This window comes from Pezoporus wallicus, unplaced genomic scaffold, assembly GCF_028554395.1.
Source record: "Pezoporus wallicus isolate ANWC-B61680 ecotype Strahan unplaced genomic scaffold, APGP_CSIRO_Pwel_v1 contig_593, whole genome shotgun sequence".
NCBI lineage: Eukaryota > Metazoa > Chordata > Aves > Psittaciformes > Psittacidae > Pezoporus > Pezoporus wallicus.
In genome coordinates, this window is record NW_026642342.1 from 6,052,456 (window position 1) to 6,124,544 (window position 72,089).

The 72,089-nt window shown below is 40.0% G+C and overlaps 1 protein-coding gene across 2 annotated transcripts; it reads left to right on the plus strand.

The window, feature by feature from the left end:
* Window positions 1-13,546: 13,546 nt before the first annotated feature.
* On the plus strand, window positions 13,547-40,758 carry ZNF326 (zinc finger protein 326). Of its 2 annotated transcripts, XM_057429305.1 has the most exons (13): window positions 13,547-13,590; window positions 14,031-14,105; window positions 20,116-20,242; window positions 22,275-22,680; window positions 25,363-25,561; window positions 27,200-27,234; window positions 28,051-28,138; window positions 30,145-30,259; window positions 31,255-31,402; window positions 31,700-31,799; window positions 33,706-33,836; window positions 34,056-34,151; window positions 40,035-40,758. In XM_057429305.1, the coding sequence occupies exons 1-13, from the start codon at window positions 13,575-13,577 to the stop codon at window positions 40,194-40,196; spliced, it is 1,698 nt and encodes a 565-aa protein (XP_057285288.1). In that variant the 5' UTR covers window positions 13,547-13,574; the 3' UTR covers window positions 40,197-40,758. The 2 variants fall into 2 exon arrangements, with proteins under 2 accessions (XP_057285288.1, XP_057285289.1); XM_057429306.1 differs by lacking the exon at window positions 14,031-14,105.
* Window positions 40,759-72,089: the final 31,331 nt, after the last annotated feature.

Genomic DNA, 72,089 nt, shown 5'->3' on the forward strand with positions numbered 1-72,089 from the left:
TTACCATGGGCTTCTTCCCATGCTGCAGGGTAGCTGCAAGGATGTCCTATGGATGTGAAATGCTGGGCAAGTGGAGGCTCCAAGTATACAACCAGGTCTGGAGGGCTGTAATGGACAATAGAGCAGGAAACAGGTGCCTCTCAGGACCTCAAGTATTAACCTTTAAAACTGGGAAGCATGCTTAACAAAAGGCAAAGGCCATCTGGGTTGTAAGTTGGTCGCTGTTGGTGTTGATGTGTATTTGAGACCTAATAGAATGCCATCGTGATCTGACCCAGGAGGATGAGATATGTTTCTAGCTACCTTCATACTAAAATCTAGTGAAGTAGATGGGCTTTAAAATGGGGTGTGTTAAACGGGTGCGAGGTGGCAGTGTCCCTGTAAGCAGCACTAGTGTAGGTGAATTAATACTCTTAGTACTTGGGAAAGTTCCTCAAACCTTCAGAGCTGTTTATGGCTGAGTGTGTACCCCCCTCACTGCAAACATCAGCCTTCACTCAGGGCGTGGGTGTTCTCCCTGGGTGCTGGTGGTCTGGAACCACAGTGATCCTGTGACATCCTTGCTGGACAGGTCAGCTCCAGGAGTCCGCACTGGCACCACATAAGGAGCCTTAGCACATCCTCTCTTGCGGACCGTTCGGCTTCCAGTTTAGGACCGGTAGAGCTGCCAGGCTTCAGTTTGGAACTAGAAATGCACTTAAGAGGCCTTAATTAAATCACTTTTCTGAAGTAGTTAAAAGACTGCAAAATGATCGTGTAGACAGCGGTGCTGCACCATGGTTGGAAACCTGCCTTGCTCCTCCCCACCAGGCAGTCAGGTAAGCTTGACCTCCTCTCCCTGGGCAGAGCAGGTAGGATCCGAATGGATGTCTCTGTGGGAGTTACATCCACTGTGAAAGGTTAAGTGCACATAGACAAAGTCCTTGTGCCTGTAGGGCTTTGTTTATCTTTGTGCTTGCACTGATCAGCCCTAGCAACATGTTTAACTCTGAATATACTCATTTAATTAAATGCTTTTAGCATTCATTATGGTGCTTTTAATTGCGGACTTCCCCAGAGGAGCTTGGCAGCAGATGATGTGAGGTGTGAAACACCAGTGAACAGCCTGGGTGGGACTCGCAATGTCCCAAAATGAGCGTTTCAGCTTTACAGTCTGCTGCTTCCTCCTCACCAGGCTGCAAAAGGGCTGGCTTGGAGGAGACCTCGGAGATCCAGTTTGGTGAGGCTGTGAAAGCCTGAAAGCTGCTGCTATTATTAGCAAAACGTTGGCAGTATGATTAGCTCTGTGCAAGAGTTTAGTTCAAAGAAGCTTAAAGGATGAACAGATGCAGACTGGACTTGGGCATTTTAAACCTATGGCAGTCCTATGTGATATGGGACAGGGTGTGTAGATGCTGGTTTTCCTCTTCTTACCTTGCTGCACATAGCAGCTAACTGGCCTCTGTTACTAAGTTACTGCTCCTTGGTGTATGAGAGTGGAGCAGGCCAAGGGTGGCCAGGAGGGACTGGGATGTGCAGTGGAACTCCTCAGTACAGGATCTTGGGGATGCAATGAGATTTCATGGTCTCAAGAGGACGCAAAGGAAGTTCACGGGAGAGAGCTCCCGGGCGCATTACTGAATACATGGAAACCACCTCTGCCATGGCATGGCCCTGCCTTTTGCCCTGCTTTTCCTATGATCTGCAGCACCTCCTCTGCTGTCAAAATGGGAGGCTCTCCCACAGAATGGCCTGGTGGAGAGCGAAGGGCTGCTGTGTGCTGTGCAGGCCTCCTTCCTCCCCTTGGGATGCACTGCAACAGCAGCATCTGCTCCTGCCCTGGAGCCCGGAGCGTAGCAGCTAGCTACGGGCACAGCTGCAAGTCCTCCATCGAGACAGCTTTATTACAGGCTGCTGGATAGATTCTGTGATAGATATCTCCTCTGTCCTCCTCTGCCTTGCTTTTGCTGATCTTGTGTCTCCAGAGCCCTGGTGCAAAAGGACACACAGATGGTGCTCCTCCACTGCCTGCGTGCTGGGGTTGTGCTGCCTTTTGGGGCAGAGCGAGATGAGCATTTTGGAGCTCTTTGGAGCTTTGCAAAGGTGTTTCTAGCTTAAGTAGAGCAGCTCTTGCTCTCTCCTGCAGTCGCCACATTTGGAGATGTGGGTCTTGTTCCCTTCTGTGAGTTCATGCGCAAAGGCAGTGGCTAAACAGCTGTCAAAGGCTGGGTTAGAGGAAATCTATTCCTAACACTGCAGTCAGGCACAGCTTGTGAGATGAATGTGATGATTAGGAGGAGGCTGGAACTGGTCCTAACACATCACAAAGAGCAAAGAAATCCTGCAGTTGAACGTGCTGACTGTTCGCAGGGCTGTTGTGCCTCTGCAAGGCTCAGCTTTCAAAGCTCTCTCATATAAAGGGTTATATAAAGTTATATGAACTCCAGTGAAACATCCTCCAAAAAGCTGGGATACATCTCCGAGCTTGCTCACTAGCTGGGGTAGAGTTGATCTCTTTCTGCCCTGACCCCTCTTCATGGGCTTCTTTCTGTTACCAGAAGGAAAGGTTAGTTTTGATTCGTTTGGCTTCACATCCAGAGTGATTCGAAGCTTGTTTTTTCTAGATGCCTCCTTTGAAAGCAGAACACTCAAGCCATTGTGCTTAGCAGCTCTGGTTTCAACCTGCTGAAAGGTTGACAACAATCTCTGCAGTCTTTCTCTTCCCTGGGCTTGCGGTTTGAGTGTTTTTTTCCTAGCAGAAGCTTCTTTGTCACAGTCAGGCTGACAGAGCTCTACAACATCACTGTTGCATTAACAGGCATACGGCATTCAGAGCGGTCTTTTCTATGTTTCTGAATCCCAGTTATTTCCCTGTAAGAAACTACAGCCTGTCCTGGAGCTGCTGAAATGAATCACTGGGGGTGAAGTGCTGCCAGTTTGAAACTGTAAGATGTCTGGCTAAATCCTTCCTCCCTAACAAAATCTGGTGCAAAACTTCCGCTCCCTTGGAGGAATCACTCTACTGTAGCATCCTATAAGTATGTGGGGACTGTTTTCTTCCTGAAATCAGTTTACTGTCAGTTTATGCTAACTTTAGCAGAAAAAGGCACCCTCTAAAGCTCAGGGCTGTTTTGGAGATGCTGCCATCTTCATTAACTTGGTAGTTTACTGAAACCACAGACTTGTGGGAACATTTCCATGCCAGAGCTTCTCAATGGGCTGCTTGTGCATGTAGGTGCTCAGAGCTGTGAGGGTTGCACAATCCAGCTCTTCAGCTCCTCTAGGAATATCCCTTTACAAGCTCTTAAGATCAGAAGAAGTATCTGTGACATTTCACTTTGGTGCTGTTCTCTTTAGCAGTGAAGGACTGTGTGTATGGGATGTTTACTGGGGCAACAGCATAGCTTCAGACTCCTGCAAGTGAAACTGCCTTTATTTTCACTGTCTGAGGCATACACAAGAGCAGATACAAATCCAGTGTAGAATGTGGCTCTTCAAGTGCCATTTGGGGATTAAGGTATACAAGGACATGAGTAACAGCAAAGGAACATGCTTGTGGATAAATATTCCCAAGCTTTATGTTGCTTCTGTCTCTGTCCATTTGGTTCAGCCAAGGAGTAGCAGTGAGTGTGCCCGGATCCAGCAGCAGACAGGGAGAGGGTGTAAGGCTGAGGAGGTAGGTCAGTCCTTGTATCTGCTCTGAGTGCTTTGCTGAAGCTCTCCTAGAGGAGACCCAGGTGGTGACGTTCATTCTAGTGGCACTGAGAAGCACACAGTAGCCTGCTGGAAAAAGATCCAAGACCATCAATTTAATTTTCATTCCCTGTGCATCAGTTAGATGGCCAGAGTATTGATTTAAGCAGAGAGCTAAAATTGACAGAGCTGTATTCATGGTTGCTGATATATAGCTTTGCTTTCTTGTGACTGGGAGCAGCTGGGAAGTGGCTTTAAATGGATAGCTTGTGTGTTGTCTGAGGAAGGAAATAAGTGAAGGTCGATAGACAGTTTCTGTAGTGCAGCCCTTGCTAGGCTGGATGGGAGACTGGGCAGATGGGATGTTACCTTGGTTGTGGTCAGTTTACAGATCTGTTTAACTTGCTGAAGAAATCGGGCCCTAAAGGCCTATGGGACTCATTTTCAACAGCTATCATTTTCCTTTTCCCTAGCCTTCCTCAGATCCTCAGGTGAACACAGACTGAGCAGCTGTGAAACTTGATTCAAACCCCACATCCTGTTTACTAGCACTCTGGTTTTTATGTTTTAAATACGTGAGGATCTCTGACCTTTTCACTTGAGGTGATGTATGTGCCAAAGGAGGGTACGATCTCAGCACAGCGTGATGTTCCAGTGCAGCCTTGGCTTTGGCCCGCCTGACTGGCAGTGACAGATATCAGCGAGGGGTGTTGAGACCCTCTGTTTCAAGTGTCTATAGCAGTACCTTTCCTAATGTGCTCTGCACACACAGAACCCCACTTTCACTTGCTGGTAGGTTGCTCTGATTCCCTATGCTTCCAGTGCTGAGGAATTTTGCCCTGTTTTTTTTCTTGCTTAAATTGGATGGAAAGTGGTATTTTGGTAGGTTTTTCTGTGATTGCTGCTTTCCTTCTCCTTTTACTGGTATGTGTCTTGGAGAGTTCATACATCTTAATGAAATTATGCGAAGGGGAGGTGTTGCCCAAAGGAAAGGAGAAAGTGGGGGGGGGGGGGAAATACATCAGCTTCCAGAAATAACATGGAAACCATTTTATTTTTGTCTGTAGCCCTGAAAGCCTGTTCTAGGTGAGTAAATTGGAATTATTTGCAGTCATACGCTGAAAAGACAACATAAGTGTATGAGTGTCTGCTAGGAAGACCCACCTGAGTGGGACCCAGAGGGAGTTCTGGTGTAGCCAGGGTTTTTCCAGGGGACAGGCACTGGGATGGCCCCTTGCAAATGCCATCTGATGAATCATGATGTTCTGGAGTGGTTGTGGAGCACCCTTTGGCTCCGCATCTGAATTCCTCTGAGCAAGCACAGCGCAGGAGAAATTCACTCTACATAATACAAGGAGAAAGCTAGAGCCAGGTTCAGGCTTTATCTATGGCATATCCATTTCCAAACCCCAGTGTTTTGCATGCAGGAATGTGGCAGGAGGCAAGGCAGACCAGTGGCTTTCTGGAGTGCTAATCCTCGCACTCAGAAACTGGCCCTGTGTATCTGGGCCTAACGTTATGCCAGATGTGTGTTTGCATTTGGTTTTTGCCTCTCATATTAAAATACATAAGCACATATCCCTCATGCTGTAGCTCTCTGTAGCTGCTGGAGATGTAATTGGGAGAAGAGAGAGAAAAGGGAAGGGAGATGTATCTCAGCCACAGGGAAGATCTGGATTAGAGTCTGTAACAAAGCCAGTTTGCCAGTGTCCAAGGCTGGAGTGACTGAGCTGGGTGGTAAATGTTGGCAGAAAAGGGAAAATGTATGAATTTGTTGTGTTTGAATCCCGATTCTGACCTTTCTGTCCCAGAATGCCAAACATATATCACTTAGAAGGGAAGAATACAAATCTTCGCATCTCACTCCTGTAGCTACCCCAGATACTCCTGGGCTTTGTGCAGGGGAGTCTCAGCAGTGCAGAGGGTGAATCCATTAACCTGGCAGAAGCTGAGGTTATGTGTCCCTTGGTAGCAAAAATAGGTGAGAAAAGCTGCCTTCAAAGTCCCCATCATGCCCCAATGCTCATTTCTGCCCTGATTCAGGTATTTGTGTGGCTGCACATGAACTGGATGAAAGAATGAGATTTTAAAACGCACTTAAAAGGGAGGGAATTGTTCACCTTGTGCAGAAAACCTGTGTTGTGCATCTCTAAGATCTGTAGTTGTGGTAAAATGAGGTTATCTGCACTTAAAGTGCTCCTGGATTGGGACCACAGGCAATGAGGTGTGTTGGAAGTGCGTGCCCAGGAGGTGCATGACCCCGGAGCACGGAATTGAGTGAATCTGTGTTTCAGTGGGATTTTTGAGAGGCAGCCAGTGCGGGTTTCAAAGTGCTTTCAAGTATAGCAGAGGAGATGTTGACAGACACTGCGATCCTCACACTGATGAATGTGCTCAAGATGTGGAGAGCATCTCCACTTTCATGCCAGAACGTGAGACCTGGAGTAACAAGTGTAATGGAAAAGGAGGAGGAGGAGGCAAAAGCTGACACTGAGCAGATGCTTTCTGTCATCTTCTGGGTGAGCTGCATTGGGCTCAGCAGAAGCAGCTTTCTCCTGGTAAGGCAGAGGAGCAGAGCAGGCAGTTACCAGGGCAAGAAGTCACTTTTCAGACCCTGGAGTGAGCTTCCCAGGGCAGAGCTGGAGGGCTGCGAGATCTCCAATGCCAAGCTACTTGTCTCTCTGTGACACTCACCTTTTGCAGTGCATAAGCCTACCCCTGACTCCAGACCAAGGCTCTAAAGCAGGCTTAACAGTGCAATTACTGAGCTAACAGTGTGTGTAATTATCACATGCTTCACAGAAACCAGAATGTCTGGATGTGAAGCTCCTCATTGAGGATTAATTCAAAACACAACAAATGGAAAGCACAGAGAAGCATTAATTCCAGCATTATGTTTTCAGATTGTACAAAGCACACACTGCATGCACAAACCTGATCCAGAAACATGCATCATGTGCAGGTTTGATGAGTCTGGAATCCTAAAGTGTTTGCTGAGACTTCTGAACCCCTTGAAGTGCATGGGAAGTAGCAGGCATGCAGACTGAGAAAGGGAATGTAGCTATTTTCTTCTCTTATACAATTTAAAGGATTCTGCATATGTTCCTTCACAAAACTATGCAGTGGTTCCCGTATAAAATGTCAGTAACCTGGAAATAAACTGTTGCATGGAAGTTTGACTGTGTGCCATGGTGTACACACTACATCACAGTCCCAGCAACATCAGATGGCAATTTTCCCTTCTTGCACTATGGGAAAATGCCTTCTGCAGATGTAATATTTACCAGCATACCACAATGTAAGGGGGAAAATGCAGGGCACTCTCATGGCAGGATGTATTGGGCCATGTGGAATTTGTTCCTGGAATGAACTACTTTGGAAACATAGTAAAAAAAAAAAGTGAAATGTTATGTCAAACCATATGTTGACATTCTGGTGATTCTATCACACAACTTACAGCAGTGTTTGCTCTACACCCCTGCAGTCTGACTCGAGAGCATGGAAACCTGAGCTTTAAATAACAGTACGTTAAAAATTAGAAAAAGCATTGCTCAGAGTCACACGCAAAAGTTCAAGACTAAAGCCCAAGAGAAAAGGCTCAGAAAGTGGCCTGCAAATGCAAATAAATACACCCTCAACTTTATCCCCCCCCCGCCCCCTTTTCACTTGAATTCTGTGTGAGTTCCCAGTAGCTTTGAAGATGGAGCAGAGAAGTACAGGGCAGAATTCCTACCTTTCTAAGCAGTTACCATATGAAGCTCACATCCTAAACTCTTATAAAGCTTACTGGAGCAAAAGAAAATGTGCCCTCTTCTACCCTTTTCCCTAGGAAAGCATTAACAAGCGTTCTGCTATGTCCCACTAACTGTACAGAGAGAGGTGGCCACATGTACAGAGTGGATGTGGCAGCCTGCTGTGTGTATTTTTCTGCTCCTACAGCAGGGATGAGTGTTCTGTTTCTGAAGGGATTGCCTGGAGTATATCCTCTCCCATCTGGGGCTCTCCTTTTCAGGCCTCTCTTTCTGTATCAACCCCATGGATTTGTCTATACAAACCATAGTCACAAGGAGGACTAGAGACCAAGATCTTTGGCCTTAGAAGTCCTCAGCCACTTGAGCTGTATGAAGTAAGTCACCCAGTTAGTTATTTTTTCCCTAGAAGATGGCATGCTTTTTCACGGCTCTGGTTGGACCTTCTTGTTTTCAGCACAGTAACAGTATCCTAGTTAATGGTGACTTTTATTTTCAAGGGGCATGAACATGACTCTATACTCTGAGATAAACTGCTGCCGTGTGCTGCAAGTGTTATTTATCTTCATGGGTTTTTATCTTGGAACCTCACAGTTTCTCAGACATGCTGCTTCTATCTAAAAAGTGTTTCAAATGTATGTGCACTGGCCAAACTTTCTAGGAAAACAGTGTGAATAGACCCTTGCTGTGAACAGCATGTTGCTATTTCAGCTACTCTGTCTGCATGAGAGAGGGCATCTGCATAAACTCTACTTAAACACAGTTTCTGGGTTTATGCCCTTTCTGGTACATAAGCACCTGTACCGAAGGGTTGAAAAATATTGGCAATGGATATGTATGTTTGTGTTATACATCTTGTTTGGGTTTTTAAGGACAGTGAAGGTCAGGCAGGGGTTTGGCAGAGGCATCTCTAACATGGAAGCAAATGGGCAGGTAACAGGCAGCTAGAGGAAGTGCTCCAGGACATCAGTGAGCTGACTGACAGTGGAAGGGCAATGAGCAGTAAGTCTAGTTCAGTCTTTGTGCAGGGCACCTGCACAGCTCTGACTCGCTCACTATGGAGGCAAACAGCCCTACACACCCCCAGCAGCACTTCCCTCCAAGATCACATCATCACTGGAGCTAGCCTCCAAGGAATGTAAAGTAAAAATAAGTTGTAAAGCTAAAAAGCAATAAGTGTAATTGCTCATAAGTGTTTGCATGCAAGAAAAGTGAGACACTTCACTGATAATGTGCCAATTACCAATAAATTGCTCTGCAAAGATCCTTTTCCCTCTAAGGCTGTGTAATACTGAGCTGATATTCTCTTTCTATTCCCAACCAAATTCTCTCTCTATTCCCAATCAAATGGCAGTTAGAAATCGTGCCAAAACCCAGACCAAAGCCTGAAATGGGTTCTGCTACTCTCACTTCTGTGTTCCACGGTGACCCAAAAGTTACAGCAATTACTCTGTCCAGCAAGAGCCCACTGCTGCTTGTCGGATGCTGATGGGGCTCCAGCAGGGCCATAGCAGCACACAATCTCCAGCAAGTCTGTGCTGTGGCACATCTGAAAGCTTCTGGTCTTTCCTGTAAAGGAGCTAGACAAAGAAGTTTGTCAAGTTTGACTGACTCAATCTGTATTCTCAGTGTTGTTGGGGAGTGGTGGTTGGTTTGTTTTGTTTTGGCTTTTTTTCCCTGTAGGAAAGGATAACGTTATAAGTATGTTTCTGCATTAGGATGTTTCCACTCCCTCCTGCTGAATTTTAGGGCATTTTTTTATTTGTGTTGTACAATATATATACATCCAAAGGCCATAATATTTCAGATTTGGAAATCCCATATGACAGCTCTGATTTATGCTGGGATGACAGACATAAGAGCCCACTGAAATCAGCATGGCTCTGGATGGTTACCATGGTTCTTCTGTGAGGCTCAGATGGAATGATCTGCTTCTGTGTTAATATCTAAGAAGAAACAAAAGGAATTAGAATTCATGTTCTAGAAAGAATCCATGCAGTTTTCATGTTCCTGCCCCACTCTCCATCACCCTAAAACACAAAGAAAGCTATGTTCTGAAAACATCAAGTGTCGGTGGAGATGTATGTTAAAAATTATATATGCCACTGCTGTGATTGCTGTTTTAATGGCACTGGAGAGATGTGCTGTTGGAGAGGTGTGTTCCTATAGATGTAAATATTATGGCAATGACTGCTGCTCTAAACAGAGTTAAGGAACAGAGAGATTTCATCAAAGGCCAGAAGATCCCCTTTCCCCCTTACTGTCAATGAGATAAATCACCTCTAATGCAATGAAATACACAGGATTTGTTAGTGTTAGGCCTCCGCAGTTGCTAGTAGCTGGTTGCTAACCACTGTTAGCAGCAATTGAGAGTCATGTGAACAGAATTTCTTCAGGTTTTAGACAATGTTTTAAATGAAAGAGTAGCAGAAAACACAGCACTTGGAAAGAGAAGGAGAGGGTATGGGTACTTATGGTACCGAACTACAGAAGAGCTGTATTTCACAATAGCCATGCTGCTGTGTGTGCTCAGAGAAATCACTGATTGTTCTCTTATCCCTGTACTGCCCTGAAGAATTTACAAAAAGAAGAAGACAAGCCCAAGGAAGCAGCAAAACGTGCATTCAAGAGCAGAACGGGATTGCACAGTGTGATTCTACACTGAGCGGAAACATCCATGTTTTGGATCATCGAGAACAAATGAAGTACAATGCTGGTCTGTTCCCTTTCTCATTTTATGTCTCCATTTTGCTTTGCTTTGCTTAGCTTAGGTTTTTTTTTCCTTTTAGGAGCCCTGCAGGGAGGAAAGAAGGAGCCTTTGTTTTAAAAAGCCTGAAACCAACAGTGGCCCATTGATCACAATTAAGTCTAAAATAATACGCTTAGCTGACCTGTTTGTATTGAATCCAAAAAATTGTATGTTGTAACTGCTAGAGCCCTGGTCTGCCTCCAGGATCCCGTTTCTTCTCCCTGAGATTATGATTCTGGGACAGTATGCTTTACAAGCCCAAAAATGCCCTGTGTGTTTGGAAGGCTGCATGTGAAAGCACCTCCTCTTCTGTCTGGTGCCTGAAGTGCCTGTCGGTATGACAGCAAATTCTTCATAACTGGTTGTTCTCTTTGTCACGTACCCTCTTCTCTTTGACAGACTGCTGTCCCCATAACAACCACCTCTGCTGTCAGTAACTTTCTCAGATTGGTGAAACGACACACAGGATAGCAGTAATTCTCATCATGACATATGAATTCTAAGTAACCTTTCCATGTTGTGCATGGGCCCAGTTGGGAGCTTCCTGAATGCTGTATGAACCTCTCCTCTGATTTAAACTATCATTGGTTTCTTCAGGGGCTGCTTCCAACCTGTTGCAGTGAGAGTTTTAATATGACAAAACATAGAGGCTTAACCTCTTGGTAGTCTAGTATGCTTTAAGAAGTAGATATTCTGATGGATTAGTCACAAAATAAATGTGATTTAGGAGAATAGGAGATTAAAAAGATAAATAAAAAATGATGACTTTCTGGCATCAAGTGCTTTATCCTACATGTGTGAGGTGCCTTGGTCCTGCTTCTGTCCTGTCTTTAGAGACCCACACCGCACACGCAGGCAGCAAGCACAGCTTGATCTTTGTTCTACGGGTTGAGTGTTCAGGGAGCACCCCCTTTAAGTGTCTCTAGTACCTGTTTGCCAGACTGCTCATTCAACTCACCAGCTAGTCTGGCGTAGAGTTCATGAGCAGATCACATGCACAGACACGGAACTGTGAACACGGTCACATGGAAAACAGCTAAACCCAGAACTTAAAAACATGAGACAAGCAGTGGCAGTAAGTCACAGGGTTCAGCCACACAAGCGTATTGATCAGCAGCCTGCTTATGTGCAAAACAGTTATTTTTATTCCCCCTCTCCAGTCTACTTCAGTCTGTTTTGTTCCTCGCTTCCTTGTCTTTGGCCTTTCTCCCAAACATTTCACAATAATCCTGTATCATTTTAGCAGTCTCCTGTTCAACCCCGGTGTTTCCCTCTCAGACACTCCATTATAAATCCTGTTTCCTTTATGCAATAGTCCCCTTAGGTTGCACCAGAGTTTCATCTGCTGAATCCTTCTATAGGGTTTGCAAATCTTCACTTTTGATAGTCCCCTTGGCAGCTGATTCAGATGAATCCCGAATCCTGGGTCTTTTTGTTTATTTTGAATAACCATTAGCCAGATATTCTTACCATGATCACAAATCTATCTATCCATTCTGCATGATTTCCTCCCTTCAGAACTGCTTATTCAATAGCACTGTCATTAGCCATTTCATTTGGCCCAGCCAAAAGCACTGGAAAGGGGTGAGAATCCACTTTAGCGCATTCCTCAGCAACTCGTCCTGCAGCATGCATTGAGATGAACTTTACAGTTCTGAATGCTGCGTCTTTCAGGCTACTTGGGACAACCAGTTTATTCCCAGCACATTTGTACTGAGTGGTTACCTAGGATAGCCTTTGGATACTGTGCATGTATATGCTATTTCTTTTAATTCCATGTATCTTTTATTTTGCATGCAGCAAAATGTGTTCTGGTTCACAAGAAGGGTACAGCTACACCCAGCAATGCAGAAAAGGCTGCTACACTGCAAACATGAGGCATACAGCCCTGAATGTATAGGGAAATGTCTGTTGTATAAATCTTACAATGCAAGAAATTTGTCTGGCCCTTAGGAGGGTGTATGTGTAAAGGGATGGATCACAAACAGGTCTGTACGGGGGTTGTTTGGACCTGGAAAGCATGACGTACCACTGGTAAAGCTGAAGGAAAGATTCCCTTTGGCAAGGAATAGACTTCTCTGCATGTATTTATCCGCAATGCTGGGGGAGAGAAGGCAGCAGAGCTCCCAAAGGAGAGGGACCAGGAGCGAGCAATGCCGACTCCCGGGCTCTCCCCTCGCCGTAGCGAGCCTGAGGCTCGAGTACATTCGCGTCTGCTGCCATCCAGAGCTCGGGGAGAGAAACTGGCTGCTCTCCCTCCGGCAGCTCTCCTTTCATGCAGAACTGGGACTCTGGAGGAGTACAATCTTCCTGTCTTGCCATGGGGATTTTATTACTTTTAAGGTGGTCGAGAATGGGAGGGGTTTGATGCCATCCTGTCGGCCACCCAAGACCAACAGCAGCCCTGGAAGCCCTGTTTTAACAACAAAATCAAACCCCAGCAGTCAGTGGCTTTGCCCCACACAACCTGAAAGCTCACCCACAGCTTGTCATCAGAGACTTAAAACTATAAGGAAATAAATACTCTGCATGCAATCTTCACCCAGGGCTTTACTTCTTCTTCCCCCCCCCCCGGTGCCAGGGGCAAAGTCAGTTTTGCCCTCAAATCTCTGGCTACCCAGAGGAGCAGTGTTACCTCACAATTTCGGATGCAAGTCTGTGTTTACCCTTAGCCTGTTTCAGTGTTTCAATGCAGCCTGTTAGAGGTGCTGAAACATTTTTGTCTTAGGAGTGACAGATAAACTGCTGTTACACAGGTTAGGTTCACTGAAGGGGGTCAGTACAAGGGTGGCGTTGCTTAAATAAGCGTTTTATTTCATAACCCGGCTTGCACAGGGCAGCAGCCCGCCTTGGGAGCTGTCAAGGGCTCCTCACACCCAGGGCTGTGGGGCTGCAGGGAACCCCCTCAGGCTCACTCCCGCCAGGCACTGCCTGACTCCTAGCTCTGCCCAAGGGCGGATTTTAGTCCTTGTGCACAGAGGGGAGTATTTTCTGCAGTGGTCACTTCACCAGGGCGCCGCGGGGTGTGAGTGTAACGATAAAGGTTTGGATGTTTCGCCACTAATAATCCCGGGTCACGCCTGACAGGCCCCGCTGCCAGAACGCAAAATGGCGGCTGCCAGGCCCCAAGATGGCCGCCGCGCAGCCCGCCCCTCATGACTGGGGCGACGCAGGCACCCCGCGCTTCACGCGACGTCGCCGCCGGTCATGGGTCTCGTCTTCTCATTGGTCGGCCTGTTCACGTGACGTGGACTCGAGGCCAATCGCCGCCCACTGTGGCTGCTGTGTCGCACGCCGGTCCCGCCTCTCCTTAGTGTGGGGGAAAGCGCCATTGAGAGAAGCCGGAGCTAGTGCTGCTGCTGCCGCCGTCGCCGTCTGGGAGAGCCAGGCCCGCCGCCGCCGCCATGGACTACGGGGAAGGTGAGGGCGCACTCGTCAGAGGAAGGATAGTGCCCGGCCGCTGCCACTGCTGCCGCCGCGGGGCCCGGCCGTGTCTCAAAATGGCAGCGGCCGCTTTGTTCCGCGCAGGACCCCCCCCTTCATCCACCCTCCTCCCCGCCGCCCCTCCCGGGTCGGGAGAGCGGCGGCCGGCGGCAGGAGGGCTGCGCGGGACGAGGGTCTTCCCGGGGGGGCGGCGCGGGCGGAATGGGCTGCGCGGGAGGGGGTGGCCCTCGGCGGGGCGAGCGGCGGGGGAGGGCGGGAGGCGGGTGGGGGGAGGTAGGGGCGAGCTCCGTGAGGGGGTCGTGTCAGGAGACTGGAGATCCGACAGGAGAGAGAGCCGCCTCTTGGTGCGGCTCCCTGTCTCTCCCCTCCGGCTCTTGTTAAGAACTAAGTCATTCTCACTGACCCATCCTCTCCAGCTGAAGACAGAGATTGGAGATTCCCAGATACCCCCATGCATTGTGGTGTGAACATGCCCAGTGGGTCAGTCTCAGGTATGAGCTATAAATACGTCTAACCTGTAAAAAGAGTTGGGGCTAAACAGTCAGTGTTGACAAAAGCAAAACTAAAAATAAAAATTAATTAAAAAATAAATAAAATATAATCAAACGGGTTATTAAAGTAATGTGGTTTGACTGAACATGTTCTTTTCTGGAGGAGTTATGACTGGCTGGGAGCGAGACTTGATTTTCATCTTGGGCATGTCAACATGAACTCCTGTGTGTTCCAAATCAAACTAGTGAGATCAAGGAGTGGGGATGGGGAGGGGGAATACAGACTTTTCTCATGATTATGCTATTTGCAGAAATCAGTGTTTTTTGTGGGAAAAAAAAAAACAAACCAAGTCTTATGGACTACTGTATTTGATTCTTACTGCTTCTGTTGTTCATACAGATGTGGAAAAGCAGAACTTGAAGCTGCTTGATATGTGGTTTGGTTTTTTTTTTGTCATTTTAGTTAAGTTTAACATAGCATATGAACATGAAATGTTCATATTTCATATATGAAGCATTTTCACATGAATATGAAATATATGGGTAGGAACTATTTCAATATTTCATATGAAATATGATACAGCAGATGCTAGCTCTTATTTCTGTACTAACAAAAATACCACATAGATCCAACAAAAACAAATGCATATGTATTTGTAAGATTTATTAAGGTTATGAGTTAGTAAGACTCAAGAAATGTTTTGACATCTCCTGCTAGGATGCAAGCAGATACTAAAAGGGTGTTAATATAAAAACTTGACCATAAGCTTCATTTACACATCTCAAATAAGTGTTTACTGTTGTATCTCTTGATACTCTTGCTGACTGTTACACAGAAATAACAAATTGGATTACAGATGCACCTTTGATTGCAGTATGATCATTTTGATGATACATTCCTTGAGTCTTAACTTGCTGCTTTTTTTTTTTTTCAATCATGTTATTTTGCATTTACTTCATAGTAAAACAAAGAAACGAATGCTGTGGCCCTGCTTTTTTAATCTTCTGTATTGATTCCAGATTAAATATCCTCTAGTTTTTTAGTAGAAAAGATTTTCCTTAAGTTGCAGTTTATCTTATTGGAATATTCACTGTAGCTGTTAAACAGAACCTGCTTTTCTGAGATCTGATGGCAATAGTATTAAACTGAATCCAGGCTCATCCTATGGGAAGTAACCAATCAAATATATGTACAGTTAGATTGTTCTTTTTGCATACCTCTGTAATAATAGTTTTCATTGTGATAATTAAGCTTTCTATTATTCATAATTATTAAACCAATTTAATTATGATGTATGCCGCTTAATGTCTCACGTTAATGTTTATGCATTGTATGTACGTCAGTAAGGCATGCATAAAGCTTTGTCTTCCATTCTGTACAGTGGGCTAAAGGCTGTTTTGCAGGGGTCCAGTAGATGGCAATAGAGGATGGATGTTGAGAGTTTTCATCTTTGCCCGTTTTTGAGTTGTTGGCGCAGTTCTTCCTGTTGGAAACTTCTAGCCAGTGTGAAGCACTTTTTATTGGATGGCTGATGACTGCTGTAGTTCCACTATTCCTTGCTGGTGGATGACTTGGTTTGAGACAGAGATGACATGGCCTGTAGAATAAATTCTGTTAATATTAATAGCATGTTAATATTTTGATTACTGTAACTAGTGTCCTTTTAATTCGGAAGGGGGAAGGGCTTTTGCTGCTATTCCTAAAATTCATCTGCTTTGTTGGATTGTTTCCTTGTTCTGCATAGGATTCAATGATGTGTTAAAACTTTTCTAACTAATGATGAGGTTGTGATCTTAAAGTAGGCATGGTGTTCTGAAAAATGCAGTATGCCTGAAAAAAATGTTGCTTACTCTTACGCAATGGATCCTTAAGCTTGTTGTGGTCATTGTCGATTCTGGTTACAAAATATAGGAAATACAGCTTGTTTCAAGCTGGTACTTCTTTTTTTTTTTTTTAATTGTTTAAATATTATTTTTATTTTATTGAAGTTTCTTTTTTAATTTAATACTTAACTAAATTAAAGATGCAAGATGTTCTTCATTTCTTCTTAGCCTTTTCATATGCTCCACATGGAGAACACTGAAAATGATTTTGTTGCTTTGTGCTGTAAACATTTCAACATTTTCTGATCTGAATCTTTTAAATAGAGTTCTTTGTACCAAAGGATTCTGAGTCTTATCTACTACATGTTTAACTTCCTAGTAGTCTTCCTAAGGAAAAATTTAAAGGATCTCTTTACCAGATACGGCTTTTTTAATTTTTTTTTCCCTGAAGGCATATGTTCATATTAATGTTTTAATATGTAAATTGAACTTGTCTTTTAGTGTCCCGTTCTTTTAGTGTCCCGTTCTTTTTTATTTTAGAAGTAATACATTTTTTTCCCCTTTGACACAACTCTTATCCCCTCTCCCTTACCCCAATACTTTTTATGTATGATCTTGCAATGAAAAATGAAATCATTCTTTGCAGTTCTGTTTGTGTACTTTAACAGCTTATTCATCCGCACTCTATGCAAGAGCTACAGATATCAAAGCCTGGTCTATTCATTCAGCCAACTATTTTTTTCAGAAACTTTGTCAGTGCCTTCCTCAGTTCAGAAATAAATACCAGTTCAGGGGTAAATATGAACCACTTTATGTTCTTCTTTTTCCCTCTGTAGTATTCATAGAAAAGCAGATACAGTATTTCATCAAAGTTTTCTTTGATACATAGTTGCTATTTAAACTTCAGTATTACACTTTTGAATTTTCTGTTTAAGATGTAGTACAATTCCTGGTGCTTTTTCTCTAGTGCTTAAGCACATGTTCTCTTGGCATGTGAAACAATTTCACATTTACTGTGAGTAGTTTGCACAGACAGGCAGCTTCTCTGTATCTCCACTGGTGGTGACTGCCAGAGCTAACATACGAGTGTGGAGGGAGCAGGCTACATGCAGAGGAAATTGTTCAGTGCAGATAAAGCTTTTTTAATATCTATCTGTCTTGCTTTAGTTAGTAGAATAAAAATCAAAAGTGTAAAAGAGGCCAGTATGAATGTGGTTGGGGGGTTTGTCAACTAACAAGCCGTTTACCTTGAGATTGTAATAATTAAAGCCGTGTGAGTGATTGTTAATCAGCTACCACATTCAAAAATTGGAATACTTTTATTTTAGTTCACCTAGGTGAGTATTTACTGTCTGCTTGTATGTTTCCCCTCTTTTTAGGATAAAGCCTATCTGGAGAGCAGACTGTAGAGCAAAGAAAAGCTTAAGTCCCAAAGAAATGCTGCACTTCTTTATTTGAATGTAGTGTCTTTGTCAAGCTCTGGGCATGAAGTATAAAATTTATAAATCTTCAGCAAAGTTAACAGCTGACTTAATGACTGAACCAGGAGGCCAGTGGCTGGACAGGTTAACTTCTCAGCAACCTAGAACAGTTAATGCGATAGTCAGAAGGAGTTCATAACATCACCTTTGTTAGGTCACATCAAAGATGTGTCTGTCCCACCTCACCAATATCCTGTATGTTGCTGTCTGTCTGTAGATGTGGAAGGAATAGTACAAGTACCTCTTTGGTGTATATATATGTGCCTTCACTAGTTTGCAGCTTGGAGGCTTTCTGAACCAGAGTTGTAGTCTGTGTTCAGCATTCTCTGAATTTGTTGTCAGTGGATTTATCCAATTTCTCTTGAATACATGTAAATTTCTAGTAACTTCTTGTCACAGAGCAGTGTTCTGTGAAAAAGGATCCAGTTAAGTTTTTAGCTCATTTTTAAGTTTCATTTGTTCCAGTTTCTTGTAATAGAAAATGATGCAAGTGATCAACCCTCTTCATTTCTCAGTATCTTTTGTATCCCTGTTAAACCTTTTCAAATGTGAGTGTATTATAATTTGGTTAAATGCAGCGCAGTGGGTCTGGAAAGGATGAGTAAGTTGCTCACTGTTAGGGAGGAAGTGGTGGTGTTCTAAAGGCAGTGGTTTAAGGATTTGGGGACTGGCATAACTTTACAGCGAGACTGTTGGTGTTAAATGACATGAACATGGATGAGTAAGGAGAATGTTGAGCAAAAGTGGATGTCGGAGGTTAGCCTGTGATTGTAAAACATATTTTAGTGTTTGCTGTCATGCTAAAACTTTTAGACTAACAATTAATTTCAAGGCTGTACTTCAAACCTGTCTTTGGAAGAGTTCTTTTGTGTGTGAATGTTTTTTTCCCACTGGTGAACTTCTGGCATATGAAGAGTACTGGTCGCTGTTCTATTACAGTATAGTTTACTACACTGTAGTAGAATTGGGTTGCAGTGGCAGGGATCTTGACAGTATGTTATGTTCTTCCTTGTTGAATGATTTGTTTCACCTCTTCAGCACTTAACCTAGTTACTTTTGTTCCATCTCAGGGTCTGTAGATAATAAGGAGCAGGTGAAACAAAGGGTAAACTGTTGGGTGCTTGCAGGTCAGATATTTCAGTTTTCAGAATGTCAGTGTCTTTTGATTATATATACTGTATCATTAAAACAAAACAAAAAACAACAAAACAAACCCAAACAATCAAACAAAGCCCTCTTTGGATCAGAGATTGACCATGAGATCATCCAACCTTAGTTTTTGTGAAACTGAATTTTATTGATTACCTTACTTTGCTGCAGTGTCTTTATTGTCTGTTCAGAATGTGCGAAGTTGTGATGTGATTTCCATATTCAAAGGTTTTAGAAATATTTTAGATGGTTTTAGAAAGTGTCTATAATCATTAGAAGGAAAAAAAAAAGTCAGCAGATCTTACTTTGCTGGAATTTTGTAGCATTTGGGCATGCTAAGGACATCTGTGTAAAAGTGATACAGTCAGCTCCAATACAGAATGTGCAGAATTCTTGTTGACAGATGTAAGAAAGTAAATTACAATGGCTGCCTGGTGCTAACAAGAAGCTGGTACAAACAGGAACTAGAATGTGTACTTATTTTCATCAGTTCAGTGTTTTTCATGGAATGATATGCAGGGAATGACTGTGTTTCTTTAAACAGGAACATTTTCTTCTGACTTCAGGTGAGCTTATTGGCCTGTTATCTTCTGGAAAAGTTAGTGGTTTACAGTTGGAGATTCTGAAATATATAAATACTCTCTGGTTAGAGTGGACAAGTCTGTGTGCTTTTGTTTTTGTTCTTCCTCTGTTTACTGTGTTTTCCTTCTCTGTGAGGTTTGACTTGCCAGGCTTTCTTTGTGTTAGCCAAAAGTTGTTGTTGGTTGGTACTGGACAGCAGTTTTGGTCACTTGAATGCCAGTGAAGTGCAAATTGTGTTTGTTAAGTGAGACAGTGGATAATAATCATTAGGCATATCTGTGGCACTGTTTCAGTGTTTTGAATTGTGGTTAGTTAACCAGAACTTCTACATAGGACTTCCAGTGTTGAGAAAGAAGTTGGTTCTTTTACCAGGCTTCATTACTAGATATAAAGATGTCATGCGTGACATCAGTTCAGCTCCGAAATACCAACATCTTAGCGCTGTTAGTGAGCTGCGACTCAGTACTGATTTGGGTGGATTTTTTTGTTTGTGCTAGGTGGAGAAAATTCTTTTCTTTGACTGTAGCCTATATACTGTCTGCACTGCAACATAACAGCTTGTAACCTTGACCGAGGGTCTCTGTCAGTGTGGGTGAAGGTTTCTCATGATGTTGGATAGTGAAAGCAGATGCCTGTGAGCTGTGTGTATTGTTAAAGTGTGGGAATGGTGTTAATTCTCCACTAACTTCTGACATAATCTACGTTGTGCTGCTTCATTTAATTCTCTTAAATTAACTTGTGTCTGAATTCCAGCTGATAGAACAATTACCCACTACTGGGAAAAAAGATACGAGCTTGACCTCAGTTAAGAGGTGCTCGGATTATGATGGACACACAGCTTCCCTAAGCACAGTGTCAAAATTGGTTTGCAACTTGCAGTTTTGTTTGTAAACATTGTGAAGAATTTAAACTAGTTTAATTAATAAGACTTCTTGCTTGCTTTCTTTATAAACATTTTTCTGCTCTCTTTTTAGACATGGACCGTGATTATGGGCATGGAGGCTATGGTGGCCCACGATCCATGGACTCTTACCTTAACCAATCCTATGGGATGGAGAGTCATGGAGGTGGAGGCGGAGGAGGTGGTGGTGGTGGTAACAGGTAAAATAATCCCTCGATTGTCCCAAGAATTGATCAAATCCAGTTTAAGTTGAAACTGTTGTCTTCTAACTTAAGTGTTCCTGAGGCATGTTGTTACGATTTTGTATAAACACTTTCGTTCTGAGTCTTCGTCTTCAGTAAATACTGGCAAACACTAAAGTGTAAGAGCTAGATTCTTGTCATAATCAGCATTTTGTGGAAAAGTTTGACAGTGAAACAATGCGTCTTTCAATGAAAATGGAAAAAGTGTTCTTTTTCAGTAATGGCTAGCAATTTGTAACTGATTGGCCTGGCGTACCATTTCTGACATAGCCAACTAGACCTGTCTGGTTTAGTGCCTTAGACTGAATCTATCAACATTCCGTTTTCAAGGAACATTTAGGGTATATGTTCTTCGGTTTGAATGTGCAGTGCTCAAATGATCGTGGTATTGAATCTGAAAGTCATGTCCAGATTATTTCATTGGAAGGTACTGATTATACTCAAAACAGTGTGCATGTTCTAGGCTGCTTTGTAAGATGGATTGGTCTCATAAATTCTGATGCAGTGGTTTTAAAGTTGCGTATTTAATTCTAGGATACTACTACTGTTGCTCTTTCAGGTAAAAACAGTAGGGAGCAGCTGATTTGATTTAGGTCTTAATATTGTATTTCAAGAAGCATGCTTTTCAGAGTAGTGATTCTATCTTGGAGGAAATAAAATGTGAAGAAAACTTAGACAATCTGAGGGTTTTCTTGTGTGCGCCCTTGAACTCTTGTTTGGCTGTAGCCAGACTACTGTATGATTCTTGTCTGTAGTCACTGTGGTGCCACTGGGCAAGGACAGTACTAAGCAGGGAGGTTGGAGAAGTGTTGTGTTTTGCTGCACGGTTCTGTTAAACTTTCTAGTTAAGTATAATTTGTTTAATGATGAACAAGATCGACTTAAAAGTCTGAGCAGAGATTCAGGAATGAGCTGTACCTACCATATAGTAATCTGCATATGATTGAGGCTGAATGACTATTTGAACACCAAAATGTTTCTTGTCATGTAACTTTAATATTGTGCATGGGCCGTATTTGTAGATAGTGTAATTTTGGGTCTTCTGAGACTAACATGTTCTAAAGTGAAGACATTCAGCTTACTGTAGATACTGTTATTAATTTCAGTCTCTTCTAGTTTATATTTTATCAGTCAAGGGGTTGTCTTTCCCAGCTCCTACTGAATCACCCTATTTTAACTCTGCAGGGACACTAATGTGTTTCCCTTCCGTGTGGTTACAAATACTGATGATTTCTAGCCTGACAATCCTCCCCTTCTTCACCAGGCAAAGCAAACTCTGGGTCAGTAGCTAAAGATTTCAGCTCCTTGTTACTCTATTCCAAAATTCCAAGGACTGTTTTCACATCCACTGTGCATGCATTGGGTAGACTTTCAAAATCCTGAGTTGATAATGGGCTGTAAGTGAAAGAAGGACAGTCATGAACTCTTTTGATTGGGAGACAGAATTTTACAGGGAAGATTTCCGAAAAGTACAGATACGAATGGGAGAGCATGTGTCTTTTTCCTTTAAAAGTAGAACTGTGGGTGTTTAAGACTCATGTCTGTACCACTAAAAAAATGTTCTTTTCTTCCTCAGTTCAGAGCTAAGCTGCCTTTTAACTGCTGTTTAACTGTTAGAATACAAGGGCATGATTTTGAAGAAAGGAGAGCTTGACTAGCCTATGAATGTCTGCAGGTGATTATTTTTGTGAGACTAGGGCTGGGCTCTAATGTTTTAGTATATGAATGTTGCTGAAAATTCTAAGTCAACAAAGTTCAGGCATACTGAACTTTAGAATTGTTCCTAGCAAAAATGGCTCAGATAGCTTTCTATCTGGTCATAGTGTGATTTGCCCAGCCCTAATCAAGATTTAAATAATAACACAATTGTACGGACCAGTATAGTAATAAATTGATTTTAGTTGATAAATGTCAACTGATAACTTGTCTTTTGAAATGTATAACATTAGTAAGCTTACTTTTTTTTCTCCTCACTGTGCAACTTTTCCAGGTTTGGACCTTATGAGTCTTACGACTCCGGGTCTTCTCTGGGTGGGCGAGATCTGTACAGATCTGGCTATGGTTATAATGAACCCGAACAAAGCCGCTTCGGAGGTAGTTATGGTGGTCGATTTGACAACTCCTACCGGAATAGCCTTGACTCTTTCGGAGGTAGAAACCAGGGCGGGTCTAGCTGGGAAGCACCTTACTCCCGTTCAAAATTGAGGCCTGGGTTTATGGAGGACAGAGGAAGAGAGAGTTACTCTTCCTACAGCAGTTTTTCTTCACCCCATATGAAGCCTGCACCTGTAGGCTCTCGGGGGAGAGGAACGCCTGCTTATCCTGAAAGTGGATTTGGAAGCAGAAACTATGATGCTTTTGGAGGACCATCAACAGGCAGAGGCCGAGGCCGAGGAGTAAGTACAGAATCTTTTCAGATTCTTTTCACTAGACACTCTTTTAAACCCTTTCAAGACCACTGCTTTAAAATGAATGCACTGTTCGGTACAGTGTGGTTTTTTTTTTTTTTGTCTAAGCAAACTGTCATGGTTGACAATGTTTACCCCCTTGAAGCTGTCTTCAAGTAGAACCCAGTCCCTCTTTCTGTTGAAAGTAATGAGTAATAGAAGACTAGTTGATAAGGTTTGTTAAATCTCTCCTTTTGTTTGAAAGGTGAAGATAATAGGTTTGGTCTAAAAGGGATTAAAAGGACTTGCATTTTTCCTTGTAAACACTAGCATCTTTGCTGCTAGTGGGGAAATTCTTGGATATTGTAAAAGTTTTAATTCAAAGTCTGTTGAAGTTTTGAGTAGGTTAAAGGTGCAATGTATAAGCAAAAAATAAAACAGAAGTTGTGAATGCTAGAGTAGCTTTTGTTTCCTGTAAAGGAAAATCTTAGTTAATTCTGTAATATGTTGAACATGTGCTTTATCAAACATCAAGTCTTCTTTTTAACTTAATTCTTACACTGACTTGTGTATTGGAAGGGTGATGGGGAGGAAATGGCAAAGGTGGGTGGTTGCAGTTACAGTGGTTCTTTCTCAAAATTAAAGCATGGTTAAAGGAATGCCATCAACTTGAAATCAGGTCCTTTCACAGAATTAAGATTAATTTCCAAATAATGTGCCTAGTCCTGTTAATTGTATTCCTTTTGTTTTGAAGACTTATGTTCTAACTCCTTTTCAGTGGATTCCTTTCCAATGTAAGATGTAAAAACTGTATGACCAAGAAACAGGAAGACTAACTGTACACAAAATAGTGGGTCACAGTTTGGAGAAGTAATGTTTGATGTTAAATGGGCTGGAGAGGGGGAAGTATACAACAGAAGGAAATAAAAGAAATCTGGACAGAAGAATAAACTAAGTTGATGGTGTCCCTTTATCTTGGTTTTATAATCCCAATTATGATTGTTTCAAGCACAAAATGTTCAGTGAACACTTTTCTGCCTGTGCCTCTAGGTGTAACTTATCTTTTAAATTCTTAAGTGTGCCATATTTCTTTGGAAAGCAATTCTTTAATGTTCAGCCATGCAACTTGTTTGTAGCTTGAAGTATAGAGGAAGGTTATTTTCACTGGGTCCTTTAAGTGCCTAATTGTATGGTGGTTTTGTTCCAGAAAGTCTCCTTCACAGCATTCTTGAGTATTCTAGTTGCCATATGAAAGTTTTAGCTCAGATTTGCACATGGCTGCTAGCTAGCATATAGCATTGTGTGAGAAATAGGTTCTAATCTTTATATTTCCCTTCTGGTAAAGCTGAAAGCATTAGGTTCTTAAGCTTGGATGCCATCCTTTCAGAACTCATATAGATCTGAAAGTTTTGTGCAGTTACAACCAAGTAGCCTTATTTCTTTTTTGTTCTGCTTTTGAAATGTATCTCTTCAGTCTTTTATGTAATAGAATGTAAAGGCTAAACTACTTGCCAGATGTAAAATGCATTGCACCTTTAATAGATAGACTGTTAAAAAACAGGTATTGAAATTATCCAAGTGCATACTTCATGTCAAATTTATGCATACAGTGTAAATGTACATGTTAGGTAGTTCTGTAACTATCTCAACTAAATAAATTAACATGGCGATCTTGTGCATGGACTCATTAAGAAAAGTTTCTGGTTTGGTACATTCTGTCATTTAAAATTTGCTTAAAAAAGCAAATCATGCTTTTCACAAACTATGTTGAAGTTATTTTTATGTTCTTTTAACTTTGATAGCGTAATACTAATTCTCTTTTCATGTCAGTAGAAATATTTCTGCTTATCCAAGTCACCCATCCAGTCAGTGGGTGCTCGTCTGCCCTTTATTAATTCAATAATTGTGTTAAAATTAAGTAGTACATTAGAGCTTTTGTAAACACTGCAGTCAGCTATATTCTCCCTCTTCAGATTACACAGTTATTGCATGATGTCAGAGAGGTAACTTTTGTAAGCAGGCATCCACAGCACTTTTAGAAATGTGCACAGGAATTGTGTTAGGGATAATAGAAAGGTTTCGTCTTTCAACTGACTTTTCATTTCCACTGCTGCCGTGTTTTTGTATCGCTCCCTCCAGGCCAAGTTTTTACGTTATTAATTTACTGAATTCAGTGGAAAGATAGAATGAGCTTCTGTGAATTAATCACTGTTCCACACTGGCCAATCTTCTTTACTTAATTTTTAAATCACTGCCAATCATTTGGCATAAAGAAGCTTTTTTTTAAAAAAAAACTTTATTTAAACAACTTTATTTTTAATGGCTGCTCTCTGAAGTAGGTTGGTTAGCTCTGTTTTTCTTTTTGCAAAGGGGGAAGTTGTTTATCATCTAGGGAATCTGAAGAGAGGAGCCAAGGTATTAGGCTGAGGTACCTACCCTGTTAGACATGTTCATTATCTGGACAATGGTTCTGAATAAGCAGAAACACAGTTTATACATCTGTGTTCATTCTACTGGACAGACATCCACGAAGCCATTGCAGAGCACAACATTGAGCTGGGAGCTTATATTTCCCCTGCATTTTGCTCTAGAATGCAGATTTTACTTCATGGTTTTATTGTACCGAGTAAATGTTATATTTCTATTGATTTAATATACTAATACCTTTCTCTTGATTTAACAAATTTTCAGCATATGGGAGACTTTGGAGGAATGCACAGACCTGGAATTGTTGTTGACTATCACAACAAACCCAGTCCTGCAGCAGTTGCTGCAAGAGGAGTAAAGAGAAAAATGGTACCACAGTCATATAACAAACCTGCTGGGACATTTGTCAAGAAGCCCAAAATGACAAAACCTATTTTGAAGCTGAGCCAGAAAAAATCACCAAGTAAGTAACAAATGCCAAAATTCTTAAATGTGCTGGTTGGTAATTCTGTGAGTTTACTCTTCTACTGCAAAGATAATTTGCTGAATGAATATAATATTTTGATGTGTTTATATATGTACTGCTGAAGACTATTTAATTCAGATTTAGTGATGCTTCCTGGAGGCATATATTCACTACGGAAAATCATTTCAGATCTCAGGTTGCCTTAAGTGATGATGCCTGACAAATATTACCATGTGCCTTTGCATGAGGCTGGGTCCTGCTGCCCAAATACTTCAATGTAAAATGTAGTGCATCAACTGCGATGCAGCTAAAATAAAAGTATAAGCTGTGGATGTAGAGGAGAGGGGAAGGGAGACAAACTGAGAACACAGTGAAAACTGCTACAGAATGATTTCGGAATGGTAAAGGGAGACTGCTCCTTCTTGCAAATGAAATGCTGTAATGACGAGAAGAACTGGATATATGATGGGTATACTGGAAATACAAATTGCAAAGTATTAGTAGTGCTTGGTTTGTTTAGCTTCCCTAAAGATGTTCTACAGATCTAATAATTTTCATGTAGCAGGCAAAGAGGAAGAAAAATATCACTGAAATTGGAATAAATTACTTGATTTGAGGGAATTTCAGTTTGAGTCTTAAATATTATGAATGGCATGTACAGCAGTCAGACTTTATTTTGGGGAGGGGCTTATGATACCCTCAGTAATTTGGATCTGAAGTGTTTTATATAATTTGGTTTCAAATCACACATGAAACATATTCAAAATTACTTTAGCTTGGAGCTTGCAAGGTAAAGGTACAGACTGGGCAGAAACTTCCATGTGAAAATTGTAGTTACACACTGTATTACAAAACTGTTCTCTTTAATTTTAAGACTACTGTAAAAGTTTCTGGCACTGGGTGTGTAGAACACACCTCTGTTCTTTATATAGAGAATAATATTGCTGGACTTGCCAGCTTTGTTGTGATGAAATGGATCTGTAAAATACACATCCAGGTATATCAAAGATGGGCATCTCAGAAGTCTCCCTTGTAGCTCTTCTTTCAGTACTTTTGTACTTTCTCCTTTTCTGAACTACCTTCAGACAGGGCAGTTCTAGTTTATTATGCTTCCCCTCACTGATTTCCACAATCTGGGGACCAATGTATTATTTAATATTGATGTTACCTTTAAGAAGTGGAGTAGATGGTGCCTGCTAGAATGCACTTTTAATCAACCTGTCCTGTGGAGACTGGGAGGAAGAAACTGTTGGGTGGCTTTACACAGTTTTCTGAAACTTGAATTGAAAGATGCTCTAAGCAGTGTTGTGTATGTGAAAATTAAGTGGGTGACAACTACCATAAAATTGGATACAATCTCTATGCAATATATATGTGAAAATACATCTCAAAATTATATTGTCCTCTCTGTCACGGCTTTCCTGTTTTGTCATGTTAAGATATAGATGGTTGCTTCTAGAAGACTGATCGGTTTATATGCCTAAGGATAACAGAGTATATGTTTAGTATTATTACTAAAATGTGATAAATTGTAGATGTAGACCTATTCTTTTTCCTAAGTATCTTATTGCCTTAAAATGAACTGACAGTGACGGCGCTATCACATTATTTATTTCTTCCTTGCTTTGCTTATAGGCAGGAAGTCGTCTTTCCAGGATTCTACGATAGAGGTAAAGGTTCACAGAATTGGAAAATGTTTGTGATTGTTTCAGCAGTTTGCACAATATACCTAAAGATGAATAATCATTAAACTACAGTTATAAAAATTGGGCACTTAACTGTACAAGTGTGTTTTAAATCTTTTCGTCACTACTTTTAAACGTGTCTTATTTTGGTGGCAGTCTGAAATCCTTACTGATTTCTAGTGAAAGATACAGCTTGTGCACATAGCCTGGATAAGGAATTTTCATGTCTGTTTGTAGGCCCTACCTGTTCTTGTAATGCACAAAGAGCTGTCACATGAATACTTACAGTAAGACATAAGACATATCAAGGAGAGGGGGTGAATGAAAAAGGAACCAATGTTAACAGATGTTCTTTGATAAGGTACAAAGATTAGTTCCCACATACAGAAAGATCAATTACAGTGATATGTAGGAATGTGATCAGTAAGCTAAGTGTGTGTATATATATCCTAGTTCCATGCTGAAAGACTGGGATGATATTTTCCTTTTTGAGTGGAGGTATTAATGTATTCTCAGCGAAGTATGTGAATGTCTGAATTGGAAGTCAGAGTATTTATGTGGAACACAGAATTTTGCTTGTGAAACTAGTCCTCAAAGACTTTTAAGATGTTAAGGAGAAATGCATAGTTTGAAGTGTTTATACATGGAGTAACTAGATAACCAATTCTGTTTCTCCTGTTATTTGATAATACAAGTTAAGTAGAAGATTACTGGTAACATTTATCACTGTCTTTTTCTGGATTTAGAATGGCATTGGTTTGTTGTTTTTTTTTCTTAAGTTTATGGATTTGACTTTATTAGGAAATTGAAGTGGACACAAGTGGTGCAGTTGTTATATATGAAGACTTTACAAGAGATGCTTATGATCTTGGATATCAGACTTTTGGAGGTAAGTCAGTTTGCTTTGTCCAGTAAGGTATGATAGGTATAGTATTTTTGTGACTGGTTAGATTTGGTAAGCCTGTATGTATGACCTCTAATTGTTACTAAATAGCATTGCTTTCTTTCTTTTAAGAGTTTATATATGCAGGCCATGGAGAAGATGACTGTTTATACCATCCATCCATTTTTCTCTGTTTTCTGATCATCTCTGTATATTATAGTTTGATTTGTTTTTCTTAATGTAATGGTCTTCTGTACTTACTGCCATTCCATTGCTTAAATGTTGTTAATCCCACCAATTCTTCACCCATATCCTTTTATCCCACTAGCTGATTAACCTCACCCTTAAATTGTAGGCTAGTCATTTTTGTAAGTGGATTTAGTCAACTTTGAGAGCTGCTCTCAGGAACACCTGGTCTATTTCATGTGCTGTCTTAATGAAACAGGTTAATTATTAGTCTGCATAAAATCAGTTGAAGTATCTATTTAGTTACATGAAGTCAGTTGAATTGTGTTAACTGTAGCAATCTCAAACAAATGTACAAGAAATCTAGTGTTAATGCTGAAACTATCTTTAGTCCCCTTTCCCTTTGTGAGCTGCCCTATTGCACGTGTAGTCTAATCTGATGCTGAGGACTGCTGGAATTTTGCAGCCAGCTGATCAGAGTCTCCTTGAAATACTGAAGTGGGAGCCCCACTGTGGAGTCCTAGTTTATCTGTAGATTCAGGTCATCCATTTCTCAGCTTGTAACAGGATGGGCTCTTGGAACTGTGAGCTTTAGGGGCAAGGCATAGGCCATTTCGCTCCACAGAATGTCATACAGATGATTTTTACAGCAGTAAAGTGAGATCCTTTGCATATTTCCATGGATGGTGGTAACACACTAAGTGAAATTTAAAGCCTGAAATCAGTAATGGGAATTGGCTCTATCTTTAGGATAGGAGTTTTTCTCCTCTCCAGATTAGAATAGTTTTTGAAACTCTGCTGCAAAATGAAAAACCTTGGGATAATCAGGAATGGGGCGAAAGCTGTCAGTCAGTGGAAATGTTCTCAGTACTTGGTGACACTTCTAAAGCCACAGAGTTTTTTGTGAGTCTTTTTTTGCATTTTGCTGCTGTATGTTCCTTTCTGTCACAATTTGGATGGAGGCTGACCTCTCTCCTAAGGTAGAACTGCACCCTTTTTTTCCTGCTCTAAAACTAGCTGAGTAATGTTCTGATTGTTTCCCTTTATCTGTAGGCTTTTAAAGCAGACATAGGAAAGGTATAAGTACACTTAGGCAAAAGTCAATGTCCTTATAAGTCTTTAATGTTGCAAAAGTAGTCATTTATTTGTTTGTACCCCCTCTGGCTCTCACTCGTTTATTTCTTCAACTTAAAATCTCTGGAACATTTTTCTGTGAAGTCTAGTGGGGAAACATAATAAAGTTGCTGAAGTTCAGGTTGGGTACCATACCTTAATGAAACACTGCCTCATCTTCTTTATGAGAAACTTTGCCTTTTTTTTTTTGAAACTGCCTTTTCAGCAGAAGAGAATGGCTTTAGATACTTTCTTTTTATGTCAGGGGATTGTAGCAATGGTACCCTAAAACCATGGAGAGTTTTAAGTGATGTATTTCTCACCGTGCATCCCCAAGTACCCTTTTCTGGTCACCTCCTTGAAGAGGCCTCTTAATAACTAGGCACAAGAGGGTAGGGTTTGCTTTAACTCTGAATTCCCTTCATTTCATGAGTGCAATCTATAGTGTAACCCCTTAACTACTAAGTTAAGTTTAAATTTGTTGTCTTTAGAGGAGGAAACCAAGCTGAAACTTCTATGGCATTTAAATGTGCCATTGAACCACTTCAGTATAGGGTCTTTCTCTGCATTCTAATGTGTTTCTGGAGGAGACAGGGAAGATGGAGACTTTTACTTGTTGGGTTTTTTTTTTGGTGTGCGGCTATTTTTTGTGTGGTTGTTTTGGTTTGGTTTTTTTAACATAAAACTTTTGAATCCTTCTTCTGTATGTTAAGATGGCAAAGGAGAAGCTAAAAGTGAGGAAGAAGAAAAGCGCCGAATTGAGGCCAGAAGAGAGAAGCAAAGGCGTAGAAGGGAAAAGAACAGTGAAAAATATGGTGATGGATACAGGTTGGTGTTACCTTCTGTCTTGTGGGCATTGTTTTTCTTCTCCTTTATCCTTCTGTTAGAATATGTCTTATTTCCTCAAAGCCACTTTGGACTGATTTTATCAAAATAAAACGTAATGAAGAAATGAGCAAAAAACCAGCCCCCAAGAGTCCCCACCCCAAAACAAAGTCCAGAAACTAGTCTAAACAAAGAAAAATATCTTGAACCAAAACCCAGCACCCAAATCCTGCGACTTAGAAGACTGGATGTTTCACTGGACCTCTGCTCTATCAGAAAATACAAAATATGCATCAGTGCACAGTTGAGAAGCAGATTAGAATGTTACTGCTTTTGAAGTATGTATTTCAGTTAAATATAAATTCATGCTGATTTAATAAGCTGTTAAATTGTCTTTATGCTGGTTTCCTATGTATGGTGAGCTGTTGTATAACAAAAATAAGTAGATTGTTCTGTAACTTTTCTTAGTCTTTCCACAGCCAAGCAGGCTAATGACCAGCACTGTACAAAAGTCTTCTGTATCAGTGCAGTATATGATCATAGTGTTAGTGCCATTGTACTAAGGTGGCCATATTTCCTTAAAAAATTATATAGTTTTTAATTTTAAAATGAGCTTTAAGTGAATTATTTTGATTATTTGTAGTTAGCAAATCATGAACTGGGCTTGACTCTGAGAAGTCCTACAAAAGGTGACACAAACTAGAGAGCTGTGATAGATAAACTCACAGAATAATGTGGCTTTTAAATGGTTAGCTTCTGATTTCAGCAGTTTTCATCTTCTGCATAGATAATTCATATTGAGACTAGCCTCATTTATGTTTGGCTCTTGTAGCAGTTACCCTTCATGTGAAATACTGCAGTTTTGCTTTTTCACTTAGGCTTCTTTAATGAACATTTTCCCTTTTCTGATTAGGTTTGTCAAGTCTTCATAGTTTTGCTGAAAGAGGGAGGAATGTTTCTGTAATAGTAATACTGTTTGCTGTTTTTTCTCTTGCTAGAATGGCATTTACTTGCTCATTTTGCAAGTTTCGAACATTTGAAGAGAAAGAAATTGAGGCACATCTGGAGAGTGCAGCCCACCAGGAAACATTGGATCATATCCAGAAGCAAACCAAATTTGACAAAGTAGTCATGGAATTTCTTCATGTAAGACAACTGCTTTTTGATCAGTATAATGCTTTTACATTAGAATGTCCTTAAAATTTACCAGTGCTTACTTTATCATTGCAGATGACTTTTGGCACAACACATGTTATTAAAAACTGAAGTAAATTCAGAGTCTGTAAAATAGTGTTACTTTGACAAAGTAGTTCCTTAAGAAGTTAAAGCAATTAATTGCTATTTATTACAGGGCTATTCTGTTTTAAGTATAGATTCTTACTGGAATATAAACCATCATACATCAAACATGCTGGAGGTTTTTTTTTATCCAACTCTCTGTAGGAATGTATGGTGAATAAATTCAAGAAGACAGCTCTGCGTAAGCAGCAGACAAGTAACCAAACAGAAAATGCTCAAGCTGCTGAAAAAGATATAATGGAAGGTGAGTAATGGTTTTTATGTGAAAATGCATACTGTGGATCTCTGCGTGTCCTTTTCTCCTTTCATTCTTCTTTGATAAAATCAAAATGATGAGTTTCCACACCTTTTCTGTTACCTGGTGGGGATTCCTTGCTTTGTTTCTGATACCATGTGGAATGTCAGCACAATGGGAGATGGCAAACCTTATTTATGTTTGCTGTCCAGGTAGTGATGTCAGAAAGTAAGATGACATTGTTCTAAGTACTTGGCAAACAGAATTATGTGGACTTTGCCATCATCTTACTCAGTATAATGCATGAGGAGTGGCAACAAGTGAATGAAGATAGATTGTGAGAAAGTGTGTAATAAGGCAGTAAGGTGATAAGAGTCAAATATGATGGCAGGGATCTGGATAGTGTAAGTACAATAGTGGTTTTGAGGGACACTGACAAAAAAGGAGCTTGATTAATTTCTTGGCTACCTGAGATGCATCTTGGCCTAATTTTTTTCTTTTTTCCCCTTGCTTGCCCTACAGGCAGTTTTCTAGAGCATTTTGTATGTCCCTGCCTTTCTGTACCGTATCATTCCACCTTATCCTTTGCTTGGGGGATTTCAAAGGATGTGCTAGAGCCATAGGGGACACCGTTTGAGTACTTTACTTCAGGCAATAACTGTGTTTGGATATTACCTTAATTGGAATTTAAATTCTAAAAGCTACTTAAAAACTGATATAGTCTGGATCTTAACAAACTTTCAAATCCTTTTTGAGTAGAATCATAGAATAGTTAGGGTTGGGAAGGACTTTAAGATCGTCTAGTTCCAATGCCCCTGCCATGGGCGGGGACACCTCGCACTAAACCGTGTCACCGAAGTCTGTGCAGTCTGGTTTTGAACACCACCAGGGATGGAGTATTCACAGCTTCCCTGGGCAACCCATTCCAGTGCCTCATCACCCTAACAGTAAAGAACTTCCTCCTTATATCCAATCTAAACTTCCCCTGTTTAAGTTTTAACCCATTACCCCTTGTCCTGTCACTACAGTCCCTAATGAAGAGTCCCTCCCCAGCATCCCTATAGGCCCCCTTCAGATACTGGAAAGCTGCTATGAGGTCTCCACGCAGCCTTCTCTTCTCCAGGCTGAACAGCCCCAACTTTCTCAGCCTGTCTTCATATGGGAGGTGCTCCGGTCCCCTGATCACCCTCATGGCCTCCTCTGCGCTTATTCCAACAGTTCCGTGTCCTTTTTATGTTGAGGACACCAGAACTGTACACAGTACTCCAAGAAACCTCTCACGAGAGCAGAGGGGGAGGAACACCTCCTTTGACCTGCTGGTCACGCTCCTTTTGATGCAGTACTTTCCTTAAGAACTGGGGGGCCTGTTTGCTTTCATGATCAGAATGTGGCAGTACTTAAAATTGCAAGAGGAGTTGGATTCATGCACCTCCTGGTGGTGAGGGGAGGCAAGGAAATAAATCAGTTCTTACAGGGGAAAGTAAATCCAACTGCTTTGGTGAAGCTCTGATTGTTTCTTGTGTCAAAATGTGTATTATTAAGGATAATAGTTATTGTTGATTTTTTTAATAGATGGCATTTTTATAGTTTAAATAGTTCAATTTGATTGTTGTATGATTTTAATTTCCCTCTTTAGATAGGTAGGAATTCATATAATTACAGATAGCAAACATAATGCCCGAGTGTCATATATAGCCTGTGGACAGGAGCTGGAGTATCCAAGTGCAAAACTTCCTCCTTTAGCATTGCTTTCAGAGAGCCTAGTTTTGATGCCTGAATTTAGATGAACATTCTTGTGTGGTTCAGTTTGACATGATTAACAACTGAGAGCTCTGGTTTTATAGTACAAAACCTCTTCTGCTTACCTAGAATAACAACACATTTTGTGTTAATTTATTGAATCTTTTTTTGGCAGGGGTTACTGCCGATGACCATATGATGAAAGTTGAGACTGTTCACTGCAGTGCTTGCAGTGTGTATGTTCCTGCATTACACAGTTCTGTTCAGCAGCACTTAAAATCTCCTGATCACACAAAAGGAAAACAAGTAAGATATGTCACTTTTTAAAGGCAAGCATAATCTAATAGTAGGTGAGAAGTGTTAATGGGACTCAGTGCAAGTAACTTGTAATTTCTTGTTGGCATTGTTCTCTAGAAGGCTAGAATGTCCTTGTTACACTTTGTAAACATAATGGCCATGAATTCAAATTTGTGTGACACTTGTAATGGGGTATGATAATTATTCACTGTAAAAATTGTTTCCTAGGCCTACAGAGAACAAATAAAAAGAGAGAGTGTTCTTACTGCCACTAGCATCTTGAATAATCCTATAGTCAAGGCACGATATGAGCTGTATGTGAAGGTAAGACCCCAACAGGAAAAAGCATAATCAGTAATGTTTGCTGTATCATTATTTCCTCTATCCTGGTAAAGAGTTTAACCTCAGTGCTCTGTCTTCTGGTTTTGCCTACTAGGTAGCTCACAGATCAAATATACTTGTAACTTAATTTGCCAGTCTCAGATTGTTGTCCCGGGTAATTTCAGATTGTTTGCGGCCAAAATTGGATTTGACAGCTTTTGGTTTAATATTTGTATTTATATCTAGTCATTTTTTAATTAGATGCTCTTATTAAGAAAATCAAGCTTAAAGAAAGCATCAGTAGTATCTATAACTGTGTACATAATACTAACTGTGGAGCACAGACCACTTTACAGGCGAGTCAGCCTTGATACATAGAAGCAAAGGCTCTAGCATGTGGTTTTGTACTAAAGATCAGTTCACACACTACTTGGCTACTTTGTATTCTGTAGAATTTCTAGGATTTGTGGGATCATACAAAAGATGAAAGCTTACAGGACTTTGTCATGATCAGAGAATTTAAAAGGCATGCAGCTTATGTTGCAGGTATATGGCCTGAGAAACAAATGTGAATCAATTTTATCAAAACGTGGGTTTCTTTCTGTTGGGCCAACAAAGGTGACTTTTTCCATAGTACCATTGTTAGCTGTTTCTAGTAGTTACTATTAATGGATTTATAATTTTGTCTGTGCCCAAACAATAGACTCTTTCAGGCAAAGCAATAACTGTGTTGTAGAAATACGACAAGGTGTGAGCCAGTGCAGAAATCAGTTGTGGCTTAAAGTACCAAATTAGTCATGTCCTGCAAAGTTATATATGGTCTGAAACTGATTCGCACAGCCAACAACTATTCTGTAGCTGTTCAGAAAAGGTAGCAAGTCACAGCTCAGCCTGGAATGTGTATGTTATTTGCAGTCATCCCTTCTGGTCTTCCTTACGGCCTGGTATGCATGTGCGTTATCCCGTACAGCCCCCTAGTGGGGGACTGATAAATGGGGAATGGAAATGGCCATTCATCAGTTGGAAAACTGAGAATGCCTTCGCAAGGAGACCACTGCCAGAACTGGTATTCCCTGGAGAAATTGATTCCTGACTTTGAATACACTTTCAGTAGCACCTGCTCAGCGAGATATCTGGCTTCTGGTTATGCAAATCCCTGTCATCCTCATCCAGATATGTAATTAAACGCAGACTGAAGGAGTCCAGTTTTATTATACAGCATATGATGAAAAGGAGCATGTGGTGCATGCATTTGGTGCCTGCAGTCTTCGAGGAGAGTAGGAAATCCTTGTTACAGCTGAAAATAGCTTGCTTTGAGGTGAAGGGCAGACTGGCTTGGGGAAACAAGGCTCCCTACCTCCCAACCAAACCCAAACAAAACAGCCACCCCCAAAACAAACCCAGGCTCACTCAAACCCAACATTTGTTTGGAAAGTGTTGTCTATCCTGCATATGTAGCATGGAAGGAGGAAATTCAGAGCAGGGAAGACCTATGAGGCTGTTGCATAGAGTTGTACCAGATTGCAGGAGCAGGTCATCAACATCAGAAATGCCTTTGAGAAAAGGAGAACAAAATTGCAGGTCAGTAACTCCTGACTTTTTTTTTTTATGTATCCATATTAACATAGCTTCACATGAGCCAATAAGATGAAAGATTTTTCTGCTGAAAATTTTTGTGTCCATATTGGGAAGTGTGTTATTTGAACATGTGGCCTAGAAGAGGTGCGTATCCCAGATGAAGTTGAATTAGGGAAAGCTCTGTTTCTATTGAGGCAGAAGCCCCGTCTTTTAGAAACACACTCTGCTGAGAGTTAGTATTCCTTCATCTCTACCACAGTCAGTATTTTGAACCCACTTTCCCCCATTGTAGTTTTGTGTGAAAAATTTTGCTTAAGTCATTTCAATTGCCCCACAAATCTGCCAAGTAACTGCTTGGAGAATGACTATTGAATGTAATTTAGGCTGGCTGACTGTCAATTTTGAGGATATGTGCTGTGTGTAGTGTTGCATAAGACTTCTCAAGGTTGAAGGGTCTGGCTTATGTTTGACTGAAAAGGAGAGAGTAGATTGTGACTTCTGAAGTAAGCCAGCTGATAAGCAGTAACAACTGCTGTTTTCCTTGGGACACCCTGGCCACTTCATTTGAATAAAACGCCATTCTACCCGTCGTGTTTTCCTCTACCCAATGGAAAGCCTTTTTAGCTCTTGGGTTTAATCATTCCTGTTCCACAGGTTGTTTGCTCCACATGGTGGTGGTTGTATGTGCAAAAGGAAAGCAAGTAAATAGATGCAGCCGTTTTTAACGAACTTACAGCTTGGAATGTAGTGTTCTAGAAACACTTGACTAATGTTTTTTTCTTTAACTACATGCTTCTAATTTGCACTGTGAGAAGGAAAGCAGAGATATGAAATATTTTCATATTTAAGCACTTAATTATGAAGCTTTTAAATACAGTAAAGGTGCCTGTCATGTTCACTGAAAATGGAAGGATTTGTGTGGAATTAGCCTAAGATAATCACTTGGGTTTTGTTTGTTTCAAGTCAGTTACAGTTTATGTCTAACCTCCATGGAAGACATCATTAGTAAATTTGATGATGTGGCTTTAGTGGAGCTCCTCATCTTTTATTAAAATTATGATATTCGTTATGCCTACGGTCAGTGACTAGAGTTAGGAACAGAAAGGAAAAAAAACAAAGTTTCCTGAAAACTACTATGCCAGAGCTGAGGATTCCAGTTGTCAAGCCTTGCACATGATCTTTATGGTTCTTATGGTGACCGTCTTTTACACTTAGTCCATTATTTATTTTTTTTTTTCCCAGTTCCTGTATTTGAAAATCCAATTCAGTGCTTCAGTTAACAGCATATTGTTTGCATCCTGTCCTTTGCATGAAAGGAACCTTTACTCTTAATCTCTTCTTTGGTATCTTCTTCATCGGGTATTTTAATCGAAGAACTTTGAAAGCTTTCTCTTACCTTGGCCATTCTATTAAAGAGCCCTCTGTTTCCCCAGTGTTGGTCTTGTACGGTACCCTTTTATGCTTCCAGTGTACTCTTTGTATGGTTAGGTGTTTTTAAAGTTCTTCACTTCTTATTCTTTTCCATCCATATTGTGAAGAGTGGAGGAAATTTACTACAACCCACCTGCTAGCCAGTCAGAAACAATCATCTTAGAAGATTTATGAGCCTGTAGCAACTCCATTTATAGTAAGGAGGAAAAAAAAATCATCTGTTTCTCAGTTAAAATGTTATTGCTTGATGAAGTTGTGATTGTCTCTAATTTTGGACCATTTAGAACTTCCTAGATAGGTTGATGTTCATGATTAAAAGCTGCTTGGATGTCGCTCAAGAGAAGCGTCATGGAGTTTGACATTTTCTAACACATGTTCAGCTAGTCCTGGGATATAGTATATTACTGAAGCCATTCAGAAGTTTGCTGGTTAGGTAGGTGGACTTTGGAGACTTTTTGGGTCAAGTTTGTAAGACCTTTTATAAACATGTATAGAGTGGTTTCTGAGAACATACAAATTCCAAAGCTTTGGTTGTAAATACCAGTTCACAGTCTTAAGGTTTCTCTGCAGTTTAAATATTCTAGAGACAACTCAAAGAATGCATCTCTGGGGAGTAAACCACTTATCTGTAGGCTTCATAAAGTCTTTCTGCAGCAGTTCAGTGGTCTGCCTGTGTCCTTGGCTTCTTGTTTCGTTTTGTTTTTTTAAAGCCATCTGGGAAGATGGGACCAGTGTGGCTGTCAGAATCAACTAGCATCAAAATTGACTCTGCATCCTGCACTGCATGCCTCTGATGCTACATCACTGGAAAAGAACACAGTCATTAGGATCTTCCCCTTGAGGACAGTAACTTTTTCCTTAGTTTGAGTACTTGAAACATGCATTTTTCTCAGGAAAAAAATAGCTGGGGAAAGCAACCTTATTTTTTTTGTTATTTTTGTGTAGAGATGTGTTTAGGCAGAAGTAGTGTGCTGAATCCAGTTCCGCTAGGTTAGTCATACTGTCTTCGCAGGAGTGAAATGTAGCAGTTTCCTGTAGTTTGTCCCTAAGAATCAGGGACAGTCAGAAGTCATCTGTAGGAGTGTGGAAGTAGTCCTTTTAAAATTGCATTCTTTAGCTAGAGTTCATCATTGTGCCTAATTTAGACGTGAGAGGATTTGAATATTTCCTTTTGTATCAGACCTGTAAAAGGGCTTCTGATCTCTTTGTGAATCATTTATAGAGAAAGGCCACATTTTTGTTTTCTTTTGCTCTTAATATGCAAGTCTTCCCTCTGTAAGGTCTACTGGTGAACATGTCTTTGAAGCTGACCAGGTGAAGTAGTCTTAACTCGGTAGTTAGCTTATTTCTGTCTGGCTGAAATCCTTGGTTCAGTACCCAAATGGGATTTACAATGTTTTGCTAAACCTCATAGAAATGGCACCACAAGCTTTGCACTCAGGGGTCTTTCACACTCCTGTCCAAAAAAGAAAGTACATTTTTTGGGGAGCTGCACTAATCGTTACTGAATTAAGGTTTGGATGCTGTCTTTTTGTATTTCACAATGCTTTCTATTGATGTTGTAATTGAAGTGGTTTGGGCAGTCATATTTTTCATGTGTTTTTTTCATGAAATGGTTTGCAGAGCTAGCAAATATTTTTGATATTTCAGTGTTGGAGTCTGTAGCTATTCAGTGAAATAGTCCTTGGTGTTCTATAGACACATGGTGCTAAACAGTCATAGTGGATCATCTAAAAGCACCATGAGTTTTAAATGAGATGGGGCTTTTCTTGTTTTCATGGGGCTCATACAAGTTATGATACCAGCTTTCTGTGTACTTGACCTTTACCTATGACAGTCTACTTCTAATCCCTGAGGAACTACATCTAAAAAAAGCCAAGTTTAGTATCTTAAAGAAGTTTAAATACTACCTTATTCATGAGGTTTACATGTGGTAGTATGTCTTTGATTAGGCTATTAATTAATTGGACTCAACAACTGTAAAATGTAACTGAAGCAAAATATTTAAAGCAAACAAAGGACAAAGGGCCTAGTGCTCAATTTTTTCCTTTTGGATCCTCCTTTAAATGATATTCTTGTATTCCCAAGTCTCATGTAGCTCATGTGATCTGTTCAGATCAGACTTGCTCTGTAAGCCATTTAAACGTGAAAGGAGCTTTAGCGAAGGAGTTCTTCTATATTTCATGTAGTAATTCTTTATTGATAAATCATAGTTCTTAAATATCTGAAACAAGGGAAAGCTGAGGTATGTCTTGAATTATTGTAGGAAATAGAGAAAATATGAAAATAGAGTATTTAAAATACTTTCTGAGAAATCTGCTTGATAATTTGTCTAGATCAGCAATGGAATGAATCTCAGGCTAGTCAGTGTAGTTAATTCTGGATTTCTATTTGCTGAAGTTTGCATTTTTTTTGATAGAATTATTCGGAGTGAATAAAGATTATTGAAAAGGAAAGCAGAACGAAACTCTTCAGATTTGATTTGAATTGGGGAGAAAAAGGAAGCAGTTACAGTTCTTCATAAAAACATGTTGAAACTTGACCATGTAATTTATTTGACTGAATGTTCAAGTTAGACTGGAGTTTGTATGTAGCATATTTTGGCTTTTTTTCAATGACATTTCTGCTTTCATTACAACAGTTTATTGGGATCCCAATGAAGTGTTGCTGATTTTAAATCAAATCTGTTTTTATTTTCTTGGATGGGAAAACACTTCAAAACCAACCAACCAAAACACCCCAGAGCAAACTCTTAAAAAGCTTTATAAAATATCACAGCATTTCTTAGTGGCTGACCTTTTCATTCATTGAAACAATGAGTAGTATTTTGTGTTTCAAATAAATATGACAGTATTTGTTTTCTGTCTTCTGCTTCAGGGTGAAAATCCTTTTGAAGTGAATGATCAGGCTCCAGAGCAGCAGACAGAAGAAGAGGAGAAAGCCGATGAACCAGCTGAGGCTGAAGAAGAAGAGGAGGAAGAGGAAGAAGAAAATGAAGAACAAACTGACTTCACTTTAGACCACACTGAAGATAACTAAGTGCAAGAAAATGAAACTATATTAGGGGGGCAAAACAGCTTTTTATTTCTGCTCTAAGAGGGCTCAGACTTTTTAATAGTCTCCAATGAAGTTGTTGAAGATTCCCCACCATATGCATGCATTCCATTCCATGGAGAACTTGTTTATGTAATTCCTCTGTATTTCTGATTTTGTTTCAAACAAAATCAAGATTATTTTAATTGAGCTTTTTGTAGAAAACTGACTGTTAAAGCTGATTAAAGCCCTGTGTTGTATATTTTTTTAAGCATTCTATTTTTTTTGGTGTGTGTATTGAAAGTTGGATATAATAATAATTTTTGGTCTAATCAGTTGACAAGAAAGGCAGGTCTGTGGGGTAAATATATTACATGCCCTATGGCATAAGCTCATTATTTACCTCTTAGTACAGAATGAATAACTTCAGAAATTGTGCTGTTGAGTGTGGCTGTTTTGGGGACTGCATTGCACTCTGTATAATAGAGTATGTGTTATCCTATGCCTTGTAGCTTTTTTTGTGATATGATGTACCAATTTGTAGCAATAAAACACTTAAGAAATGTTACTGCTTAAAGTATCCATACTTAAATGTTTCCCTGCTGACTACCAAATTTGTTTTGAAATCAAATCTTGATTAATACTATGACTGAAGTGAGTTAAAGTTTGTCATTGCATCCTAGTGACACATGGTATTTATTGCTAACTTTTCCTACATATACAAACTCCATCTACCAACCCAGATAAGCACTGGAGCCTTCATAGTGTGCCTAGGGGAAGCATACTTTCAGTATATTTACATGCTGTGCAATTATCTGTCTTAGAAATGATACATAAATATGCATGGTTTTTTTTTTTCCACAATTCCCTCTAATCTAGCTTTTGACTAAAGAGAACTGGAAATGTCTTTTTTCCCTAAATGTGGTAACTTAACAGAAGTAACTGTACAATCTCTTGTGGTCATTATGGGCAAGTTTGCTCAAAATCTCATATATGTAGTTTGTACACCTTTCTGTAGGAGAACTTTTGTGTTAATTTGCAGCCATTGCTGTATACAGGTGGTATAAGCAGAGAGTGGAGAGAAGTTAGGTAGAATTAAAATACTTCTAACCTCAAATGTGAACCAGTTTGCTTTTTCAGTGGTCTACTGTAGAATTGGGTAAGTATTGGGTAAGTGCAAGTATTAAGGGGGAATACTTGATTTGGATATTAGACTACCAGGAAGTCTAGTAGCAGTCAGCTCTGAAGAATGCTGTGCATTGTGCTTATTTATCTATTGCTTTTAGCATAACTTGGAGAGTAGAAAATACAACATTGTGAGGAAAGAGAAGAAACTGAGTTAGGTGCTTTGACCTCTTGTTTTCTGAGTGGCTTGCATTTTTTCTTTTTAAAAAATCAGCATGATGTAGGCTTGATTATTGTACCTGTAAGTGTTAGCTTGGAGTTAAAAGCATGGGTTGGTTGAAAGATGTGTTAAGCCTGCAGCTGATTGAACAGTATCTCCTTTGGATATGTAAGCTTAAAATAACAAAGTGTTCCCTACATCTGTAAACATTCTCCTGTTCTCGATCTTAAGGCTAGGATTAATATTCATATTTTCATTAATTTTAAGGTGTAATCTCCCCTTCTGCCTTACAAGCTGGTCGCTCAACTATTTATGTTCTATTTGTAGATCTCTTGTGCTACAAGAGGAAGATGCTGGTCTCTTCCCAGACAACTTAACAGGAACTGTATCTGTGTTCTAGGAACTGGCGAGAGCTTTAGCATGAGAACTTCTTTGCAGTAGTTAAGAGAACTGAGATGCTGCATAAATATTTGCAAGTGGTGGGTTTTTCATCTTTGTCTATGGCTCCTTTACTGGTTGGAGAGAAGTTGCTCTAGGCAGCTAAGATAAGGTTTTTTACCTAAGATCTCAGTAATTCATTTCCATTGCTGTAGTCATTTTATCTGCTATGACATCAGGAGCTTTGGACTCTAAGCATTTGTGACTTCATACTCTTGACTGATAATCTGACGTATAATTGACTGCTGAGTACTGACAGTTCTAACCCATGAAGTCATAGCTTAAACTTGGATTTGGGGGTAGAGGGGCAGCTGCTGATTGTAATGGACAAAATCTCTCTCCTAGAGACCTAACTTAAAGCAAGGAAAAGCTTGGCAAGTCCCACATACTCTTGGGTCTAAAGCCTTCAGTGGTGTTCCTCAAATCATGTGAAAGGATTGAAATTTGGCATCAGGTTAGCAATGAATGTTTGTTCTGAGTCAAGTATAAAAATTAGTAATATATCTAATTTGTTTTTAAATTAATTTCGAAAATTGTCTTAAATTTTTAGGCTTACTATATTGTATTTGCTTTTAAAATACCTGTAACTTAAGTCCTACAGCTCAGTTCAGCTGCCTTTAAACAGATTTGACTAGTTTTATGTACAGCTAGCCAATGACTGAGCCTTTCTGTATAAATAAAAATGTGTATAAACTGAAGTCCAACATCTAAAACAAAAGAGCTTCTGATCTTACTCTGCAAATCTAAGCTTTCCTCATCCTATCCTTTGGTACTTCAAAGCTGATGCTCACAGAAGAAGGAATGAATACCTGGAGGGTGAACTGGTGCATCAAAACCTGCCGAGGCAAAAACATAAAAGAGAAGGATTCTTGACAAAACCACAAGACCCCCTGCTATCCTGCGATACTGATTTAAAACAAAGTTCTGCCTGTATGCAGAAGTGTGGTTGGGTTTTGTGTTTTTGTTTTTTTTTTTTTTCAGGATTCAAGAATACCAGCTGTTACTGGAGAACATGGAATAAATAACCTGCTTGCCTTTGTGGTTTCCTGCAGGTCAAACATTTGAGTCTTCACATGTGCCTGTGCTTTTTACAGACTTGCCATCCTCACTCCTCTTTGAGCCCGTACTCTAGAACATGTGTATTCCATGTGTATTCCAAACTTTTTGTGTATTTATAGGGTTATATATAACCCAAAATATGAAGGTAAGTCAAGAATATTGGGAGCTTTTGTGGGATACCAAAAAAGCTAAAAATGGGTAATACAGGGGCAGGAGGAATACATATATTCCTTATTCATTACTATGAATAAGCACAACCTACTGCATATTTAAGTGAATTATTTGTCGAAGAGCAGAACAGCTGTATGGACTTCAGGAAAGAGCCGCGAGCGCTCTATTTAGAAAAAAGAACCTTGGTTAATGTACAAGCCTTTTCAGTGTTTTCACTTGAGAATGTCGTAAGATAGATATCCTTCATGAACAGCTAATAATATTATTAATAATAAAAATATCAGTAACATTCATAATAATGTTTAATATACTAAATAACTTTAATATAATTGGATATTAATATTTATATAGTAATATAAAATGTTACGATATTGATTGTTATTATAGTGGTCCAGATCCTTTTATTTCCTCTTGTTATTAGTCTGTAAGGTTGCTGTATCATTAAACCATCAGTCAAATAAGGCTCTTTCAAGAGTACCTGTGAATCACTCTTCGTCTTTTCACATTGAGGTGACTAGAGTATGTTGAGGCCTGTTTGAATTTCCTGGAATGTTGTTAAGGTAAGTGTGTAGCCTCTACACACGGCAGTGAACAGTTTGCAGTTGCCTTAAGATCTAAATGTGCTTTATGTTGTCTGGGTACTTTACTGTGTGTTAAAGGCATCCATCTGGAGGCAGAGTACTCTGAGGAAGGGTACTGTGGTAGCAGATCAGCAGTTTGTTTAGCATGCAGTCACTGTTTAGGGGGAGTACAGTGGCACACTCTGTTAAGGCCATAGATTTATAAGGCTGGAGAGGAGCACTGTTGTGTCGCCTTCCTAGCTAATGTCAGCTGTGTTCTGCTTGCTGATCAAATGTCTTTTTGTTAGACTAGGATATAGATTTTAGAAATCTAATCTAATTTAGCTGTTATAATTCAGACAAGGGTGAATTTTACACGATTTCTACCATATTTTATTTTAAGAGCCTAAAACTGATTTCAGTATAGTGTGGGGCTCCATATGGCATTGTCTGGTTTTAGCCTTTATGTCTATTGCTGTAATTTTTTGTTTCTGTTGGTGATAAATAACACACTTGTTACATGCCATAGTAAAAAACTTAATTGGTTTGTTCCTTCACTTCCCTTTTTGACTACTAAGCAGTCTGTTGTGCTACATGGGCATTTCCTTCCTAAAAGACTGGCAAAAGTTATGAGTGTGGAGTTCTCTGCCAGACTCAGCCGTAGGTTTCCCACCATGTGTGTCTTGTTTTTTCCTTTGGAAAAAATGAATAGTTTAGGTCCTGTGAGCCTTCAATGTTCAAGAAGTGCAGCTGACTGGGGAGGGAAAGTGCTTTCCAATTTAATTATTAGTACTATTGATTAGAGTTCAGTATTGGACAGATGCCTTCCTTAGTTGAGATTTGTCTGGTAATGGGTATGGTGTCCTTCCTAGAAGCAGGGATACTTTGTCATGTGTTCTGCTAGTTCTCTACATGGCAATGCACAGAATGTGAGATGGGGTCAAGCAGGGCTGAAGGTCTTACTGTATTGCTTCTTAGAGCTTCTTGTCCATTCCTACTCTCCATAGGTATGGGGGCTACTAGAGTAACTGGGATGGAGTAATCTACGGCCTGTCCCTCTTCTCACCTTGCAAACATCTGCTGAGTATCTAGAATATATGGACAGATTCTGTACTTCTCCCTGTCTTTCCTTAGGACTATGTATAGGAGTTAGGGCCAGGTCAGTTTGCAGGCCAGTGTTGTAGCAGTTCCTAGTGAAAAAACTATACAGGATCTCTAGTGTCACAGTTCTTAATCTGACTGACTGAACACCCTCTTGGTAAAACACGACTATCGTGTGAAATGGATATCTATATAAAGAACGTTAGCATTCCTACTTGTGTGCTCGCTCCTTAAGTATGGTATTATAAACGTTTTTTCAGTGAGAGGTTTATTCTTGCCACTGAAATTCCTTCTCACCTCTTGAGGACTATAAATGTTTCTGTCTAAATGTTTGTATATATACGTTAGCAAATACACTAGCAATGAAAGGAGAGCTAAGGAGAACTTTCATTCTTTATTGGATGTGGGGAGAAGGGGGAAATAGTGACAAAGGGTGAGGAGAAGGCTGAAGTACTTCATGCCTTCTTTGCTTCAGTCTTTAATAGTAAGCTGTTGTTCTACAGATACCCAGTCTCTGAGCTGGAAGATGGGGAGAGGGAGCAGAATGAAGCTGCCATAATCCAAAGGGAAACAGTGACCTGCTACACCATTTAGACACACACAAGTTTGAGGCCAGATATGATCCACCCAGGGGTACTGAGGGAGCTGGTGGAAGTGCTCACTAAGCCACTTTCCATCACTTACCAGCAGTCCTGGCTAACCAGGGAGGTCCCAGCTGACTGGTGATAGGCAAATGTGATGCCCATCTACAGGAAGGGCCGAAAGGAGCATCTGGGGAAGTACCTGTCGGTTTCACCTTGATGCTAGTGAAGGATGTGGAGCAGATCCTCTTGAGTGCCATCACACTACATACAGGACAGGCAGGGGATCAGGCCTGGTCAGCATGGGTTTATGAAAGGCTGGTCCTGCTTGACTAACCTGACCTTCTTATGACAAGATGACGACTTAGTGGATGAGGGAAATGCTGTAGGTGTTGCCTACTTTGATTTTAGTAAAACCTCAGACACTGTCCTCCAGCATTCTGTTGTAGGAACTGGCTGCTCATGGTTTGAACGGGTGTACTGTTTGTTTAAATATGCTGGAGGTATTGAAAAGATGTGTAGATGTGGCACTCGGGGACATGATTTAGTGGGTTTGACAGTGCTGAGTTAATAGTTGGATTTGATAACCTTAAGGGTCTTTTCCAGCCTAAGCAATTCTAGAATTCTAAGACTGCCAATATCAGAATGTTGAATGATGTGACAAGTGCTACTTATGTATAGTATTTATAATTTGCAGAATTATACCTCATTCCATCTACTGCTTGTCTGAAGGTAAAACCTTCTGTAGGCTGTACAGTAGCAGTGCATAGCAGTACTAATGCTGGTGTTCTCAACCCGCTGTGTACCAAGGGGTTAATTTGTTTCCATCACTGGGGATTTGAATTGCTCGTCAGTGCTGAGGTCACTGTCACTGTTAAATGACAGATGTCTTTCTGAAAATCCCTTGCATCTTCCCTTGTGATGTAAAGTTCAGTGACTGCAATAACAGGGTGTTGTTCTTTAATAACTGTTAAATTTATTCTTTAGAGAATTTACAAAGATGTCCTATTGCTCTGGGAGAGCTCCCTTGATGCCCAACTCTGCATTTTCTTTTTGCATAATGCCTACAGATTTAGAGCCACTGTACTCCCAGTTGTATGGCTTCTGTATCCCTTGTTCAGTGTTGCTGAAATACTCGTAAATCTCCTTTCTTCTAGTGTCTTTGTGCAGCAGCTGGGGTATGACAATAAGGTCCCTGATCTATAATTCCAGACAGCCCCTGAGGGTGAACAGATCGACCAACCCTCATCCCCAACGTAAGCCTGGGGAACTCGATGTCCCTGGGAGGTAGTCGTTTAATGCTCTCTGTTTGTATTCTGCATGAAACCCTTCTTGATGCTGGACTGTTGTTCACTTAGAGAATTATCCAGTGCACAGTATATAAACTCCCACTAGAGATTGAATGCATGTAAATAAAGCATGCCTTAAGTCTAGCATAATGTAACTTTAAGTGAGAAGAAATAGACTGAATCTAAGCACCTTGTTAGGGCTGCATTCACTGCTGAGATCTGCACAATGCAGTCACAATCTGCATTTCTATGTCACATGGATAAGAGGTAAGGAGGACAGCTGTATAGGTTCTCCGATACCAAGGATTTCCTGGCTTTTTATTGAATATGATGAGAGTACAGCACTGATTTTTTTCAAACAACAGCTGTTTTGGAAATACTCTTGTGAAATAGCAACATTCATCTTGTAACAAAAAGAGACATAGTTTGAAAAATGTGATTGATTGACTGACCTTTATGCTCCACATGCCTCATGAAAATGTTACTTTATACTGGCTGTTTTCACACCACCCAAAAGCCTGGCAGGCGTTTCAGGGTGCAGACAGAGGATGATCCCTGCCCTACAGCCTTTGCAATCTCCTGATCTCTAGTTATATTCACTTCAGCTATATTATTTTTGCAACTTTCATGTCTGTATAGGAGCACTAATGTGTATTTTAACTATAAATTATTTAGAAAAGATCTGCTTGAAAGCTAGTACTCATTTTCTCATAAACCTCCATCATCTCTTTTAAACATTGAAATTAATGAAGTGTAAAGGGCTATTTTTAAATAGGTGTTTCACACATGCTGTCAGTCTTTGATTATGCTTGGTTCATCTAAGCAGTTTTAATATGAACACAATTGTCAGGATAATTTTATGTTCTGCAGCAGCTTTAAAGGAGATAAAACTACTTCTGTTTAGTGATCTGTTATTTGCCAGAAAAATACATTCATTACGTGGACAACAGTGGCATGTTTGATGGCAGTTGCATGCTCTGTGAGAAGCTCCCAGCGCATCAAGGCCAGTGGCAAAGTTTTCATTGACAGCCACACAGCCAAGGCAGCACCCAGCCTGGTTTAGTAAGATCGAGTGTTGGACGCTTCATCAACGCTACTCTTACAAAACTCATAGTTCTTCTGGTATTATAGAAGTACAATTCCATACATGCACTGTGAAAGCTAATCCATAAAGAAAAGATGGAATGTTATTGCAACAAAACTATTTAACTTTTTATCCATCAATTCACATTAGTTTCTTCTGCTTATTGTTAAGAACTGATAGCCTTCTCTCCAGCTCCTCCAGAAAGGTAGTGGGACACTGGTCTCTCAGACAAAACTAAGAATAACTTACTTATGGAGGACAAACCAATGGGAATTTGAAGTCATATTTGATTTGTATTTGTCTCCTTTGTAAATATAGCTCTAGATTATGGCCTTTAGCCTGTCCTTCCTCATGTGGGAATTTGGGAAGCCAGAGAGAAAGTCATGTTAAAGCTTAACTGTCTCTGTCCATAGAGACTCTATTTTTTATTTTAAACAAAGGATTTGGTTGCCCAAATTGAATATGAAAGCATATGAATTCATCCCTAATAAACTAGGACTTGTATTATTAAACTGCAGTAGGTTGTTTGAATTAAGGTGGGTTTTGTTGCCAGATGATCCAAATAAAGGATATTTCAGGCTTTGAAAGTAAACATAAAATAATCACCGTCTCTTTAGTCTTGTTTAATTGCAGCACAACTCGGCAAGCACGAAGTCCTAATGTATATAAGAACATGTACATAACACAATGTTCAGAACACGCAGAGCTCTGTGCCAGAGCACTGTGGTTTGCTAATTACTTTTACATGCGCCCAGCACTGTGCTTTTTGAAGATGGGTGTTGCTTGGTTGACTGTATGTAAGTGTATGATGTAATTAATGTAGTCTTAGTAGGTAAAATGAAGTTTGAGTCAACATTGGTTTGTATTTGTTTTATCCTTGCTGCTCTCAAGAGGATTCTTTTAGCTGGAGATTCATGACAATATGATTTTTGGGACATTAAATATGGCCAAAATAAGGGAAGACCTTTGGCAAACAGACCTGGGTTGCTTCCATTTAACTGATATTTTTCAGTCAGGCAGATTTCCAATTTTCTTACCAAAAATGCTCACAAAGACTTTATCAAACTGATTTAATAATGTTCTAAACATTTTTCTTTATGGTTCAGAATGGTTTTCAAAAGAGTCAAGCATGTCATAATGAGAAGATGTTTAAAGTGTAAAAGCAGTTAACACAGGAAGTTATAAATGCAGTAGGGTGTTTTCTGAAAGCTTTGCTCTTGCAAAGAGGAATTACTTCAAGCAGAAACCAACAACTTCCTGCTTTACAGAAGTTGTAGCTGTCAGAAGGTGAGTTTTGCCTGATACTTCTCTGGGTGCTGTAGCTTTTCACTGCTACTGCTCATCCATGCTATAAATACTTACTGAATTTCCCTGAAAGTGCTCTGAGGCAATACGGCAAAATCAGAGGCAGCAAAATTGTACATATATGTTAGAGGAGATTATCTTTCTACTTCCTCTTTTGTTCTCTTCAGACTCTTTTGTGTCTGGAGCCTGTGGAGGGTGCCATGGTAATCATTCTTTCTGCATACTAGCTGTGTTAACCACATGTTGCTTCTTAGGCTGATATTAGTACTGTAAATCAAGATTGACTTATGTTTCCTTCTGCCGCTCTGATTCCTTCTTCCCCGATCACATTTGTTTTACCACTCATGGTCTTGAATTTCTCATTGAAGTGGTAAAGATTTTATACAGGACTCATTACTTTTTCTCCCTCTCCCCCCAGTTGTTCATTCACTAATTTTTCCATCCTTTGAGCCAATGATAAATGGTGCTGGAAGCATAAGTATGGATGGAGAAGCAAGTATTAATCTTTGAAGGAACATACAAAAGGAGTTATCCATTCTTCAGTTCCTCAGTTTTCTTCAACTTGTTTCTAGTATTTTTCATGTAGAAACTATATCTAACACAGATGCAAATCTAGTGTGCAACACAAGTCCAGACAGATACAACTTCAGTGTATCTTTCATATTACAGAAACTAAGGTGCCTGAGATTTTAAGTGACTAAAATAAGACACTTGGAATGCAAAACAAGAGTGCAAGGTTGCATGAGCACTTTCTTTGCATTTCATACTTCTACTCCCTTCATATAAGAGACTTCAAGCTATTTAGTTCCTGGGACTGGTATTGTCTTTCCAAATGGAGCTTGGCTGAAACTTACTTTATTGGCAGACTGAAAGCCAAGCTGATCAGCCTTTTTTGACATGACAGTAAAAGTATGCAATTGCAGAACGTTTGTGTGATGTTTCTCTAGTGATATTCCCTAGCAGTGTTGCATTTCTGCTTTTAGTTTTGTTGAACTTGCATGATGGAATACAGTTGTGGTGATACTACTTTAAAATCCTTAACCATGCTCATAAAACTGCTTGTATCTGTTCCTGTCCTCTGCATGGGTCAGAAAGTAACATAAGCCCTTCATAGGAGAACAGACTTCAGGTTGCTCTGATTCTGTTGGTGGAGATAAAATACTTTCTTAAAATCACAGGGATTACGTCCATTATGCTGACCTCTCAATTTGAAGAGCTTCTGTAGGCTGGGAAAGGATTTCTTCTAAGAGTTTTTGTTGTGGTACTTCTCATTTCTTCTTTTTTGACTGTTTTTTGGGAGCACTGATGATTAACAAAACCAAACAAGACACACACCCCCCCTTCCCCCGCAAAACTTCCTTGAATAAATGGTGGTATGAGAGGGAATTATTGCTTTAGAAGTAACTGAATGGGGGTCAAGGATTCTCTTGTATTTAGCTTTTCTGAGCACTTCTGGTGTCTTGTAGACATTCATTTAGAAATGATTAAACTTCTCACTTGAACAAGGAACTTGGAGCTAAGTTCATAAAGCAGCTGAAAGTATTTTGAGCTTCCAGCAGAGAGATCCGACCACCAAATCACATACTTTATTGCTACCATGACATAATAACCCAGGACTTCTGTTTCAATAAAATGCCTACTGTATACCTGTGTTCTTTTGTTGAAGATGCTTTAATTCCTATTCCATGAGGAAAAGAGATGCTCATTCAGTGTTTCAGTCCTTGTGTTTCTATAGTGGCACTCCATGGTTTCCATTGAAAATCTGTTATTTTATGGCATGTGAAACTCACCTGGATTTCAGTTCCTCTGGAAAGCCTTTTTTCTTTCTTTTTTTGGGGGGGCTTGTTCATGAAAAGGAGTTTTGTTGCTTAAAACTCAAATGCATCCCGACAAAGTCTGTCTGGCTATCTGTCTTAGGGCTTTATAGTGGAGCCCACTGGTGTAGTTTCTATGTGGCAGTGTGGTTAATAAAGTGAGATCCCAAGTGAACTTGTTGGAGGCTTTTTATCCTCTGCAGTGGTAGGCAGTTGAGCCTGGTGTAATCCTGAGATGAGCAGTGTTGATTTGTTAGCTTTGCCAGGGAGTAGAACCTATAGCCCATGACTGGGAAAAGGCCTTCTTGCTCCTGTCACTCTCTGGGTAGCGTATGCTCTGCTTATATCTTTATAAGCTGTCCAAAGCAGAAGCAGTGCCTCTTCCTCTTGTCTTACTTCATACTTGGTTTCAAAGAGAACGAACAACATGGATCTTGCTTGTGTGTTTATATGCCATACATGCAAACACTTCATTATCCTTTAAAGTTAATGACACACTCTAGCTACTTGACCTGGTGTGCTATGGAGTGTCGTACAAGTAACCTGAGTGATCTGTCTTATTTTAGTAGTTCATAAAAATGCACTGGACCTTCATTGTATTCCATGTATGCCTACTTCTGGCTGATGGCTTCGGTTACCAAAAAGTGAGGTGACTGGGTGAAAAGCGTCTCCTTAGCTTTTAATTCCATATAACAAAAAGTTGGTTTATCCTACTTGGTTTTAACCATCATGATATTAAGGACACTGTCGTGGTCTTCATGTTTTGTAGTAATAACTAGGACATGGGAAGTGTTCATTGGAAGCTTTTACCACTCCTCAGTGAGAGGGAAAGATGCAGATACTCCTGGGGATTCAAAGAGAGTTTGTTTTTCTTCTGGTGTTTCAATTAAGTGGATGTTAAGATAAACTAATCAACAAACCACAGGTTTAAAAAGGAGTAAAGCGGTTCCCATCTGAAATTAACGGCATGTGACTTGAATTGCTGGAATGATTGTGCGGATTCTCTGATCACCCAGAATGCAACTGTGTGCAAAAACATGACTTGAATTTCCGATGGGAGAAGGAAAGTAAGGAAGAGAGGTTTTCTTCTGTTTCAGTGATTTCAGTCATAGATATGCAACACTTAGTGCAAGAGGGGGAAAACTGGCTGAAGCAGGGGCGCAGACCGATTCCTTCTGCTTTCTTTTGCAGGTCTTGCCTTTTGTAACAGAGCAAAACAAATCCAGACTGAGAAATGTAGCCTCTAAAAGGAAGGAAGGGGACTGTGTACCCCTATGAGAGCAAGTGTAGGTAAAACATGTCTGTTGTCCAGCATGCACTGAGCGCAATACTTAGAAGGAATGGCGTGGCTTTGGCCTGAGGGAAGATGCGCTTATAGCCCCAGTAATGGATGATTAAACAAGTGAGTGATTTGGGGTTCGTGTCTTCCAGCTGCATATAAATAAAAGCCTCTAACAATCATTCTTCCCATGCTGGCTGTGTATGTCCATGTTTAATTGTAAGCAAAAGAGCTGGTTGGCTTTTTTTTTTTTATATATTCCAGATAGTTTTATAGCATTCCCTCATTTAAACTCAGTAAATGGGGAAAATGATTGTGACTTTAGTTTTCTGCTTGATCAAGGTAGATCGTTAAATGGTAGCTGAATTCCAAGGTTGTCTTAGTATCCTGTGAAAAGTCTGAGGCTTAGGGCATTCTGTTTTCCCCCACAATCTGGAAGTTGAAAGGTAGAGGGCAGCAAAGTCCTATTTTTTAAAGGAAAGTTCAAATCATTTTTAAGTGAGTGGGTTTATCAGGCTAAATAGTGATAATCAGTTTGATGTGTTTGGTCTTTCTGAATTATTCCAAATTGGTATAATATTTTCAATAAGGAAAACTAATCTTTACTAAAATACAAATAGAAGAATCTTGCCTGCAGTGTGGTTTCACTGGTAATAAAGTAACAGCAATACCAGAAAACAAAAACAGAACGCATTTGCAAAGCCAATTGAGGGACAGCTTTTCAATATCACTGGTGCGAAACTTGTCCTGGTTTATGCCAGAATCTGTAATTACAGATGAAATGGAGAAATGAAAACAAACTACAATCACACACAGCTATCTCCCACTTAGGGAAGAAACAACGAAAGAGAGTCTTGCATGTGGCTTTGGATTGATTTTTGGATAAAAGCCCCATTTTTGCCTTATTTATCTCACAGCGTGAAAGTACTCATATTATTCAGTGGTGACATTCTATTCCTGTGTGATTCTTTAAGTGCAATTATGAAGTGATGGCATTGAGTTGGAAATCAGTTGCTCCTCCAGCATCAGTGTGTGAGCTGTAAACATTTCACAAGAGGAACAGAGAAAATGTTAAAGCAAAAATGTGAGTTAATTCTTATGAATTCACCTGAAAGGGAGTACCCCATGGAGTACTTTAGCCATTAATAATGAATGTCGGTCATTAATGCAGAAAGTGGAATTTACTTCATTAAATGCATTGGAACATATGTTTTATCATTTGGAATTATCATATTGTACTGTTTAGCTAATATCATTGCCTGAAACTAGTATTGCTTATTATGTACAGTGAATGTGCAATGAGTTTAGAGGCTAGTTTGAGAACCCACACTTTCAGCTGTACGCAAGTTTCTTCCTGTTACACCACAGGTAGCTATTAATTTGGCTGTTTTGTATGTAGTGGATTAATGAAATGCAGGGGAAAAGTTTAAATGGAAAAATCAGGTGTAAGCTTCAAGGTAGGATCACAAAGATGTTGTCTGTCCTTTGACTGCTTATTCAAGACATTGAAAGTTTTTTGCAGGTGTATATAGGGAGACAGTATTAGGATTCCTCTTAATTTGTGTTTGTTATTTTTGTGTATCTCTGTCAATGTCCTAATAGTGTTTTAGACCTACTGCGTTAATTTCATCTCAGATGTGCAGGGACTTTCACTGCTGTGAATAGGTGCCCTCTTTAAATGCTACAGAAAGGAAAATTTTTCTTCCACGTTCTTAGGTTTACTGTGCTTTAGAGTTTGGATTGTGTTTTGCTTTCCCTCTGTTATTCGTTCATTCACCAGTGGCTCCTGGGAAGCTGTATACTGTCCTTAAAATGCCTTTTTGAAGGACATGATGTTTTCATTGTCCTTCCTTTGTATATCATTCCTCTTGCATTTCTCCCTGACACAATATTGAAATGCTCATTCTGGCTGAAGTGATGACCCCAAATTATTGCAGACATTTTAAGGTATCTCCTGCTTTATCTAAACCAAGTTTTCAGATATGCTACCTTGAACCCCATCATATCTGGATAAATGAGGCAAGTTGTGTCTAGGTAATGTCTTTATTTTAGGTTTTAAAATCTCATTGTTTATTTATAGGGACAATTTCATATCAGTTTTTAGCACTATAAAAAATGAATGCACATTTGCAAACATTGTGTTGTCACCTGATGATTTAAGTGTTGGAGCAGTTAAGTATTTAAGTACTGGAATAGGAATAGTGAGTATTTAGGTATTAAAACATTTATTGTATGTTCATTATATAAATAACAAATACTTGGATCTGCAAAATAAATTGTAAGAAATGTAGTAACACTGTGCATAATGCAGTCATTAAAACCCAACAATCCATACATCAGAAAAATAACAGTACAAAGTGGGTTACATTGTGTGAAGTTACAGATACCTGAAACTTCAACCTTTATGCTGTAGCAGCATAAAGCAGCTCTAAGACAAATGGGCTGTTTTAATTTCTGCATGGCTAACATTAGGAAGTATGATTAATGAATTTTTAATGCATGTGTTGTTGTGTTTGGTGTTGGTGGGTGTTTTGTTTTTACAGAAGAGAGCAAGGAGGTTAAAGCAAGACTTTAAGCGTTGTTGCTTTGAATCCAAGGTAGGTCTGAGGCACACATTTCTGTGACGGAATTGTATCATCTAAAAATAAGCTAAATTGAAAGACTGAGTCGCCCTTTACCATGGAGCATGACAAAAGCATAGCTAGTATAATGTGCAAAATATTGCATTTTTCATTGGCAAGCGAAGCCTGTAGAGCTGCTGGTAAAAAACAGATTGACATTTGGTCATTATTTCTTATCAAGGGTGTTTTACTTGTAATGCTATTTGACAGCTATATTCTAGGTCTGACAGCATTGAACCAGCTTAATTCCCACTGAACTGCTCTAAATACGTGGTATTGCAATCAGTTTAACAACCCCTGGAGGCAATAAAATCTCTCCTTTGAACACACACAAGGGAAAGAAATCTAAGATTTATAAAGGGCAGCAAGTATTCAAGATAGGGGCAAAGTTTATGTGTGAGCCTATAATTGATGTTTCCTTTGTTGGAAAAGAAAGCTTGAGGATGCTTTAAGAATTAATCTTTAACAAGTTCTAATCTGCACCAACAAGATCTGCTCAAAATGAGCGAGAGAGAGGTATGATACTGAGTGTTTTGTCAGATTCAGCCAACAATGGAAATTCAAAGGTACTGTGTAGTTCAGGAACATTTTTGAGCAGGTAAGGAAACTTCACAATTAGGTATGAAGTCTGCTAGAGCTCTCTGCCGCAGGTGAGTGAGTGCGGAACTTGTAACCTAGCCTGCTTGTTCCCTACCATATATCTAGATGAGTATTCCTATGGCTGCGAGCACTTTGTGTTATCTACTGAACATACAGGATAGATGGGAAGTTGCTTTAAGTTTGTCTGCTGCTTTTGTTCTTGCAACATGTGATTTGGCACATGAGGCAGTGACAAAATAAGGGTTAGATGCTATTAAATCATATCTTAAATTCCAAGGGATATCCAGTGCTTTAAAAAAATACTGCATTGGATATCACCCATCAATTAAATGTAGCTGCCTCTAGGGTGAAAGATGGTATCTTTCTAAGAGCATACACTGATAGTCAGAGTTTAGGAATAGGAATATAAAACATTTTACTGAATTGGCAAATACATGTTATGTCTTTATGTTCTGCTTTATGTCCAAAAGACCTCATGAGAAATTTCTTAAAAGGCAGTTTGCAGCATTGTTGCAAAAAGAGGATGGCCTTCTCTGGATTAAGAAATAAATTCTTTCACAACCTGGTCCAGTGGAAGGCGTCCCAGCTCATGGCAGGCGGCTTGGAACTAGATGATCTTTAAGGTCCCTTCCAACCCAAACCAGTCGGTGATGATTCTATGATTCTTTCACTATCCCCTGGGACGCAGAGGTCTCTCATGTGAACATTGCTCCCCTTGGTCTACGCAGGTTGTAATACTTGAAGCAGGGTGTCCAGGTGAAGGCCTAATCGGTGGCCCTTACATAAAGGGAAGGAAGGACTGGGCCAGCAGAGGACAAAAGAATGTGAATGTGGATTGCTGTACCTCAGTAACTCTCACATTCATCCAAAGGAATGAGTATTATGAAAAAATATGAACCCTTCCATCATGTGTCATTTAATAAGATACTATTAATGCCATAGGAACATCTCATTAAAATGTGTACAGAAATCTTTTCCTTGCATGTGTAGAAAGAGCATTAGGGGAAAAGGTTTTCAGAACCTTCCTGGTTTCCATTTGCAGAACTACACAGTGCAGGGTTAAAACAATTGTCTAAGAGAAGTCTTTGTGTTCCAGGTTACCATCTGACCACTACTTTTATATCCATAAAGCATCAGTCAATATGGGGAGCCTGGGGATAGTCTCCCTAGCGAGGGGGTGAGATAATAGTATTATTGAAGGGGGCAGGAAATCTCCTCTTAATCCTAACTTGCGAGAAAAGCTGTAAATGCGGAGAAAATTAGCACATCTTCTCTGTTAGCATCTCCTTTTTCTGGTATCATAACAGTGGATCCTGGAATTGTATGTTAGGTGGTATCTGCTATTGCTGTGACAGGCAGTAGAAATTTCAAGGGGGAGCTGTCAGGCTGTCCAGGCAAAGATTCAAGCAGTGTGCAGTGGTACAGTGGACATTGTTCCAGCATGAACAGGTTGTTCCTGAATGTGCTCTGTTCCTTGTTAAGTGCTGCCATAGATTGATGCACACAAGACAGGGTTCTAGTAATTTTTCATTTGATAGTTTCTGCAGAAGTTAGGGAAAACTTACTTGAATGAATTTGTCAAATATGTTTCCTCTGGTGGATCATCTTGTCTAAGTAATCATATGCTGTAGCTTTTTTTGTTGCAAAAGTTGTGTGTCGGGGCTGTCAGTCTGTCTCTATACTAATTCATTTTCCTCTAGAAAGGAAGGTAGCCTTCTTTTTGAGAGTTATATTAGTTGGCACTTGCCTTCCTGTACAAATTCAATCCCGTATTGTAATGTCAGCCTAGATGGTTGCATTTTTGATGCAGTAATTGTTTGCATTTATTTTTTCTTAATCAACTATAAATCTTACAGTCCAGAGAAAGTGCCCTTAGAGAGTTACAGAAAGAGGCCACTTCAGTATCTGGGCAATAAATAGCTTCTGGTTTAATATGGAAAAGGGGAAGAAGCAAAACCTCTCTGGCCTGTGCTGAATAGGTATTTACAGGGCAGCATTTCTCTACAATTAAACTTCTAATGTTACAAAGTCCTGGTAAGATGGTGCAGATAGCTGGGCGTATCTTCTAGGAATATGAGAATGATCTTTGCTCCAACAGATGTCAATAGAACTCTGAGTTTTTCTCAGATGGGAAAATGTCAGATGTTGGTATCTTTCCATGTTCAGTTGCCTACCAAAATAGGTATTGTCAAAAAATATTGTATTCAAAGGTTTGATTGCATTCTGGCATGCCTTTAAGTCACTGTACTGCTTCCATTTGAAAAGCTTTTCTTCCCCTACTATGACTCTTGGGTTTGCAGACCTTTTATTTGTTTATTTAAGGGAGTGCTTTCATTTAGCTCATAGGCCAGTTGCTGGGTGTTGCTCCCATGCAAGCCGAGCTGTAGAACGGTCTTGATGAAATCATTACCATGATTATCAAGTACATAATTGATTTAATTTGGCAAAACAGGCTGCCTATTTTCTGACTTCTTAGTGCTCATACTCTACTTTCAATGGGTAACTTAGCAGTGTAGTTCTCATAATAACCCTGTTCATTATTATAACATTTGTTAGATAATTTTCTTTTCATTCTCTTTATGAAGCAGAGAGTAAATCATTGAGACCTAGGTGAATCTGTCTTCAGTCAAGTTCAGTGCCTTTGCTTTTCAAGTTGTTACTCTTATCAGAAGACAAAGATCTTTTAAAATCAGTTGATTCAGTGTTTATTGCCAATAGAGACAAACTTTAAAACTCCTGTCAACAGAGGCTAGTTTAGAAAGAAAGAAACTCTGCTGTGTCCTTCTTTTAATATAGCTCAGATGTCCCTTTCATGCCCAGTAGCTTTGCTTTATTCACACACATCCTACAGGAGCACAGTGTCCCTTTTTGCTTGACAGTAAACTATATTAGCAAAGAGCAGATGTAGTACTGATATAAAATTTACTCTAAAGTACTTATTTTTTTATAATGCAATACTTATGTTATTCCGAAAGGTTTTGTAGTCTTTTACTTCTTACATAGCCAAAATATGGGGGGGAGGGAAGGTAGTAGATTGTGAACAGGTCTCTACTCCCTAATGTTAATGAGAGAGATTCTGTCTGAAGTGATTAAAACCAAATTAAGTAGAAGCTTTGTCTCATAAATGAAGGTTTCAGTAGGGTGAAATTGCACCTCATTGGTCATAGAATGAATTATAAATGAGGCAGTGAATCCAGTGGATCATTTCAAGTGACTAATCTTAGTCAACCAGGTAAGTGAAGCTGGCTATAAATTGGGTTAATTACTGTAGCTTGAGTTTTAGCTCAACAGCTCTTAATTTCAACTTTCAAAGGCTACACAAACCCATTTTGTACTCTTAGATTATAATGAGCAGTCTTTATTCTTTAATCAGTTCATCCAGTAGTGGCTGTCTGCTCTAACATTCCTTTGAAGTATGGAGAGATCTAACATAATTGAAGAAATGTCTAACTACTTGACTCTCTCTTTTTTAATATAAAGGAATTAAACATTAATCAGACTTGTGCATCTCAATTAAGCCAATTAAAATTATCACAGAATGTAGTGCACAGAGCAATAGGTAGCTTTAATGTTTGAATACATTATCAACTTTTACCTAATGTTCCTTATTTAAGATGTTTGTTACTCAAAAAGGAAACGCATGCAACCCATTAAAGAACACTTACCATTGTTTCAAAAGAGTTTGAGTAACTTAATTCACTTCGTGTCATCGCCTACATTTATGCACAAGATATGCTAAAATTGGTTGCATTTAGTTAAAAGTAATACCATGGATTACTTGAGTTCTTCCTACACCCGTCTCATTTCCATCTATTTTTTGGTGCTGATTGGGCTTTTTTGTAAGGGAAATATTCAGCAGTCTAGTTTCTGTCACAGGGAAGCACGGCTTTGAATTCACTGGCTGGAGTCTATACGCAAAGTCCATATAATTACTAATAATTTGTAACAAGTGTTAATTGATAAACAACTCCCTCTGGTAGCTTAATTAAAGCTGTAGGAGAGCAGGGTGATTTACAACTGGGATTGATCTCAATTAGTCAACAAAATCTGTGTAGTCTGTTCAAAGGAGGAGGAAGAATTTAGCCTAGTGAGGCTTTGGGAATTTTTTTGTCTTGTCTTTTTTGTTAACAAGAGAAATCAAATCACGAAGTATAGTAATGTTTTCTGCAGTGATCTACCCACTGTATCCTATGCTTCTCTTTTACGCTCCCCAGCATTTGTTCTTTCGGTTGTTTGTTCATTGTCAGGTTACAGAACAATATTCAAACATTTCTTTTCATTGTACACAATGCGATGAAGAAGTCATTTCATACCGAGATGTACATTTTAGAATAACACCCCCAGGAGACCACAAACTAGAGAATGAAAAACATTTAAAATATGTCAGGTTTTGATCTTTCTTACAGATTTGTTTATAAACTGGCATTATGCAGCCTTAATTAAAAGATAACACAGGAAAGATGGCATTAGGGAATAACTGGAGATGTGGAAGCACACTGATCTTGTAAAGTCAGCGGCGCTGTTTCAGAATTCACTACCCTTTTATCATTTGGACTGATAGTAAGAATATAATCTATGAGTACTTGAAATTGCCCCTGTGGAATAAAAAAAAGTGTCATCTCTGTTTAAACTAGATCACAGACTGGCTGCAAACAGCTGCTGAAACATTAATTAATTTGTTTGCAAATAAATCATGGATATGTACTAGCTGCAAATACTGATAGAAACAAGCACAAATGTTGTGCTGCTCAGATTATCTATAGGATCCCCAGTTTGTTTTCATTCTTTAAGATAGCTTCATATGCACCAACAAAGCCAACACTGAGACCCAGTAATCTGGAAGAGCTGAACCTTTTTTATTAAACTTGTCCTATAGATATATAGATGTGCTGAAATGTAAATCGGTTTCAGTGCTTTAAAAAACACACAGCCATTTTACATTTGTGTAGGACTGAGCCTCATTTAAGAAAGATTTGTTAATCAAAGAGAATGAAATATTTTGGTGGCGGCAAATGAATGTGAGTTTAGCAAGTTTGCAGCTAAAAATATGGCTTGATGATTTCAGCTGTGCAATTTATGTTCCTCTGTATCTTGAATGCTCTTCTGGTAGCTGTGTGGCATCCTCTATAAATTCTGTGTTACTTGGTACCTGCTTTTCGTATACCATTAAGGATGCTGTTTAGTGCCCATGGATTGTTTAAAGAAACAGGCTAAATCCTAGCCTTGTATCTTCACTGACCTAGAGCCCAGGCAGATGTACCCAGACTTGCAACAACACATGCGCATCCTTGGGGCTAGCCTTGTAGCTGTTCAGCTCTTCTCATTGTAAGGGCAAATCCTCGACTCTTTCCAGCGCTGCCCTAGGCTCTGCATATGGTAGGCAGAGAGGAGGAAGATGATGCCACAGGCCTTGCCCCCTTGACATTAGCTTTATTTTCAAGATTGGAAAAAATAAAGGTTAGATTCTGCCAAAGGATGAGACTTGGATATGTAATATGAGCAATACAGGGAGGCCTTTGGGTTCTAATTACTAACCTTCAAGTGGCAGGCTGCTCTGTTGCAAAACACATCGTTGTAGAGGTTGGAGGAGTGGCCAAGGAAAGGTCCATGGCCTAAATTCTGCATCATAGCGCTACTGGGGCTGTCTTAAATAGAAAGCTTTTTCTCTACTCTCTTAAAAGATTTTGTTTTGAGTCTTTTCTAACATGGAGGGTGTCCTTTTTAGTCTTTGGAAAATTAAGTGCTTGCTAACAAGAAAAATCACATTATGACACGAAAACTTAAAGCCAAAACCCTGGGGAAAAATCCCAAAACTATTCTCTGGAGAGCTAATAGTGTGATTTGATGTGAATTTGATTTCCTTCCTCCTTCTAGGGTCTGTGTTTTTTATACAGTAGCCAGACTATCACATCAAAGGTACTATTCTAAGGCAGATCCCACTATCCAGATGTTCTTGTCAGTGGAGGGGTAGGTTTTCCCAAGTTTGGCTGATAATTGTTTGAGTGGCCTTGATCTTTAGGTAATGGCAGTGAATTGTGCCTTAAGATCCACCTCTTCTGTAGATAATGCAAGCTGTGGCATTAGTTCCAAGAGCAGCCTTTGACTTCCAGGAATGTACTCCTGCAGGCACTTGGGAAGTACTGTTAGCATCCAGGTATCTGCTCCATGCCTACTTTCACCCTGATAGAGAAAGCTTGAGATCATCTAGTCTTTGTACTTAACTACACTTTTGCCCTTTGCTTGGGCTCTCAGAAAGCACTGGCTAGAGCATGAGTTCTTTCCAAATTTGAAGCCTGCTGGGCCTTTTTCAGAGGTTAATGTGACCACTAGAGGAAGTATCAGAGTCGTGTTTGTCTCATACCCCTGCCCCAAGGTTCACCCACCAGCTGCTATTCAGCTTCTTGTGGCATAGTATTTGCACTAACCTGACTCTTCAGTAATAATATCTGCCTAGAAGCTTGACTTTCATATGTTCAAGGAAAGAAGGAGAAACTGACTTTATTTCCACCAGTGACACCAGCTTAGTGCTCTTTTTGTGGAAGATCTAAACCTTTGGGTTTTCCTTTGTGGAGTGTGGGAGAAAGTGTTCACCTGAATATGCAGGCCAATTCCCTGGGGGTAGAGGTATGCGCTTACAAGTTAATATGGAGAATGGTGGTGGGTTCAGGAGTCCAGTTTATGATCCTGGGACAAACTGCTCTATTAGAGCAGGCGGAGAGTCTGGAGAGAGAGGTTTCACTGATGGTGCTGTTGGGACAGATCTTATTAATGCTTTTATATTTCCAACTGGAAGCGCTAATGAAAGCTGCAGCCAACACAGTTCCTGATCAAATTAAGGAGGCACAGATTTGAGAAAGGCCATATTTTAATTGCTACTCTAGACACAATTATTTTGAATAAACTTTAAGCTCTCTTGTACTCATAGCAGATAATAAACTCAGTGGGCAGCCTGGGGTGAGCAGAGCCCTCAGCACCGCCAGCACAGAGGATTTTGACTTGCTTGTCTGTTGTTCCTGTTTACTTTACACCACTAGGGGTTTTGGCTGTTAATGGTAGCTGGATTCAGATATGATGTCTCCTAACCTAAATACAACATGCTGTTTGTGTGATGCGTACTTTTTGGGGGGTGGATCTTATGTGTGCTTGCCATTTGAACTCTCCAAGCTATCAGCCCATTTGCAGGATGGGGTTAAAGTATTCCGTTTACCGTATTATCTTGCCACAGTCCTGACTTAAGACTCCAATGTAGAGCCTACAGGAAGGAGCCTCTGTTTTTACTGTCTGAGATTTTTAGCATTTAACGTAGCCAAGGAACAGAAATAAACCACAATATTTTGGGAAGGTGTGATACCAGAGTAAGAATCCTGCTTCCTGGAACAACTCCCTTAAGCTGTTCTGGTGCTGAAGTTCCTAGTGCCTGATTATTCAGCTTCTTTCCACTCTTTGGTTCGTGCTGAAGATAGGTATTGGGCTCCTCTATCACCTTGTTCTCTGCAAGGTCATAATGTAGGTGTAGCTTGGCACTCCTTGCCGTAAAATTGTGTTGTCTTCTCAGAATTGACTCCTCCATGAGTCTCTTGAGGCTGCTTTTTTTGTGTTACTATTTGGGGTTTATGCTCCCTCCACTTCTTCTTTTCCCTTATACATACGAGTTGGCTTAAGAAGACTTGAGGTGAAGCTGAAGCAAGAGTTGGGAGTTCAGCCTGGTAACTTTTCAAGTTGCTGTGTGCTGCTGGTTTCTTCAAGAGCTTATTCACCTCTGTGATCAGCTTTAAAACACTTGTTTATGTACTTGTTTCTAGCCAGTGTCCCCAGCTCCCCTCTCTTTTCCTTCTGGAAGCACAGGAGTGCCCCCATTCAGCAGGACCCACAAGTTGTCTGGAGGGTGTTACTTGGGGCAGGAGACAAGGCAGGGGCTCTAGAACATGCTGCCAGACCATGAGGAGCTGTACTTTGGACCTGAATGCAGCCTGCCCTCTGGGTTTAGCTGCTTGTTGCAGCTAATTATAATTGTAAATTTGCCCTTAAAATCAGATTCTGTTTAAAGAGCAACTTTTGCCTTGGGGCAGCCTTGTAAGCGGAAAATACTTATCCAAAAAGCAGTTTACTTGGCTTATGATTTCCTGTAATCCCTATATTGTTCTCTAAGATATTTATATTAGAGGGAAGAATTGCTTTCCACAACCCAGCCTCTCCCCTTCTCTTTGTGCCTGATCTTATACAGTAATCATCACCTTTTGGTTTATGGTATCACAGCCAGTTCCCATAGAAATGGCTTGATGCTCCCAGCCTTTATGTCTCCCAGCAGGCTCTTGCCTTTCAAGCTGCCGCTTCCATGGAAGAGTGGTTGGAGCACTGCTCATCAGGAATTTAGGCTCTTGGTTCTTTCAGTATAGGACAATTTAGATACAATCACTTTGCCCACAATTGCAGCTTACTCTGGGCTTGAACATGAAATTTTTATAACCTTGTGGCCATGCTACTCAGTAATTTGAGGTCAAGAAGCAAAGAACAGCATCATGCTTAACTGAGGGGTGCCCTAATCGCTTGACTGCCTGACATGTGGATCACTATCTGAAACTGGGACAGGGTTATTTGCCCAGTGATGTAAAGTCTGGTGCTTCTTTGAGATTTAAATAAATCTGAATGTGTGAAGCTATTTGTGCAAAATAGGCCATGGAATAATTGAGCAGAGCAACCACCAGTCCTTCAGCAGGTCTGGAAAACAGAGCTTCAAGCTGCATGGGTTCTTGCTGGGGAACGAGCCACGTAGCTATTGGCACTCTTCAAGAGGAAGCAGAAGGAATAACTAAGCTTAGCTAACCCTCCTCATTATCCCATCTCTTCCTGATTCATAAAGAATGAATTTCTGAGCAGTTCTGGCTCAGTTTCTATCTTTGTTTTCTGATAAGTAAAAGATCAACTAATGCTTTCAGGATCAGTCAGAAGAACAACCTGCTAGGATTCAACTGCAGACAAGTTGGTATCAGTTTAAGTGTACTGGGTTAAAACTGATGTAAGCTAAAATGAGGCTCGCTTACGTAAGTGTGAAAGTGTACCTAGATGGCAGTTCAGTGCAGGGTTTGGATGGAAGCAAGCTGAGAATAAGTTAACAAAAACATAATTAAAAAGAATAAAAAGGCCCCTGGAATGCCTTTATGTTCCAAAATGCCATATGGTCAATTGCTTGGCATCATCTTCCCAAGTATGCTAGCAGTGCTCTACAGGTTGCTTAATATCAGTGCCCAGACAGGAGGCAAGGGCTGAAATAGCATGATGTGAGAAAGGGAGCAGCTTGAATGCTTCCATCCACGTGTTAGCAGTCAAGCAGCATTGCTTTGTCGTTGCTTCAGAATCTGATGGTTGTGTGGAGCTTGCTTCTGTCAGACTTGATTAGGATTTGTTCGGATGTCAGTGATGGAATGATATTTTAACACTGTCCCCCTTAGTTTGGGTGGCAAGATTTTAAGGAAAACCTCTTCAGGTTTCTTTTTTTCTATCTTATTATTTATTTACACAATGAACAGTTACCGTTCTTTGCCGTGGGGGCCAAAACATCCATCAAGCTGCATAAGGGTAAGGGGTAAACAAGACTCGTGAGTTATGCCGCATACTCAGAATAATGCAGGGAAACAATGAGGGATATAATTGAAGCAAAACTCATTTCTGTTCTTGCGTAACATTCTGACCAGAACAGTGAAGGACATCACAAATCCATTCATTTATTTCAAAATTTGCAAAACAAATCCCTTCTTACACGTAGTATTTGTACAACATGAAATTATTATTCAATAAGTTGACATTTTAAACCTATTACTGCCTAAACCCATCTATTACTGAGCTATTCAGAGCACTAAGTTAACATTTACCAGAACATTCATCCTCACATCATGGGGAGATCAAGCTCAAATCCTTTATTTCATATTCAGATCTTGTTGGGTCAGGATTGCAAACTGCTTCCTTTCTGATACTTTACCAAAAAGCCACTCTGAAATCCACAAAAGAATTATTATCAAGTTACTGCAGTTATTCAGCTAGATGTTGACTTTGATATGTCAACTCTCTGATCTTTAATAGAAAATTGATGGTCTTGCACTGAGGGTCACTCATATGCATGACCGGGATAGGCCAAGGTTTGCATTAAATTACACCCAACCTTGCATTCTCATTCTCTGGCAGGCAAAGTCAAACAAAGCCAAATGGATCCCTTGTTAGTTTTGTTTTCTTCATTGTTTTCTGTTGGCGTATGGATTTAATTCTGTAATGGGTGACTGCTGGGCACAATCTGCTTTATTGATTTTTCAGGGGAAAGTTTTTGTAAGAGCACCCAGAAGTACAATAACATAAAAGCAACTGGTGCAATGCTTGTTTTGTTGCGGTATGTGTTTATTCTAGCACTTATTCCATAACTGACTTTGTCACAAGAAATCAGGTTAAATTTGTGTTTCCAGAACTTGCTTCCTCCAGCCATGGGCTGCAGTTGTCAGTCCCACTGTGGCTTTTCTGGTTCCTGTATATTTTGTACCTGTGGAGACTGCAATGAATCATGCAAACTTTGTTCCTTTTCAGTGCTGCTGGTTCTCAGTTCATACATTAACTTGTGTGAGGAAGGAGCACTGTGTGCCAAAACCAGGATACTAGTGGTCTGGGACTGCATTTTGGGTCTCAGCTTCTAAAGTGTCAGCTGAAGCCACAGAGGGTTGAGTGAGCTACAGCTCCATGTTTCATTTCCTTGATGGCTATGGATGAATATGTTGTGTGGCAGCAACTAAAGGGAATAAAAGGAAGGAAATATATTTTCCATTTAAAAAAAATACCAAAACAAGGTCAAACAAACACCACCCCCCCCCCAACTGTTCTTCAGCTTCCATTTCCTGCAACTGCTATTACGTAAACACCCCATCAAATATGCCTACAGAGACTTGAATGGCATAGCAGCAACTTCTGGTCTTGCCTGTAGCTTCTTGCAAGGTACTTAGGTTTGCTGCTCAATTCTTGCTCTTCAGAATAATGACAGAAGATGAATATACATCCTCTCTCTCAGAATGAAGCAAAATTCTCATACCAAATCATAGAAGGTGATCACAGATTTGGACATACACCTCTATGGATAATGGCAGTAAAGAAAGTTCCCTTCCTTTCTGAATGGAAATTGGCAACAGCAGGAGAGGAATGGCTTTTTGAGGTCTCACCATTTTCTAAGTAGGCTGTTCATAGAAAGACTCCATTTACACAACTTGTGTCTATTGTTTGTGCTGATTTTTTGCCAGTGTCGTTTTGTTGGCTAGATTTTTTTCAAAGCCTCATCTGGGAGGCATACACCTCTTACTGAAACACAATAGGATCCAATGTTCAGAAAACCTGACTGATTTAGGAAAACAAGTCTCATTGACTTTCAGTGGGGCTTACATGCTTAAGTCTCTTAAATGCTTCTGAAAATACCAACCTTAGGTTTGAAACCCAACCTTGGATTCCAAGCAGATGTGTTAAGCACTGTCACAGAAGCGGGCTGTTCACAGTACACACTGCAGGACTGAGTTGTTTCACAACAGATGCACGTAGGGCATTTAGCTCTTAGAAAAAGGGAGCCAGCCTTCCTTTAAGGAGACTGTAAAGCCTAATGTGGGTATTAATACAGCTCTTAATGCTAAGTTAAGAACATCAGTGAGCATATAGGAATGATTTTTAGGAGTAGCCTTTGTTACTGCTTTGATGTGAATCTCCTTCATCAAACTCAGAATTAACTTTGCTGAAGTCAATAGACTTTTGCACCCTTGTAAGTGACTGCAGTGAGGCAGGCCTCTGACTGTATATGCTATTATAGAGCAAAACATACAGATTATAAATAACATCACAGGGAGACTGGGTCCACTTTATCTGTGCAGTAATTCTTCTGATGTGCTTTGAGTTACATCAGGATAAATTTGGCCCACTGAGATTAGTATAAAAAAGCTGATAGTGTTTCTTTGCTGGAAAGGTGCGTATAAATCCCTGTATCTCTAACTTTGATCAGCTTAACACTCAGCTTTCTATGTGAATCCTTTACCTTCTGTCTTATTTCAGAGCAGCTAATGCTGGCAAATGCCTTTTGGACCTATAAAATTACAGTGCCGTGCAGTGGAGGTGCTGTGAAACTCCCAGAGCATAGAAGGGATGCTCAGATCAAACCGTCTTTCTCCTCCTCGTCGTGTATGAAATTGTGCAGACGACTCCTTCAAATCTCTCTTTTCATTTTAGAGCCTGATCCTGTGACCCACTGATTCCTCTCATCTCCCTTTAAAGCTAATGAGAGTCAAAAGTCCTCATCACCATTCATGGTGCAGGATTAGGCCCTTAATTATCCTTGGAAATAGTCATTCCCTTCTGGGGATGAAGCGGTCGTGTTATCAGCCTTACCTGGTGGTGGTGATATCTCTTCGTGTTTGTCTTTAAGTGCGTGGCCATAGATCCTGCTTTGTCAAGACAAGGGAAATGCCTGTGCCTGCCACCCCCCCAACATCGTACACATTATACAGCAGCGTATGGCACCAGCCTGGTTTTCATTTGTCCCTTAGGAAAGAAATGATTGTATCCACTCTTTAAAGTAGCTCATCATTTAATACTTTCTGTATAATTAGGAAATGATGTTCATCTGACAAAGTACATTCATTAAATAATTTCAAAATAAGCCAGAGGCATTGTTTAAACCTAGTGTCAACATAAACTGCAAAAAATGTGCAGAATAGTTAAATTGTAGCCAAAAGTGTATGTTAATGGAGCCAGAACACTAAATGTTTTTTTTTCTGCTTTTTAAGGCATCGAACTATCTTTTAGTGCAAGTTCTGCCTCACAGCCAGATCTGGCCCCTTCTTCACCCTAGCCCTTTCATCTCCCTTTGTTCCATGTCTATGCTGAGACTGAGATTTTCCCACCTCTCTCAGTCTTACTGTGGCTCTGAAAGATGATTGCCTTCCGGTGAAGCCCTTTCCCCTTCTTCTGTACCCAAGCTCCATGTTCAATGAACATCAAAAAGCCTTATCATACCCTGATGGTTTAAATCTTTAAACAGAGAGTAACAGCCTGAGTACATCCAGACCCCTCACATCCTATAGTCTTGTCACTATGTGTTCCTGCAACAATTACCAGGAGAGGGAGGCTGTGGAGTGAATCAAGTAGCGTGTGTTGTCTCCCTGGACTCCATGCTGATGCTCTGATCAGGACTTCAGCAAAATTCTGTTTGAAATGAGAATAGACTAATTTTCATCAGACTCTTCTCTGAGGAATCCCATGTGGGCTAGCATGCCAAGGGTCATCATTAGAAAACTGCCTTCAAAAGAGCTGAGCTTTCTTGTGGCAAAGCTTTCTCCCTTTACTAAATTTATAAACATTTACGTAAAAATGTATACATTAATTGTTCAGTTTCCTCCGTATGCCTGCAAAGTGATGCCCAAAAAAACACACTGGAAGGAAATAGACTTGTAAAAATAGCCCAAGTAAGGACAAAAATTGTCCTCGTTTTGACTGAAAATGCAGAATACAGTGATCAAAGGCTGCTGTAACTCCCAGCTGTTCAAAGGGACTTATAGTACAGAAAAGAGAAATCAGATGTGACCAAGAATAGAAAATAACTCATTAAGAGCTTAACTAGATGATGACAGGTGAAGCCATCAGTTGCTTAAAGACTGCAATGTTTTTTTCCAAGCAGTTTCTGTTATTTTTCTCCCCCTTTTGCCCCTTGGAATTGATTTATACTTTCTAGAAATAATTATGAGATCAAGTAAAGTTTGTCTGCTGTGCAAAATAAACACATACATAAGCCACTGGGCTGTGGAGTAATTAAGACATCACTTTACTACACTTGCATTGTTGTAAGCATAGAGAAATTACTGAATTCATTTTACACTTCCCATTTATCAGTTTTCTTCTGAAGTAGTTGCAGTTCTTAACAGGCAGAAGAAGGATAATGGGAAGTCTGGAAGAAAAAGAATGATCTCTGGAAGTTTTAAGCCCTCAGACATAAAGAAATGGTCTTTTCTCTGCCTTTTGAGACTTACAAGCAATGAATAGTAGGTGGATATGATTCTCTTCTCATTTTTATAGCTATTGTTTAGCTACTACAGTGTTTGTAAAATACATTAAAAAAATCTATATAATTCTCTTAAGCAGCTTAAATCCCTTTTCACTTTCCCCAGGCAAAACCTGATTCACTTGCATGTTTTTGGGCTCTGACCTTCACAGTGCTCATCTCCCAACAGTAGTAGCCAGTTTCTTATTCTTTAAGTGCTAGAGGAATCATGAAAAATTCAGACACTGGGTTTCCCTGAGACCAATCTGGTGGCTTTGTCTTTGTGCTAACTGCTGCTTTCTATGCATCATTCAAAAGGTACATACTGTTGTCAGCCCCTGAACTGCTACTTGGTGTTAAACATGAATATTTGTAGCTTAGCAAGGGACTAAATTTAAAAAAATTAATATTTGACAACCTTTGAGCAGACATTACTGGCATGAAACCATGTGAATGAAAGCTGGAATGGGTGAAAAAGGCAAACTTTCTTCACTGGGGCAATTCTAACCATTATGAGGCTTGTTTTGAAACGGCTCTGATTGCTGGGCTTTCTTCTGAATACCCAGGTTACGACTGTACCAAAGAAAATAGGCTGGTGGAGTTGGTTTTTTTTCCCTGTATGCTGCAGGGAAAAATTCATTCTGTGCATGTGCCACTAATCTTGCCCAACCAGAAAGCAGAGGAAGATGGTATATGGCTTATTCCAGCTACACATCAGAGAGACATCCAATGGTAAAATTGTCTTTTTTCACATTTCTTAATTAGAAATAGAATCGCCTTCAGTGAACAGAATCTCTTATTAGTAACAAAAAGAATTGCTAGCTCTCTAGTTCAAGTGGCATATCTGCATAACTTATAGCCTTAAGAGCTTATAGAGTCACTCACACTCCTGGCAGAATGCCTTTTACTCTGCCATATTAATGAGTTGTTCTAAATTTAGTCTGCTGTGACAAACTAATATTAATACAGTATTTTATGGCCCAGAGCATTGTTAATGCATAAGAATGAAACACTGAATCAAAGGGAAAGGGGAAAGGAGGCAAGATTACTTAGTATGATTGTCAAGATAGAAGATAATCCAACTATGTAGATATTAAGACTTAAATATAATACTCTGCTTATAGATTTATATTATGTGAAACATTTTCTATTATTTTAAATCCTTGCAGTATTAGTTTCCTATTTTCAAGGGTTTAGGACTCGGCCATAAAAATTCGCTCTGGGCTGAAACTTGGCATACAAGGTCTTAACCTGGGAGCACGTTTTAAGGAAATTTCAAACAAATCTGTATTTTCCTCTGCTTAAAATGGGACAACAGTCAACATATGGCTATTGGCTTTGAACACTTCCATTTTCATCACAGGTCTCAGGAAACAATGGGAACTAATAAGCAAAGCCAAGAGAAGTCTCTAATAAGATTTAGTTGCTGTTTTTATAGTGTGTGGGGGGGTGTTAATTGCAAAATATTAACACAACAACATATTGGACAGGCAGTGGCTCTTTAGATGTCAATTTCTCCCACTGAAATCAGGGGGAGTTTTGGCACTTTTTCAAGTGGAAGCAGGATTGGGTGCTCTGCTTGGCAGCTATTTCACAGCAATGAGTTTGCCATCTCAGAATAGACATTTGCATTACTATTATTTAAATATCATTTTGTAGGCAAAAAGGACTTGATGCAGGGTTTTTACATGACTCTTAAGAGCTGTGTGTTATAAACAAGCACATGCGTATAGATGCATTTCATCTGTGCAACCCAAAGCCAAGTCTGAATAGAGCTGATCCATCTCTTGTGTAAATTAAGATGAAGAAAAGCATATGACCCTCACTGATGGGAGGGGCTCTGCTCTAAACTATGCCAAGTATGTAGGATGTCTGCCAGCATGCTGCCAGTTGTGAGGTGCATCATGGATTTCCACGGTAAACAGTAGACAACGGGCAGCAGCCAAGCAGATGGGGAAGCATAAGGTCAGCAATGAATTGTATGAGGTGTCTGCTTACATGAGCCATTACTGCAAATCTACCATGTATGAGAAGGGATGATAGTTTATTGACTGGTTAATGGCATAATAGAAATAGTATACAAAAGGTAATTTTTAATGTACTTTGGATCTCTGGCCCAGATATTTGGGAGATAGCATTTAACCCCTCATTTGGCCTCTCTTTTCTCAGGCTTGTGTGGATTGGGAAGTTTTATCTCCGGGGATAAACAGATGAGTTAAGGAGTCTTGTGTACATATGAAACTTGGAAGGTCTGGAATGTGCAATTCAGACGCACAGCTGGTCTTGGAGGAATCAGTTCTTTCAACTTCATCTGAGTTGTGCTGCAGAGCTGTCAGGATGGAAGTTGTCTTTGTGCAGGTGAAGAAACAATCCATTTGACACTCTTCTTAAGGAAATGTTCAGACAAATGAATCTATTTTATGGCTGCTGGTGTGACATTAACACAGGTCACTTAAACTGCATCCAGTGCTGTTGTGATGTGCTGTTTCAAAACATGCAAAGCACCTGAATGTTTGATTGCGGGACAGGAACTTCCTCTGTGCACTCTAGTGTTTCTGGGAGCAGTGGTGTAACTTCCAATTGGTTCCATACAGGACGGAAAAATTCC

Coding starts and splice junctions, on each gene's coding strand:
- ZNF326 (XM_057429305.1), top strand. Junction 25,562..27,199: donor GAGCCAGAAAAAATCACCAA/GTAAGTAACAAA, acceptor CTTTGCTTATAG/GCAGGAAGTCGTCTTTCCAG. Junction 30,260..31,254: donor AAATATGGTGATGGATACAG/GTTGGTGTTACC, acceptor TTCTCTTGCTAG/AATGGCATTTACTTGCTCAT.